This window comes from Setaria italica, chromosome VI (assembly GCF_000263155.2).
Source record: "Setaria italica strain Yugu1 chromosome VI, Setaria_italica_v2.0, whole genome shotgun sequence".
In the NCBI taxonomy this organism is placed as follows: Eukaryota; Viridiplantae; Streptophyta; class Magnoliopsida; order Poales; family Poaceae; genus Setaria; species Setaria italica.
In genome coordinates, this window is record NC_028455.1 from 9,947,055 (window position 1) to 10,019,143 (window position 72,089).

Below are 72,089 nucleotides of genomic sequence, written 5' to 3' on the forward strand. Positions count from 1 at the left end.
TGGCACATGGCGCAAGGGTGGCCGGAGGCGGTGGCGAACGCTCGGGCATGCGGTGGGGAGAAAATAAATGAAGGATGAGCCGGGATGAGCGGTTTTGACAAGCGGGCTCGCACGGTAGAAGAGCATCGGATGTTCCTATGGTTTGCAAAAAGAGGCATCGGAGCAAACACTGGAGAGGTTTTGACTGAAAAGAAAGACATGCTGACCAGGGCGCTGGAAGGTCCGATGATATGATTTCTAGATGCATCAGACGAATTTTGCAAGGGTCCAAAAAATACTAAGATTTTCATCAGCACCGGAAGTTCTAATGGTCCAAAAAAAAAGCATCGAACAAAGTGCCAGATGAAAAACTATAGTAGTTTGAAAACTTTCAACCAGACCCTGCCACTGGATAAAACTTTCAACCAGATCCTGCCACTGGATGTTCCGTTGGTGGAACCTATATGCTGTCGGAATATCCGATGGTGACATTTTTGCTGCGCTGAACTAGAAACTCTTCATCAATCCAAAAATTGACACAAACAAGCCAAAAACAAACTCAATCTTGGATCAAATATGAGTGACAACTTCTCCCCTCAAGCACTCCTTTGAAAATACTTAGAATTCTCTAAGAAGGGATAGATAACATATTTTTCAAAGAGGCAAATAAGAACCAAAAGGAGGGAACTCCAAAAAAATGGAATGTATGAGTCACTTGCCTATAAACTTAAAGATGGAAACTTTAAGTTCGTTAGGACATGACTCAGTAGGCATGAAAGCACAAACATTTCTCTAATCGCACTTATTGAGTTGTTGATCCACATTGAGAGCAAAACAACTTTCTCTAAGAGTGATATCTCCTTTGTGATAAGTCTAACATCAATGCAATGCAATGTAAGACAAGTGCATGAGAAATAAACATGAGTGCATTCTATATGACAAGCAAAGATGCAAAACAAGAAATGTAAATTTATCTTGTCAAGTTTGAGCCCTTGTCAAGCTTATTCATGGTGAGCCAAACTTCATGCCTTGAGCGAAATAAGAGATCCACCGGCTCAAGTAAAACCCATACTCACCACTATCTTAACAAGGTTAGACAAGCCCCTAGGCATGTACATATGAGATGCAAACTATATGACAAGCATTCACATGATGTTTGATGCATCAAGCACATTTAGCTCACTCCTTAACCTACAAAAGGTGGCTTCATCCAAGGGTTTTGTGAAGATATCCACCAATTGCTATTCAGAATGAACTCCACAAAGTGAAATGTCATTCTTAGCAACATGGTCCCTTAAAAAGTGATGGTGGATGTCTATGTGCTTGGTGCGAGAGTGTTGAACCAGGTTGTTAGCTATCTTAACCGCACTCTCATTGTCACAAAGGAGGAGAACCTTATCTAAAACCACACCAAAATCCAAGAGGCTTTGCTTCATAGAAAGGATTTGAGCGCAACATGCCCTGGCGGCTATGCACTCCGCCTCTGCGGTGGATAAGGCCACGGAATTTTGCTTCTTTGAGGACCAAGAGACCAAAGACCTCCCTAGCAAATGAAACCCACCCGAAGTGCTCTTACTCTCTACTCGACACCCGGCAAAATCCGAGTCCGAATAACCAAAAAGCTCAAAACATGCACCTTTGGAGTACCACAAGCCAAAACTAGGGGTGAGCTTTCGACACCTAATGATTCTTTTCACGGCACTTAGGTGTGATTCCTTAGGGTTGGCTTGAAACTGAGCGCACATGCACATGCTAAACATTATATCCGGCCTAGATGCGGTAAGGTAAAGAAGCGACCCAATCATAGAACAATAAAGCTTTGGTCAACCAGTTCATCTCCCTCATCCAAGTCGGCATCCAAGTCAAGTCGATACCACGGGAAAAAAATCCAGTTGTCTTGTGTTCTCTATCTTTATGTTTCAGCACTTCCTTTGAGGATTTACTTCCTGCAATTTACTTGTTATTTTGCTCTTGTTCTTGTTGTGTTTGTGTCGGTGCGAAATCTGGCTGACAAATAAATATTTGTAGTTTTGCTGTGCGTTAGATCGGATATGGCTTAGCACACAATGACACAGGATGTATACTGATTCGAGCAATAGGCCCTATGTCCAATCGGGGTCAGTCGGTCGACTTTATTCCTGAGCCCAGGTGCTCAAAGTTTGTAGTGGGAATACAAATGAGAGGAGTATGAGAGGGGTGCCTGAGTCCTGGCCTTGTTCTCATCTTAGTGGAAGAGAGTGGCAGGAACTCAGATGTGTGCTAAGTGTGTATGGGTGTGTGCGAGAACGTTTGTCTGGGAGTCACAATACTTCCGAGTCAGAGTCCCCTCAGAGAGAGGGTCCGTCCCATTTTATAGTACAAGGGAACGACCTAACAGGTCGGAGAGGATAAGAGAGTGAGTGTTCGGGTGCTGCCTAGTCTTGTCGGGGCCCACGTTGTATGGTGCGGTATGGCCTCCGTCCTCGGTCCCTGTTCTCCTCGTCAAGCCACTCCGTCGTAGTGAGTAGGTTTATGGCAGCACTATGCAAGGCGTGCGCAGGGCGTGGCGTGGTACGGCTCTGCGTACGACCGGCTGACTCGGGCACTTTCTCATTATCCGTCCCACTTGCTCCCTGGGCCCATAGCGGGAGGGCGTCTCTGGTCGGTTGTCCCAGTCAGCCCCGATTGAGTTGGTCGAGGGGAGCGGTACGGGTGGTACGGTGCATCCCCAGTCGGGGGGACTTGGTCGGGAGAACTCAGCTGGGATCGGGCTGCAGCCCCACCCCGACCGGCTCCTTCCAGTCGGGGTGCTAACTAGGCTTCCTGGTCGGAGAAAATGACAGTGGCCGGATCAAGGCCTCAGCCTGGTCGCGCGTAGCCGGGCTGGCCCAGATGCTCGTTGTGGCTGTGCCCTTCATTGGGCCAAGTGTCGCGGGAAGGCAGTTCCATTGGGGACCCCAGGTCTATGGACCCATCAGGAGCCCCCGAGCCCCTTTGGGGCTTTGTTGGAGCCTTGAAGAGGCTTTCGGTCGGAATGTTCCATTAGGGGGGGACACACACGGGGGTGTTGTTTGTTTTTGTCTTGTTTGCGAAGCGGTTGGGCTGTGTTGAGGGGCCTTGCCTGTTTCCAGGGCGATAAGGATGGACTTCATGTGGGAGCTGTACCGGTGCCTTGTGACTTGGTACTTTTGCCTCGGTCTTTGACGTGCAGTAGTTGAACCGTCGCCTCGATGTCAGGCTCTTTTATCACGCATCCATGGATGCGAATCGTAATCGCTCCCGAATCATGGCCATTCGCCTGGATATAAACAGGGGAGGCTTCTTCACCCAGAATCTCGATGGCTCAGGTTGTAGTTCCCATGGCTCGGGTTGTAGATCCGGTAGGTTTGAGATTGCTGCTCTTTGCCATGGATGGCTTTGGCCGCTCCTGATGATGCCAAAAGATCTCTCGTAATAGGTGTTCCACCTCCTTCTCACAGTCTCCTTCGGTTTGCCTGGGCGCCACGATGCGAGAAGAACTCTCGTAACGTGGATCCGCCGTGCAATGAGGGGCTGGATGAGAGGACGAGGGCACTGCCTCGGGAGGAAGGGGGAGCATGGCCTCTTTGTCCTCCATGCCACGCTCATACCCTAGGCCGCCGATCACCGGAGGTCATCATCCTGGTCTACCACATGCACGGTGGATTCGGAGGTGGAGAGCTAGTTTACCTAGGTGTCCGGGACGCGGTGCTCGTACTCCCTCCATGCCTTTTCTTCTTCATCCAGATCACCACAGAGGGAGGAGAGAACTTTGTAGCTGAGCTAGCTTGGTTCTTTTACCTTCCTCTCTTCTGGTGCCTCCTGCTCGGGGGAAGGAGGTTGATGAAGAATCGGCGAGGATGGGTCAACGAGCGACATTTTGAGCGTAGCTTTCTTGTATTGCTTGCGCTCTTTTTGTTTCTTTCATTCCCAAGTCATAGGGTAGTCCCTGGGTTATTCTTGCACGCTTTGTGTGATATTGTAAAGAAAGCCTTTGGGCTCCTATGTTCGCACGCTTTGCGTGATATTGTAAAGCCTTTGGCTTATGTCTCTAGCTTAATGAAAGCTTATATTCGACTTGTGAGTCTTGTACCCATCGCGCCATTAAGGCGGATTATCGTCAGGACTTTTGGTGTTTTTTCCTTTATTTGCTGCATTGCGTAGGGTAGCCGAGTGGTTCGGGTGTTCTAGCCCCGAAGTAGGTGCAGACACCCAGCTCTTGAGGGGACGACTAGTAGAGGCCGCAGGGGCGTGTCAAATAGACTCTAACGCCCAGCTCCCAAGGAGATGGTTGGCATGGGCCATAGGGGCACGCTGTGTTGTAGAGGGTGCCTGGCTCCCGAGGAGGGGACTTGTTTGTAGTCTATCTACTGTCACGTTCGCGCGAGCGGACCCGGTGGGTCTAGCCCCCGAGCCTGCAACTGACTAAGTAGTCGGTCAGAGGCTGAGCATTTTGGTACCCCCTTTGACTAGAAGCGAGTCGAATGGACACTAGCGCCCTTCTCCCGAGGAGGGGATCCATTGTCAGTCCGGCTTCAGCCGGGTGTGTGCAAGTGCACCCGGTGGGTGTAGCCCCCGAGCCTGCGGCCGATTGGAGAGTCGATCGAAGGTTGAGCACTTGGGTACTCTTTTCGGGGGCTGCGGACTTTGGCGTCTCCATCGATCGGGATGAGGTGGTCCTTCTTGCGAGTCAGGTACTTGCTTGTGTTCGTTCTGACCGTGACTTGTGTCTTCGGTCGCATTCCCGAGTCGGGATATGGCAGCCCGAGCCTCCGAGTCTTGTTGGGCTCGGTCGGCGTTGATCGAGTTTTCATGCGTTACCCCGTCCACGGTCTCCACGACCGGAGGGGCTGAGCTAACGTCACTTGCCTCGATGGCTCGAGTGACGCACTCGATGAGCTCGCTAATGAGCAAGTCCGAGTGGAATCCAGGCCCATCGTTCGTAAAGGGGTTGGCATATGTGGTGGAACCACCCAAATTAACCCAACTAAAGTGTTCTCAACGTCGCCTCATATGCGAACCACACTTTAATCAAGTCAATTTGGTAGTCCATGGGGTTATACCCAATAAATCACTTGTTTCGGATTGAATGAAAAGCATCTCACACGAAGGCGAGTCTAGAGATTACAACATTCTAGTACTTAAAGCATAGATCCAAATTAAGTTATTACACATCCATTGTTCAAAAGTGCATAAGTAAAATGTTCAGAGTTTCAAAGCAGCAGAAAAATGATAACAACTACATGTTGAGACAAAATATCACGGCGAAGCCAACCATGATATCAATAACCGCGATCCTCACCGTCCGAGGATGGGTCCCACTCGACCGTCCAATCTAGAGAAAGCTGGGTCGGCCAAGTCAAGCTAGCAGCACAATCATCAACATCTATCATATTACCTAAAAAGATAAGCCACAAGCAAGGCTGAGTATACTAATACTCAACAAGGCTTAACCGTTGGGTGGTAACTACTCCACCAACTTCTAGACATGCAAGGCTTTTTGGCTGAGAGGTTTGTTTGCCAAAAGCATCTAAGGTGGTCCTTACTTTCAAGTTTTAGCATCAGGTTCTAGTTGATTATCCATTCTAGGTAAGCACCTATTCTAAGAAAACATTTGATCAAGAAATTTAATTCAAGCATTAGTATTATTCATCGCCATTTGTTCCTCTTCTTACTCAGTGCACAGTCAAGTAGTCTCAAACTATGAGAGGCAGATGATTCAAATCGAGTTTCTTAACCTTGCAAGGTGAACCTAACCCCACGATATATGCTACTGCCGCGCTGGGTTCACATATATCAGCCATCCCCATCAATTCGTGACATTTGTCTAGAGCCTACTTCCCTTGGCATACAATGCCCCATTGGTCCCGGAATGACGCCATACCGAGGCTGCACTTGTATCCACATGAGGTCTCATGGGAACTCGGTTCTAGAGAGAGTGGGGTAAAGGTCCATGCCGGTTCAATCAGGTACTAGGCTTCCCCATCTCATACTAGGTATGAGATTAGTACTTTCAAACACTTGACCACTGTTCTAACACATCTCGACCTTAGCAGTTTTCCACTAGACAGACGAGGCAATCCACCATCCACCAAAATAGAACATATAGCCCAGCCCTGCCCGTCAATCCTTATGGTTGCAACATAAGTAATCAGGCAACTCCTATAGCTCGCGAGTGATAGGAAATTACTCGACTTTTACCGTGTCCCTATTTAGCATTGCAACTACTCATCTTAACATACTAGTATTTAGCACATAGGTACCTAGGTTCATGCAACTAGGGTTTCAAGCAACTCCTATAAACTTAATTCACAAACATAACTAGCATAAGTACTGCATAATTTTAGAAACCAGGGTTATGATATGGGGCTTGCCTTCTCGTCCTAAGTTTAGATTAGCCTTGGGCTATTCCAAACTTGGTCCGGGTCTTGATTTGCCTCGATTACGTCCGGCTCAGCGGGTGTGTCCTTCTTCATGTTTCAGGCCGAGCTCGTACGTTCCGTCCACGAGGTTAGCTTCTACTCGAGATGCATATGCAATAATTCCACCTTTCATGGTATGAATGGCATTTCATATATTATTACAAAGCATAGCTAACTCAAGACCAAACTTATTTAGACAAGCACCTGTACTATCTTTCTTCACGGTTTAGTGCATTTTCGCGATTTAGACACTTAGTTCTAGTTTGATGGTGATTGTGTACACATATAACAAGTTTATTAACTTTAGATCGGAAAGTTCTCCTGTTTCTGAATGTTTTGTTGTACTTCTTCCAATATTACCATTTTACCCTTACTACTACTTAATGTTCTTTTATTCATTTAATCGGGTTTAACTTCCAAACTTCGTTTCAGCATGCAAACAGTGAGGTATGACACCGAAAATTTAACAGGAACTCAAGCATGTCATTCGTAAGTTACTGTAAAAATTTGGAGCTCAATGGACTTCGACAAAAATCATTAAAATGACACGAAGATCCTATGGTTGAGAGCACTTAACTATTTTTATCTTGAAATCTACAGAGAATTTGTTTTTGAAATTTCAATAGTGTGTTATAAATGTGCAACCGAGGTTACACTGAATTTTCCATGATGTTTGGTGAAGGACATATATTTTCCATATTTTTCTAGTATTTAACTTTGCATAAAAAGGAAAACATGTTTCATCATGTTTCATCCAGTGAACCTTACTTTCCTAGCAAGTATGTTTCATGGGTTATCTATAGAGGTGGTTTCATATTTTTCTCTGACAGATTCTATTACTTATGCAAAAAGTAAAATCTTTCACTAGATTTTGAAGATAAATCTAAAACAGTGTGCAAAACATGTAAACTAGGGTCACAAATTTTTTTGCTAGCACAAGCTCAGTGTGACAAAGCTACCAGAGGTAGTTTTGTTATTTTACCATTTTTGGGTGATTTACCAAGCATTTAAAGGCTTAAGCACCAAATAAAATCTAGTGCTAAACACAAATCATAAACATGAATATGAGTATTTTTAAATTAAACTACACATCACGAAGAACCTAGCAAAACAAGAATCACATTTTTCCCATTTTTTTACATTTACTTATGCATTTTCAAAATTTCAGCCCTTTTAGATCTACGAAATAAAGAAAACCGGGATCAACTTGCAAACTAGCCCCCAGATCTCAGGTTCAATCGTGCAAAGGTCCTTGGATTTCTCCCATACCCCCCTACACTTCTCCTTCTTCCTTCACGTCCCTCACGCATCAGACACAACACAAAAGCACGGTATAGTAGGGATTGACATGGCCGGCCACGGCAGGGGAAAGGGGGAAGATGTCGTGCTTAGGGAGCAGGCAGAGGGGGCAGGGATGTGCCCTGGGGTGGCGACGCTTACCAGTAGAGGCACAGCGCAGGGAGAAGAGCGGCGCTACAGGAAGTTCATGGGCAGGAAGGGGGCAGATGGGGGCTTGCTGTGGAGGGGTCTGTCCGGCGAGGGAGGATGGTCGGGAAGCGGCAAAATGGATGCGCGGAGTCGAGGAGGCGCTGTGGCTGCAAGGAATTGACCGGAGACTCAACAACGGCAATGAATTTCTCTGGTAAAGGATGGGGAATAAATGGAGCTTGGTTCTGGCAATGGAGGTTTGGAGGAAGGGGCGAGTGATTCTGGGAAGGGGCTGGGGCTGCTTATATAGCTGGGGTGAGGCGAGGATAAGAACGGCGAGGTGACAAAGCTTGGGGCGCAGCCATTGGAGGGGAGGGGAGCTCTGGTGCTTGGGCACCACCAGGCAGCCATGGGGTGGAATCCTTGTTCCGGCCAATGGAGGGCAATGGGAGGCGTGGAGAGGGAGGGAGGGGCACATGGGAGATGCCTGGTTGGCCTATAGGCAGAGGAGGAGCCCTGCAGGCTCTAAGGGAGGGCCAACTGACAATCTTTGGGTTGCCGTGCCAGCCATAGGCGTGCAGGTGGCGTTCTGGTGTTGGATGAAGGAGGAAGAGGGTGCTGACGTGTGGGCCCACGAAGAAAATACAACGTGCCAACTTTGTCCCCTTAACCGACCTAGCTATAGGTGTTCAAAAATTCCCTTAAAATACTCGTTGGAAAGGTAAAATCATGAAGAATCTAATGCAACAAGACTAAAATCAAAAGCTATTATGGTTTGCACACAATCGAAAAAACAAAATAGTTAAAATTGAACTTTAACTGAATTCTTAACCCAAGCAAACATCTCTGAAAAATTTGGTAAAAATATTTTAAGTCACTAAATGGTGTATAGTATTTGAATAAAATAGTTGGGGGCATATTTGTGTGGCAAAAATTAGGGTTTCTTAACAAATTTGAATTTTTATAAATAAACAGCAATTGTGTGAGATTAATAATGCCTGCCTTCTACTCAACTTTGAACATCTTCTTAAAATCCGAGAAAGTGCTAATAACAAAAGTTTTTTTTAAATGTTCTACAACTTTTATATTGGCTAAAGTTGAGTTGTTATATGAAATTTGACTTTCTACTCTTACCCCTTTTTAGTGCTTTTTAGGCATTTTCCAACACTTGGTGAATTTAAAAGGTTTTCAAAAGTTGGGATTTGAAGTTTGGGTGTGTTTTCTACCTTCCCAAACTAATGTTTTGTTTTTTTTATATTTAGCTGCTTGGTTGGCCCTATTTTGCTTTCTTTTGCCCTTTGTGGTATTTTTATGAAGTTGAAAGGCATTTGAAAGTGCAAGCGGCAAAAATTTTGAGTTTAAGTGTGATTTAGGTGCTTAGTACCTTAATTACTCTCTTGCAAGCTTGATTGAAACTAGGGATGTTATAGTATAGCCCTCATGTGGCATTCCACTACTCCTTAACCCACCTCCCGGCATATGCCCGAGCCGTTCTGAAGATCGACTCAGGTGGCTTGCTGGCCTCCCCTTGATGGAGATTCAGTGGGCGTGGCTTGAGGTTAGGATCGAATGAGAAGGTCGAGATGATCCCGTCCGCTTCTGAGCAGGTTGAGCAAAGGCCGTTGGGGCTTCATCTGCGTTTTCCCACTTGCTTTGTTTGACGCGAGGCGGCCTTGAGCCCTTCGCGGGCCAGCTTTCGAACCCCGATCGGTCGCAGCTCATATCGAATGAACTGCTATTGCTTCGTGATGTGACAAAAAGCAATTAAAATGCAATGATTGCATGTATGGGATGAATGTACGATGCATGAATGCATGCACGCATGAGATGTATGAATGAATGAGTGCTTGCTTGCAGAGCGAGTAAATGGGGGGTCGATAATGTTACCCTGATTGAACTTTCAAGCATCGCCCCGTCCGCAGTTTTTGCATCTGGAGGGGCTAAGCTAGCATTGCTTGTCTCGACAGTTCGAGTGACAGGCTCGAGGCACCCTTAGCAGGTACACCCAAGTGGAATCCGTATCCGTTGTTCGTGACGGGGTCAAACATGTCCTGCACGTTAGTTCGTTCGAGTGACAGGCTCGAGGCACCCATAGTAGGTTCGCCCAAGTGGAATCCATATCCGTCGTTCGTGATCGGGTCGGTCATGTCCTGCATGTTAGTTTGTTCGAGTGACAGGCTCGAGGCACCTATAGCAGGTTCACCTGAGTGGAACCCGTATCTGTCGTTCATGATGGGGTCGGTTATGTCCTGCATGTTAGTTTTCCTCTGCTTTTAGCTGTCTCCCGTTGGATGCCTGAACCGTCTGACCGACCCAAGTGCCTACCGGCCTTGGTTCAGTGCAGGCTCTGATGGTGGGTCCCTCCGCTCCGTCCGACTGACCCGAGTGCCTACTAGCCTCGGTTCAGTGGAGGCTCTAACAGTGGGTCCCTCTGCTCCCCTGTCTTGCAAGGCGAAGGGGCGCTTGCGTGCGGTTGTCCCCCATTTTTTAAGACTTTGCTGCAGAAGTAGGTGGGCCCCTCACAGGCCGCGCCTCATCGCGTAGGGCCGTATCCCGTTGGTTGCGTCCTATCCACCAGGGGGAGGGGCGGAGGTCTTCTAGCCTATCCTTTCACCTTTTCTCAATTGCTACTGCTTCCTCTTTTGCTCTTACGCCAAAACTTCCTTGCACGCTGTAGTGAGTTCCGAGAGAGAGAAGGGTCAAGGGTGAGAGCGAAAGAAGTCTTACAGATCCATTCGTTGCCTCCCATTGTGCGATGTCGAACTAGAGGCTGTCCGTCATGACGGAGGAACTATTGGAGGACTTCGCGAGGAAGGGGTTGCTGCCGCCGAAGGCAGTTGCGGGTTGGAGAGTGTTAGAGGCAGGGGACGTCGTCCCGTGACCTGAGCCCGATGAGGTCGTCTCCTTCCCTGCTTTCCATGAGCATGGGCTTGGATATCCCATGCATTGGTTCCTGCGCGGCCTCCTCCACCGCTGGGGGTTGGAGTTGTAGCACCTCAACCCCAACGGGGTGCTTCATATTGCCGACTTTGTCACCATTTACGAGACCTTCCTTGGGATGGAGCCACATGTGGGCTTCTTTGCAAAGTTCTTCTCCGGGCGAGCTTGGTCCGAGGATAGGGGGGAGGCGAGCCTGCTAGCCCTGGTCGGGGGGTTTGCACTTGAGACAAAGCCCAAGGTCGCATACCCGCCATACACCCCCAATGATTCTAATTGGGGATGGCTCGGTGAGTGGTTCTACATCCGAAACCCCGTAGAGGCGCCGTTCCCAAAGTTCACCGAAGGGAGGCTGACGAGACAGGAGAGCTGGGTGTGGGGACCCGCTTCGAAGCAGAAGAAACACATGGAGGTCCTCAAACCAGCGTTGCAGCAACGTGTGGAGGAGGGCCTCAATGGGCTACGGATCTTCGACACCTTCATCCATTGGCGGATCGCTCTGCTGGGGCAGAGGGCATGGCCAATGTGGAAGTATTCTAGCCCATCGGATCCTGATCGCGTGTCTCCAGTGGAGTTGCCGGAGAACAAGATCAAGGCACGCCTCGATCAAGTGTTGTAGTTAGGGGGTGACGTGACCCTCGGTGGGATGCCGGAGCCCTTCCAAGCTGGAAGGTAGCCTGACTTGGTATGTCTCTCCCCTTGCACCATGCTTATTCTTCATACAGTTCTTCCAACCGATTTTGAGCCATTCGCCTCATAGGGGCTCGAGTGTCACAAGTCCCGACCGAACCTCCCGAAGGGGCCGAAGGGCGTGGCCTGTGAGGCGGCCCAGAGGACGGCAGTAGATGAGTGGAAAAAGAAGAAAGCCGCAAAGGCCTAGAGGCAGGAGGTAAGGAAGCGAGAAATCAGCCGGCGAGTTCGTGGCGGTGAGAGCCCATCTGCTATAGGGACGGAGCTCGAGTCTGCCGACCCCTCGGGGTCGGGAGATGATTCGGACTCTTTGGGGGACGAGACGAGCAGGAGCGTCGTTGTGATTTTGACTGGGCGTTGTGAGCCAACTGCCGCACCCTCTGGCGGAGCGCATGGTACGGAGGGACCTTCTGGCACCCCTGAGTCAAGGAAGCATGCCGCAGGTGGGGACGCTGCCCGCGAGCGAGAGGCGAAGTAGGCGCGGTCGCCGCCATGCCGTTCGGAGGTGCCACCGGTGTTGCAACCAATGGCGTCGAGCGAGAAGGCGCGAGGTGGTCGGTCGGAGGGATGCGGTCGTACGCCTGCGGCTCAGGAGTTGGCGGACACACCTGGTCCTTGGCAAGGGGATGCTTCGCCAGCTGCTCTAGTGGATCCGCCATGGGCCAGGGTGCCCTCGCCCTCGGTTGTCCTGGAGCGAGCTGGGTGGCATCCCTTGAGTGGTTCTGGTCCAATGGACTTCCTTGTTCCTCCAATCATGCACGTGGCTGTAGCTTTTCTCGCCCGTGTGGACACGTTTTTTGGCGTGAATAGTCCGTTTCCATATCTTCTTTTGCAGTAATACATCATCGGCTCCCCTGGTCATCACGCTGCCTCCTGTACACACGGAATGGACGCCCAACCTGCATCGGGTCATGGTGAGCGATGGGAGGAGCGTGCTGGAGTTGGCCCGATCCATGTTGATAGGGCTCGTTCCCCCCTGTCGACTGCACCTGCGCCAGCGGCTGCAACAATGGCGACCCCTGCAGTGATGGCATATCCTATGGCAACGGTGGATCCCGCGGTGGTAGTAATCGTGGCACTCCCTCCCCTACCGGTCATGGAGGAGGTAAGGGAGGGACCCGTGCTCCCCGTATCACCCGTAGGAGGGGCGCACGCCATCGGCTTGCCCTTTTGGTCGGATTTGGAGGGGAGTAGAGAAGCCGGGGTCGAGACCGCCAATGAAGTGGTGGAGGTTCACATGTCCCCCGAGCTAGCCTAGGTCCATGCTTGGGCAAGTACCCTTTCAAGCCCACCCGGAGGTGGCATGTTGGAGGCGACTGGAACAGAGGAAGAGTCATTGTTGGCGGGCCGCGACATCCTGGTGGTGGCCCTTCCTTCTGTCAGAGGGGAGATCACTAGAGTGATGGATTTGGGCATCCCGCCATCTCAAGAGCAGGTGATGATCCCGGTGCCGCTCGACGCGGCGGTGGCTGGGTCTTCAAGTTGGTCGGAGGTGGTTGACGACCTGGTGTGGCCTCAGCCGAGCGAGCCAGGGAAGGCCCAGTTCATGCTCCGCGATGGGAGGGAGCAGGAACTCTAGGACTTGCTCATGAGCGGTGGGCTGTCGGTGCGGTCCGGCCTCATCTCTATCATGGCGAAGTTGAAGGAGGCCTTGGAGGAAGCTAGCCTTGCCAACCGGGCCATATCCGTCGATCTGCCGCGCATCGGAGAGGTAAGCCTTCTGCAATTCTGACTTCATCCCTGGTCTTTTCTTATTGAACCGGTTGCCTTAGCGCGCCTGCCCTTATCTTGCAGAGCCTGGAGATGATATCGACCAGTAAGTCCTGGTTCCTCCAGGAGGAGCACGGTCATCAGGAATGTGATGCGGCGGCATTGCGGCAGGTCGGTGATCTTGCTCGAGAGCTAGAGATTTCCCATCGTGAGTCCCAGGACCAGATGGCACCCGCGACCGCTGCTGAGTGGGAGCTTGCCATGATGGAGTCTTGCCTGGCTGAGGCCATGGTGGCGGCCCAAGAGCGTCAGGAGGCAGAGCGCCGGGCGGCCTAGCGGGCGACTACCACCGAGCAGGCACTCGCCACGGTGCAGAAGGCCCTGGGGGCAGAGCAAGTGGCTCAAGTGCATGCTGAGCAGGAGGCTGCTCAGCTACAAAAGAGGGTGACCTAGCTGGAAGAGGGGCAAATCATCCTTGAGAGTGCCAGTCAAGAGATGGGTGAGAGGAATGCCCTTCTGCAGCAAGAGCTGCAGCGGTCGGAGGAGGGATGCATCACGGCCGTTGCTACGATGGAGAGTAAGTCCTGTTGTCCTGAGAGTTTGAGGTGGGGTCATACCCCTTTTCTGCCTTCTGTTGACTTGGTCTCTTGTGCAGTCCTAGAGGGGGAGTTGAGGATGACCCAGGCGATGGTCACACAGAACATGGAGGCATTGGCCTGGTCCCTGGCAGAATGGTCCACCCTCTCAAATGTGCTCAACCAACTCTGTGACGTGGCACAGGTGGTGGTGACTGAGGTGCTTGGGTCAGGCCCGAGTACCAGAAGGCCTCCCGTCCAGCTTGCGGAGGTCCCGGACATGGTCAAAATGCTTATCTCCAACAGTGTGTTCCACGGGGCATCAGGGTTGCTGATGTTGGTGGCGACCCACTACCCTGACCTAGACTTTGAGGTGATCTGCAGAGGGTATGCCGACAGAAGGAGCTTCGAGGAGATCCGGGTGCTAGGTTAGAACTTGGCCCCTGGCGCGCGAACGATCCGCCACTCACATGATTATGACGTGGGTCATGGAGGCTCACCACTCATGGATGGCTGCACGCACAAGTCGGGAGAGTGCCAGCAATGCTGATGCAGTGGTGCAGGCTAGGATGGAGCTGAGCATTGCCTCGACCGAGACTGATCCGAGCGTCGGCCCGACTGCGACTAGGGAGCCCTCGTCCTTGTCAGCTACACCGCCAACCGACCCGGCCGAGGGGGAGCAGTAGAAAAAAGGTAGTTAGTTTCTTTGTGTATGTAAGAAATTTGCGGGGGGATTGTGAGCCCCCGAGTGAACAATTTTAAGTTTGTTTGTGATTGTGAGGGGAGCTGGTCCCACCCATCCTCGTTTCCGCCCTTAAGCAATTTTTGCTTTTCGCCCTTTTCCTTTCAGACCTGCTTGTTGACCATAGGCTGCAACCTTAAAAACCCGAGCGTGGCCCCCGAGGATCAACTGCTTGTAACCGTAGTTGTGATAGGGTCCGATCGGTTTGTAAGCTAGAGCATAAGTTGCTTTTAGGGTGAGTTAGAGGATGGGATGCCCTTTTGTGGTTATGCAGAAAGTAAATAGGGGGTGGTTCGGCACCTCTATGGAGCCCCCGAGCGACCCGGGCTGAGAGTGGTCGGGCCAGGGTGCTGTAGGAGCGAGTGTTGAATGGAAAAGGAGTGGTAATGAACCGATCTAAGGAAAGAAACAACATAACTACTCAATGTTCCAAGTGTTGGTGAGGATGTTGCCGTCGTCATCCTTGGAGTGGTCAAGGAAAGTAGGGACAGCTGAATCGACGGCACAAACCTCTCGGTAACACACCTTGCGCTGCCGCTTGGAGTGATCGGCATCGGATCCCCCGAAGATCATGAGGCAGGTTTTTGGTTTGGGGAAGCTGTCCCCATCCTTGCCCACTGCGGCTTCCTTCTTGGCCGCGTCCTCCTTACTCTTGCGCTCCATTGGCTTGCTGGCTTGCCGCAGGAAGCGTTTGAGGAGTTCTCAGTCCTTGTAGAGGTGCTTGACGGGGTAGGCGTGGTTGGTGCAGGAGCTCTCCATGAGCTTCTCGGAGTGATCGTGCTGGCCCGATGGGGTTGTTTGCCCGGTCGGTCAGCCGCGGCGACCAAGGTTGGGTCGGTCGGGTGTCACCGATCCTTCTTGTTCTTCTTGCCCCATTGCGTGGGGAGGCCTTCCTCTCGGTCTTCATGCTTAGCCTTGCCTTTGTCTCAACCACCACTGAAGACCACCCCGACCGCCTCCTTGCTGGAGGCATGATTCGTTGCGATGTTGAGCAGCTTACGGGTGGTCCGGGGCTTGACACAGCCAAGCTTGTGGACCAGGGACTTGCACATCGTCCTGGAGAGGAATGCACTAACAATGTTTGCGTCGACGACATTAGGGAGGGAGTTGCATTTCTTTGAGAACCTGCGGATGTAATCCCGCAGGGTCTCGTTAGGTTACAGCTTGCAATTCTTAAGATCCCTGGAGTTCCCAAGGCGGACGTACGTCCCTTGGAAGTTTCCTACGAAGAATGTCTTTAGTTCTGCCCAGTCGCGGATCCTGTTGGGCGGAAGGAACTCGAGCCACGCCCGAACGAACTCCCCTATGCAAATGGGGAGGTACTGGATGATGAAATAGTCATCATCGGCTCCTCCGGCTCGGTAGGCGAGCTAGAAGTCTTCAAGCCACACTCCGGGATTCGTCTCCCCAGTGTACTTGGTGATGTTGGTGGGCGGTCGGAAGCGCTGTGGGAAAGGCTCTTTTTGGACGTGGCGACCGAAGGCCCGTGGTCCCGGTCTGTCTAGGCTAGGGCTCCGGTCACCGTTCGGGTCTCTTGGTTGACCGCCGTGCCTAGGGCGCACTTCTTCACGCTCCTCATCGGACCGGTCGCAGGCCACGTCAGCCGCTCTTGCCGCCATCTGTTCAACGTTGGCGTCATACTGCGCCAAACGTATCGCATGGATGAAACTACGCGTGTCATGGTTCAGCCTGATCCGCTCGTGCACGGGCTGACGCTGTGGCGCTGGCACCGGGTCGGGCTGTGGAGCTGCCGCAGCGCTTCGCCTTGCCCGTTGTGCTTGCGGGGGTGAGCAAACGGAGTGGTTTGACTGGTGCAGCCCCGGCGCGCCTATTGGGCAAGAGGCTGCGTGTCGCTGTCGTGACGCAGAGCTCTCCACCTGCTGTACGGCGGCAGTTTCCACCAACACTCGGAGGTTTTGGTGGATTGCCTGCTCCTAGGGGTCAGCTAGCTTGGAGAGGCTGCATAGAAGCATCGTTGTGGCGGCGATGTTCTATCCAGCCCGAGCGAACTGCGGGGGGTCGTCCCCTTCTGCCAGGATGTTGTGCTGGACTTGGTGGGTGCGGCCCTGAGCGCCGCTTGCCGGGTTGCGCACGTGCGGTGCGGAGTGATGCGCTGGGCGCGCTAGCGGAGGCGGCTGCTATTCCTGCTGCCACTGTCATGGCTCGTCGCCATGCACCTGCGCTCGTGCCAGGGCTTCTGCGTGATGGTTCGACGGGGTGTGAGTCTCGACAGATTCCACCACCTCAGAAAGCTGTTTTGGGGGGTGCACTTTCAGGACAGAGGATGGTCAAGTGCCATCACGTCACCAATGTTGGAGCCGTCGCTCTCGAGCTCTTCCTCACTGAGGTCGTGGAAGGAGGTGGGAGTGTAGTCCGCCATTACCACGAACTTGCACGGGTGGAGAGACGACGTCATGACCCTCCAGAGCCCCCGTATGTACATGTTTGTGGTGGACGCAAGACCGAAGGGGAGCCAAGCGCGCAGCGGGGATAGCGGAGCACCTCTGAAGAGCTGGCTGAAAATGTTAGCCAGTGAATACATAATAGTATCCATGTCATGAACCGTGGGGCTCGTGCCCAACACAGACTCGATGCAGACTACAAGCGCCTCCACATTGAGATCGTCGAGTGGCTCATGGACGATGATGCGAGCCTCCTTTCCCAGGGATGTCGGGGGAGTCGTCTCCTCGCGGAGGTAGAGTACACCGAGCTGATCGGCAATGAAGTCCAGACTTCTGAAGCAGAAGATCTAGAATGGTGTGAAGGCAGGTACATCCCACCGAGTGTGAGAGCTGGAAACTCTAGCAAGCCAAAGCGAATCGTATCGCTCGAGCCTACCATGCCGAAGGTGGTGGTAAGGTGGGACATCCAATGACTTGCAAAACACGAACGCAACAGCGTCTTCCCCAAGGATGGCGCCAATTATCAGTGCGAAATCTGGCTGGCATGTAAATATTTGTAGTTTTGCTATGCGTTAGATCGAATATGGCCTAGCACACAATGACATAGGATGTATACTGGTTCAGGCAACACACCCTACATCCAGTTGGGGTCAGTCGGTCGGCTTTATTCCTAAGCCTAGGTGCTCAAAGTTTGTAGTGGGGATACAAACGGGAGGAGTATGAGAGGGGGTGCCTGAGTCCTAGCCTTCTTCTCATCTTAGTGGAAGAGAGTGGCAAGAACTCAGACGTGCGCTCAGTGTGTATGGTTGTGTGTGAGAATGTTTGTTTGGGAGTCTTAGAACTTCCGAGTCCCCTCAGAGAGGGGGGTCCGTCCCCTTTTATAGTACAAGAGAACAACCTAATAGGTCGGAGGGGATAAGAGAGTGAGTGTTCGGGCATTGCCTCGTCTTATCGGGGCTCACATCATCTGGTGCGGTATGGCCTCCATCCTCGATCCCTGTTCTCCTCATCAGGCCACTCCGTTGTAGCGAGTAGGTTTACGGCGGCATTGTGCAAGGTGTGCGTAGGGCGTGGCACCGTACGGCTCTGCATACGGCCGGCTGACCCGAGCGCTTCCTCGTTATCCATCCCACCTGCTCCCTGGGCCCATACCGGGAGGACGTCCCTAGTCGGTTGTCCCAGTCGGCCCCGACCGAGTCGGTCGGGGGGAGTGGTACGGGTGGTACGATGCTGTTGACGCTAGATTTTGACACGTATGGAATCGGCGTCAAGGAAGGAGAGGACTGGCTGATGCGGCAGATTGAAAGGTCATGATTAGGAATCGGCCGATTGGTGCTACAGTTGGGGATCAGCCGATTGGTGCTACAGTGTTTTGGCAGATGTAGTTGGTGGAGATCGGCCGATTGGAAGGCTGGAGTGATTGGGCCAATATGGGCTTAAAGTGGGTAAGAGGAAGAAGATACAGATTGGTCTGTGGGAGTATAGTAACCAAATCCGATATGCGTTGTATTTGTAAATATTCGTTTTTGTTTAAAGTTAGAGATAGATCCTAGTCAGTTAGGAAGTTGGTTGCAACAGGCTATAAATAGCCATCTTTAGAGATTTGTAAAAACACACATCAATCAATACAAACAAATCTACTTTTTCATCGCACTTTACTTTCAAGTCGGTGACTTCGCCAATACTTTTCTTCTTTCACGAGTTCATACGGGTTGACAGGGCTGCATCGACACGATCTCCGGCCGATTCTGTAAGTTCCGCTTATTGAGTAATATCTAAGCTTTAACTTTGGGCGCATCGCTGTCGTTTCGTTTAGATTTATTCACCAGTTTTGTTTCGTGTGTCCGACGCTGAGGGTCAATCAGCTGACTTTTAGCACCAACACACTTTTGGCACGCCCGGTGGGACCACTTGAACCTCTAACATGTTGAAAGCTGCCCAAATCTCCGAAGATAATGTCATCGAAGTGACGGAAGCAGATCTCAAGGACGACCAGAAAGAAGAGTTGGAAAGCAGATAGAGCAATACCGGAAAACATGCCTACAATCTTTTAGTCGTACCAGGAGCGGGGAGACCGTCAAGAAAGCTCCTTTCCCAACTCCCCGCTAGATCACCATCGCCGTGGACTCGGGCAAGATGTCCGATATGGTTCAGCAGTCCGTCTACCAGGCCTTCATCGATCAATCCCCGGTGATGGCTAACACGGTATACAATGCCATTATCAGCTCCCTGGCCAATGGCATATCTCAAGGATATCAGGGGCCAGCATACGCCCCGCCCATTACGGCCCCAGTCAAGAGCTTTCCAAGCACATCTCACTCAGCTCCTTAGCTGATGCCAACTCAACATGGAGGACACCATGCCTCACCGCCTTCAATGCATCCAGGATACAACGGTGCACCATGCTTTCAATCGCAAGTGCCACCGCAACCTGCTCAAGTTTCCTCCGTGCAATCATTGCCATCAAACTCAGTGCCTTGGGGGGCACCATCGACAGCGGCCATTCTGGATCAATCGGCCGGCTATGGAGGCTCTCCGATCCAGGCACCATTCCAATCGGCCGTCCGGCCGACGGTTCCACAGTATCAACGTGCCACATTAGAAACCAGCAGGGGGGCAGACGCTGCTAAGGGGCTCCGAGGTGTGGCGCCGATGATACTGTATGATGAGGTGGCCGATTCGCTACGCCACCAAATGTCAACTACTCAGCTGGCCACGTTACCACAGAATCCGCCGCACGCCTTGATTCATCACCTGGTCATCCCGCCGCCAATCCACCAACATGTGCCAATTCCTTAGCCAATAATTCATCATCAGCAAGTAGATTGGACGGCAAGGATAGCGGAAGTGATTCAAGATCAGTTCGGGTTGAAGCCAAAGGTATAAACTTACACATACAGGACGCCATACCCGCCTGCCTACGATCCACTGCCGTTTCCCCATCGGTACAAAGTTCTCGACTTCACCAAGTTTTCGGGGCTAGATGACACCTCAACTGTGGAGCACGTAAACAGATTCATCATCCAATGTGGGGAGGCGGCTACGCAGGATGCTCTACAGGTGCATTTGTTCTTGTCGTCCCTGTCCGGGTCGGCTTTCCAGTGGTTCACTACGCTACCACCCAATTCCATAGTTACTTGGGCCGACCTGGAGAAGGAGTTCCATAAATACTTCTACGCGAGAGTCCATGAGATGAAGCTCTTAGACCTGACCAGCCTCAGGCAAAGGAGCGACGAGCCAGTGTCCAATTATGTGCAGAGGTTCAGGGAGGTCAGAAACAAGTGCTACACCCTAGTCCTGACCGACGCGCAGCTGGCTGATATTGCCTTCCAAGGCCTCCTGCCGCACATCAAAGAGAAGTACGCTTCCCAGCAGTTCGAGAGCCTGAGTCAAATCGTTCACCGATTGGCCGACAGGAAGTACGCCCTTTTGATCAGCAAAGAAGTTTTTAGAAGAAGGTGGTGTACTTAGAGGGATTTGAATCTGAGGAGGAAGCAGGAATCAACCTAGCAGAATGGGTTAAAAGAAAAAAGCCGATATCGTGTCCTTTCAGGAAAAAAGGAACCGGAGGCATTCGGTTTTGACACGTCTAAGGCCGACAAAATTTTCGACCTACTTCTCCAACAAGGGCAGATCAAACTTTCACTCTATCATACGATCCCGTCGGCCGAGCAGCTTAAAAAGATGAAGTATTGCAAGTGGCACAATGCCACGTCCCACGACACAAACGAGTGCAAGATCTTCCACCAGCAGATACAATCGACCATCGAGCAAGGCAGGCTCAAGTTTGAGGTCTCGACAAAGCCAACAAAGCAAATGAAGATTGATCAGCATCCTTTTCCCACTAACATTGTTGATATGGGAAGAAACTCGCTTCAAACCAAGGTGCTAACGTCGGAATCAGCTAAAAGGAGTGGCGCTGTGGACCCCAGAAATCAGGCTTCTATGGAAGATGTCAAGGGGAAGCGATGGGTTGACAACGATGGCGAAGGATCGGAAAGGCCGCGCAGACCTATTACTTCCCAATTTCTTCTTGACAAATATCAGCGGCAGCAGGAAAGTTCGAGATATCGCGCAGAAATAATATGACGACACGAAGATCATTGGCGATGCCCATTCTTCATCCATTGCTGGGAAAATAACCTCAGATTGCCATTAGCCGATAATTGCCCGGAGTGCAGCAGTCCATATCGCAATAATTGCCCGTTTAGAAGGTCTCGCTCCAGGGACAGAGGATCAGAGCCAATCAGCAGAAACTGGCGCGAGCAAGAGGATCGGCGCCTTTCAGTGCGTGATCGGCTGGGGGGCAAAGTTGATCGATATGATCGGCCAAGGGACAGACGCGAGCAATATGATAGGCCGGGGGGCAGATCTGACCAGTACGACCAACCAGGGGGTAGAATCAGTGCACACGATCGGCTAGAAGAGATGGCCGATGCTCGGGTGTCAAATGAAAATCCCTTGGGACGGGAACCAGACTGGGAACGCGCCAGACCGCCAGCCAAACCGGTGAACCCCAGGTGGTGCCCTGACGGATTGACCAAATCCCAAAAATGAAGAATCCGATGCCTGCGCCAATGGGAACAACAGGAAGAAGAGCAAAAGTAGATGATGGATAAGAAGGATGATAGGTCTCGAGTGTGGCGCCCCAAAAGAAACAACAATGAGGAAGATGGCAGCCAGGAATCGGCAGCTGATGTTAGCATGGTGTTCATCTTGCCAATGGAGTTCATGGCTCTCGCCGACCGGTATGACACGACGAAGATGGAGGAACAAATGGCTCAATTGGCTTTGGAGCCGATGACAGCCACTTTTGAGAAACCCGAAGATGAAAAACGACAACACCTCAAGGCACTGTTCCTCAAGGGGCACGTCAACGGTCGACCCGTCACCAGGCTACTAGTAGATGGAGGTGCTGCAGTCAACATCATGCCGTACACCATGTTCCGAAAGCTGGGTAAAAGCGATGAGGATCTAACCGAGCGCAACGTGTCTCCCGCGCGCGGGGCGCTCTGCGTCAACCTCACCATCGGCAGTGAGACCCTTCCCACTACTTTCTTTATTATTAATGGCAAGGGGTCCTACAATATGTTGCTCGGTCGTGATTGGATACACGCAAACTGCTGCGTCCCGTCTACAATGCATCAATGCCTCGTACAATGGGTCGGCGACAACATCGATATAGTCACCACTGATTCCGCCTACAGTGTTGCCGCGGCCGATACGCAACAGTGGAGTTGCGACCACGTCAAATGCATATTCGGAAGAACTTGGGACACCGATTTTCTGAAAGTGTCCGATTTTGGTCTACAACCGATCCGAGCAGTCGGCTCTGAAGATTCAGATTAGATGGATCAGTTCGTACGAGAAGATGGGAAGCTGGGGCACGGGTTTACGTCAGCCGATTCATTAGAAATGATAGATCTAGGTGACGGCACCAAACTGAGGCTGACGTACATTAGTGCTAACTTGGATCCAGAATATAAGGCTAACTTAGATTGTTTTGCTTGGGAATATCATGAGATGCCTGGTTTAGACCAATCTATTGTTGAACACCGATTGCCTATAAAGCTGGGATATCGGCCATACCAACAGCCCGCACGACGATGCAATCCTAAAATTCTACCGGACATAAAGGTCAAGATTATAAGACTGATCGAAGCAAAATTTATTTGGCAATGCCGTTACGCCGAGTGGATTTCTAATATTGTACCCGTATACAAGAAGAACGGAAAGATGCGCGTATGCATTGACTTCAAAAACCTTAATCAGGCTACGCCGATGGATGGGTATCTGTAACGACCTTGGTTAATTAGCCAAGTTAATCTCAAGACTAATCCCAAATCTGCAGTTTCCATCGGTTTGAACCCTAAAAACCCTGCCAAATCGCACCGACCCAGCAAGCAGCAGCTCTTCTCTAAGTCCCAAAACTAGTGTTCCTCCAAAATCTTGGAGCTGTGGGAGAGCCAGAGTCTAGAAGATGGACCCACAACTAGATCCCCCAGATCTCTCGAGTCAAACGCGCCAGAGCAGCGTGCGCCCTGCTTCAGAGTTTCTTCGTCGCGTGGCTTAACCTCCCCGATGAGCCCCGCCTCGCCTAGTCGCTGGCCACGACCAGATGGATCAGCGCGCCTCCTTCCCAATCGCGTGTAGCAGCGCCCTGCAGTCCTTTGCACCTTGCCTCGTCTCGCTCGCACCTCGCCGGCCGCGCTAGGCGCCCTGTCGCTGCTGCGACCAGAGATTGGCCGCTACCGCGCCAGACCGCCTCGCCTCCCGCGCTCATCATCTTATCCGGATCCCTGGCCGCGCGCCCTGATGCCTTCCGGCTTTTCCATCGCCCCCACAGTTGCGCTGCCCACGCACGCGCCCCGCGACAATGCTGCCTTCGCCAACCACGGATCTAGAAGTGACAACTTCTTTTCCCACCTCGCCAGTAGCGTGCCCCGGCAAAGCCGCTGGTCTGCACCTGCTAGCATCGCCGCTCGCCCTATCACCTCGCGTGCAGCGCTCTCGCCTGCAGTGCCCCTTCCTTCCTCCCTGCCACACGCTAGCCGAGCCACCGCACCCAATCCGCTGCTTGATGCGACTAGACCCACGCTCGCCCTCACCAATCCTTCTCTCCGACAAAACCGCGCCTGCATAAGCTCTGTCTTCAGTGCCCAATGACCGAAGACCCTATCCCCGAAGCTCCGCTTCGCTAGCCAATGGAGGATCGACCAATCGCCGCCACGGCAGAGCACTCCGTTCTCTTCAACCTGATCCTCGCGCTGCCCGGACCCTCTCTCTTCCGCATAGCTATAAAAGGGAGTACCAGAGCCCCTACTGGAGTTCCCTTCACCATCGTTGCCTTGCCGCATCTTCCTCTGTTTCGTGCTCAAGCGCTGCCACCTAAGCTCTTGAGGAACTCCCCTCTCCGCTCAACACCCGCCTTTCCCAACCCACCAGTCGCTTGTTTCCTCCGCACGGTGCTAGAACTTACTTGTGTCAACAAGAAGCACCGCCGCCGCTGGAGCACCGCCGGACCTTGCCATCGCTCAAGCCTTAGCACCTTTCACCGCTCTGCCTGAGCCTGTTCTTTCCTGACCCCAAGACTTCACCAGTAGGCCTAAAGGTAAGCTGCTGACCCCTTTTCGGTTCGCCCGACCCCTTTTTCCATCTCGCCCGACCCTGTCTGTTTCGCCCAACCCTTTTTCCGTCTCGCTCGACCCTGTCTGTTTCGCCCGACCCTATCTATTTCACCGACCCTTATCCGCCTCGCCCGAGGGCTCGGCTGTATCTTTTTTTCTTTGGCCCGAGAGTGTCTGTGAAAAATTTCGGGGACTTCTCTGTGTTATGTCTGAGGACCCCGATACAGTTATTCCTTAGGTCTGAGGGTCAGATCATAAGTTTCTCTCAATCCGACCCTTTTGTCTTGTTCTCTATCAACTGAAGCTTGAACTTTCCACACTTTTCTTGTAGTTGCTACAAGTTTTTGGGCTAAAGCTTGCAAGTCTTGTTGAAATAACCGTCTAAGTGTTAACCCTTGCATTTGCATTCATGTAGAACTAAATCTTGCCGACGGCACATACGAGCTGCATCCGGTGCTAGAAGATGGAGTAGTAGCTGAGCCGCCGACTGCAGGAGCTGAAACTGAGTGCGCAGAAGACCAGTTTGCTTCCACCCCGCTCGAAGGCAAGCCCCGGAGCATGACCCCAATTTTCTAAACTTGCACATGCCTTCCTTTGTTTGTATGTGCATTTACGTTATAGGAGTTGTTTGAAACTATAGATGCATGACTTAGTTCCCTTGATCTGAACACTAGTTTGATAAGTCCGAGTAGTTGCATTGCTTAATAGGACTCGGTAAAAGTCGAGTGATTTCCTGTCACTCACGAGTTATAGGAGTTGGTTGTTCTCCTTCTGGTTACAACTATAAGGACGGTGGATGGGGCAGGGCCTGGTGAACTCTTTTGGTGGTCGGTGGATCGCCCCGTCTGTCTATATGAAGTTGCTTAAGGTCGGAAAGTGTTGGTGTTCGTGATCAAGTGTTTGAAAGTACTAATCTCATACCAAGTATGGGAGCCTAGTACCTGATTGAACTAGGGCATGGCTTATACCCCTGCTGTCCCTGGAACGAGGTTCCCATGGTGCATCATGTGGGTGCAAGTGCGGCCACAGTATGACAAGAGGTCGGGACTGTGGAGCATTGCATGCCAAGGGAAGTTTGGACCTGACACTTGCCTGGGAATTGATGGGGACGGCCGACACAGGAAGCGACCCTTTGTGGTGCGCGGATGTTGTGAGATTAGGTTCACCATGCATGGTTAAGAAACTCGAATCGATTCGTCTGCCTCTCACAGTTTGAGACTGCTTGATCGCTATGCTACACTGAGTAAAGATGGAACCTGATGATGATATGAACTCGATGCTTGTTCTACACATTGATTGTTGGAAACTATGTTTATTTAGCATAAGTTGCCAATGTAGATTGGTTAATGAACTTAGAATCTAAGCTAAAATATTGAAAGCAAGGACCTAGTATAGTCGCTTTTGGCAAAACAAACCCCTCAGCCAAAGAGCCTTGCATGTCTAGATGTTGGTGGAGTAGTTTCCCACTAGTCGGTTAAGTCTTGTTGAGCTTATCAGCTCAGCCTTGTTTGTGGCATCTCTTTCAGGTGAAGTTGAAGCTTCTGAGTTTGCTGCTGTTGGCACTTGGCCGTCCCAGCTTCCTCCTGGATGGACTGTCAAGTGGGATCCCTCCTCGGACGGCGAGGAGCGGGATCACTGATGTCCTGTTTGGCCTCACCAGGGACATCCGACCCCGACGCTAGCTTCCGCTATATTTACCTTTTTCGCTGCTTTGAACCTTGTAAAACTCTGATTTTCGAACCAGTGTTGGAATAAATTGTTAAACTTGGTTAACTTGGATGATCTGTTGTATTCTCTGGAACCACTCACCTTCGTGTGAGCTATGCTAACTTGGTCCTGTATAAATGGTTTTACCGGATGAAATCCGACGGACCGTCGAGTTAGCTTGATTAAAGCATATGATCACATGTTAGGCGACTTAAATGTGCCTTAGTCAAGTTAATCCGAGGTGTTCTGCCACAATATCCAATGTCGACAGCCGATGTATTGATAGATGCCGCCGCAGGACATAAAGTCATCAGTTTTATGGACGGTAATGCTGGGTACAATCAAATATTAATGGCCGAAGAAGACATCTCAAAAATGGCCTTCAGGTGTCCGGGCCACCTCGGTTTATTCGAGTGGGTAGTAATGACCTTCGGATTAAAGAACGCCGACGCCACATATCAACGAGCTATGAATTATATCTTCCACAAACTCATTGGCGTCCTGGTGGAAATCTACATCGACGTGTCATAGTCAAATCAAAAGGGCATCAAGAACATCTGGCTGATCTGTGAGAAGTATTGGAATGCACGAGGAAGCATGGGTTGAAAATGAACCCGAACAAGTGTGCATTCGGCGTATCGACCGGGTAGTTCCTAGGATTCATGGTTCACGAGCGCGGGATAGAAGTCAACTGGAAAATCATAGCGGCCATCAATAAGGTTGTAGCCCCACAGAACAAAACTGAGTTGCAATCTCTAATTGGCAAAGTTAACTTTATCAGAAGATTCATATCCAACTTGTCTGGGCGTATTCAAGCCTTCACGCCATTATTGAAATTAAAGCCCGACCAAGAATTTGTGTGGGGAGAGGAACAGCGGAAGGCACTGGAAGACATCAAGCAATACCTGATCTCGCCACCTCTATTGGTCCCACCACAAGCTGACAAGCCGTTAGACTATACTTATCGGCCGACGAACGGGCTATCGGATCGGCGCTGGTATAGGAGTGCGTAGGAAAGGAACGGGTGATATATTGTGTTAGCAGAAGACTTCTGGACGCTGAGACAAGATATTCACCGGTAGAACGGCTATGCCTATGTCTTTATTTCTCATGTACCAAGCACAGGCACTACCTTTTGTCGACAGAATGCATAGTCATATGCAAAGACGACGTGGTAAAGTACATGCTATCATTGCCAATTTTGAAAGGACGAACTGGAAAATGGATACTGGCTCTGTCAAAGTTTGACCTAAGGTACGAATCGGCCAAAGCTATCAAGGGTCAAGTCATGGCCGATTTTGTGGCCCAAAACTGCGGACCAGAAATCGCCGTTGCGGAGCCGGCTCCATGGACTCTATACTTTGATGGTTCGTCATATGGTGTCGGATTAAGAATCGGCATCGTTCTCATACCGCCTCGGGGGGCAAGCTATGATTTCTCTCTGCCGATAGAAGCTTCCGCGACCAATAATCAGGCGGAGTACCGAGCTGTCCTAAAAGACATTCAATTATTGAGGAAGATCAAAGCCGACGGTGTGGAGATTTTTTTGGGATTCCATGCTCATCATAGACCAGCTAACAGGAAGATCAGAATGTAAAGATGATGTCTTGCGGATTTACTATGAAGATTGTCTCCAACTTTTAAAAGAGTTCAAGACTGCGGTTATTGAGCATATTCCCAGAGATTATAATGAAGAGGCCAATAGGCTCGCCCAACACGCGTCCGGGTATCGGCCGATTCAGGGCGCTCTGATTCTGGAACTCGCAGCCGACGATTGGCGAAAGGAGATTGCTGATTACTTAAGGGATCTGTCCAAGAAAGTGGATTGGCGAGTACGTTTTCAAGCCACAAAGTATGTGCTACTCGATGATGATTTGTTTTACCGAACGATTGATGGAGTTCTGCTCAAATGCCTGGGGACGGAAGAAGCAAAGATCCTAATGGGAGAAATCCATGAAGGCGTGTGTAGAGCTCACCAATCGGCTCATAAGATGAAGTGGATGATTAGGAATAATGGATATTACTGGCCGACGATACTCGAAGACTGCTTCAAATATTATAAAGGGTGCCAAGACTGCCAAAAGTTTGGCAACGTACAACGTGCGCCGGTATCGGCTATGAATTCGATAATCAAGCCATGGCCGTTCAGGGGTTGGGGAATAGACCTCATCGGACAGATTTATCCTCCATCAAGTAAGGGGCACAAGTTCATATTGGTAGCCACTGACTACTTTACCAAATGGGTGGAGGCAATCCCATTGAAGGCCGTGACATCAACCGCCATGGTTGATTTCGTAAGAGACCACATTGTTTATCATTTTCGGTATTCCTCAAACCATCACGACCGACCAAGGGATGATGTTCACTTCGGGAGAATTCGAGGAGTTCACTGCCGATATGGGAATCAAGTTGCTGAATTCTTCTCCATATTATGCTCAAGCTAACGGACAAACTGAATCATCCAATAAGGGGATAATTAAGTTGATCAAAAGGAAGATTGAGGAACAACCTAAGAAGTGGCACCTATGTTTGACCGAGGCTTTATGGGCTTACAGGATGGCCTGCCATGGGGCTACTAAAATATCTCCGTATCAGTTGGTGTATGGTCATGAGGCAGTGTTGCCGTGGGAATTAAGGATGGGGTCAAGACGCACATCGCTTCAAGAGTTGACGGCCGATGACTATTCCCTCCTCATGAAAGGAGAGCTCAACGATTTGGCAGGTCAATGATTAAGGGCTCTAATCAGCATTGAAGAGAATAAAAGGAGGGTGGCCAGGTGGTATGACAAGAAGGTCAAAGTCAAGCAATTCTCCCAAGGAGATTTGGTATGGAAGTTGGTACTACCGATAGGATCCAAGGATCCCCAGTTCGGTAAATGGTCACCCACTTGGGAAGGGCCGTACGAAATCAGCCGATGCGCTCCGGGAAACGCATACATACTGGAGACGATCGAAGGAGAGGAATTCACAAGGGCCTTGAACAGGAGGTACCTGAAGAGATATTATCCTAGCATATGGGTCGATGCATAACTAATTACGGAGTATATCAAGATAGCGTGGCCAGTTTCTATTAGACCTTATAGCCGATGCAAAGATAAAGTCGCCTTGAGAACAAAACATTCATCCGAGTTGGCCGATTTATTATTCAGTACGAACGATGGGGTGCAAGGCCGACACAGTACAAGTCACCCTTAGAACAAAAGTACCAACACATCTATTAACCACGCTTTTTCTTAAGTTCCCTCTCTACCCGACCTAATTCTATCAAGAGATGGGTGCTCCTTTCCTCTAGATCCTTCATCACGGCTTCAGCCTCAACTTGGCGTGGAAGAGGATGGCTCCGATCTAGTGGTGGTTGAGACGTTCCCGCTGCGGCGTCTTCAAGGGCGATTGGGTGAGGGAGTGGATGACTCCTTTTGATTGGTGGCCGCCTGTAGCAGTTGGCGTCGATGTGGTCCCAGATCCGCCGGACTTCAGCGGGGACGTGGTCCCTTAGTTCTTCGCGATGGTCTCTGATCAAGTCCTTATCCTCCTGCGACAACGGTTCGTCGGAGTGCATGATCTCGATCGCTCATTCCAGTTTGGGACTAAGGTGTCTCGGCTGAAAATTGACAAGCAACCTCTCGATGTCATACTGATCAAATGTCAAATCACGGAATGGAGGGTGAAAGAAGGATCCAATACCTGGATGACGGGGGAGGAGGAGAAGGAACAAGATGAGGAAGACATCTTGGTGAATAGTCCGATGGTATGAGCTACTGGACGAGAAGAGGACGAGCGAGGCGAATGACTTGGGAAGTAATACGGGGTTTCATACTTATAGAAAGAAAAGGGGCAAGAGTTTGATAAGACGCGTCCCATCGGAGTAAAAGGGGTAATAAATGGAAGGCTGCCACGAAGGACGGGTCAGAATTGGATTCATGCGTCAAACGGTCAAAAGACTTTAATGTTTTTACAGAGCAGCCAACACTTTTACAGTTCATCCAAGGAGGGCATTAATGGCCGCAATCACTCATTGCCTAACTTGATCGGCCGAGTCTAATATTCGCTGGTCGTCATCGGCTCATCCTGGGACTTCTAGCATGTGGCAGTGGAGTCTGATTGCTTCGTGGGCCAGGTTTTGTCTCTCTTGCTTCAGTTCGGTGATGACAGAGGGGAGGTCTTGGAGTCTCTTCTCTTCAACGGCTATGTCCTTGGTCACCTGCTCCATCTCCTTAGCAAGCTCCGCCCTTCGGTGCTTGAGGCGATCTATAGCGCTAACGATACCTGGGCGGGAACTTTCAAGAAAGTTGATCCGGTAATGTACGTCTTGGGCTCGGTGCTTATAAGAGTCTTCCTCCTCACGAGCTTTAGCCAGCTTGGTGCAATCGGCCATGTGACGCAAAGCTCTGAACACTGGGATCCGCATTGATTCAATATATGCGGCTGGCGGCAGGTCTTCTTCCGCCTCTTCTGGGACTCGGCCACTGATATCACTGAAGAGCTGCCAAATCAGCGAAGCGTCCTCCACCAATCGGCCGATGTCTTCTTGAAGGAGGGTCCGTATGCTCTCAAGTTTGGCACGGACGTCATCAGGGATTGAGATCAGAGTGACCTGACGTGAAGCAACCTCCTCGTCATCAGAAAGTGTGACCACGAAGGAGAAGAGACTGTTATTGGGGGTATCTTGTTCCTACAGGAAAGTAAGATGATAAGCATCGATTAGCTGATGGTAATAGGAAAATCGGCCGATTTGGGTGACAAGTCTCTTACCTCTTTGAAGCGGATTTCTTCTATTTGCGTCAACGGGAGTGCTGCCCTTGGTTCAAGAACTGGTGCGACCGGCTCATCGGAAGAGGAGGACTCAACGATTATTGGCGTCCTGCTTGGAGCGGCCTCCTGGAAAGGTACAAGGAGCAAGTTCTTATGAGTATGATACAAATGTTTAGATATGATGACATGTGGTGATTGCCGTACCTCCATGGTTTCCCTGGCCGATGGCTGTTGAGAAGGTACAATTGATGTACCAAGGGTAGCCTGCATCAGAATCAGTCAAGCTTTTGGTTAAGTATCAAAAATTAAATAAAGGGATTCTTTACCTCAGTGGGAAGAGTTACTGGTGCTCCGATTTCTGTTTGGGGTGTTGTCGAATGCTGCGGAGGCACCAGGGCGTTTTGGGCAGCCTAATGTAAAGAAAAAGTCAGTATAGGAAGAATACTCAAGAGGATGTGAACACAAGGTTACCTGAATGGCTTCTAAAAGCAGCGACGCAGCGGCCGCTCCAGCTTCTGTAGCAGCTTGGGGATCGACATCCTCGATAACTGGGGGGATCGGCGTAGCCAGAGTTTCCACCGATGCCGCATCAGACTGAACAGCCGATTCCGTGCGGGCACGCACTCGGCGGCTTGTCTTCTTGATGGTTTTCTTCGGCGTTTGCTTCAATCGGCCGGTAGTGATATCATCAATGGATGGGGCGTGATGGCCGATGAGTGGGAATTCCGTGTACGGGTAACGGTTTTCTATCGGCCTGCCACTCCGGCTGCGTTTTGGGGGAAGTAGACTCCCGGACTGTAAAAGAAAGCAGGAGTTAGTGGCAAATTTGTAGCATAAGAAGGAAAATAACATCAAAATAGGCTAAAGGAAAAGCAGTACCTCTGCACTTGGGTCGATGTTCTCAGGATCCAGGTCATTGCAATATGTCGCGGGAGATGCACAAAATAGATGCTGCTTCCATTCTGCCCACCATAATTTGAATGGTTGGACAACAAAAGGAGCTACTATCCAGTTGTTCAGATCGATGGTGCTGGAATCAGGCACTCGGTCACACAGTCGACTATAGTCAAGGCCCTTGGTGAGCCTGTCTTGGAATTTCACGCGACCGACGAAATAGACTCGAATCGGCAGCTGACCTAGGCCGAACTGCCGCGCCGCAACTGATGGGTTATAAAATTCATAAGTAGGGGCATCCTTCCCCGAGAAAAAGTTTGCTGGTAGAATCCCCAGTTTAATCAAGACGTCCATGAGATCATTATCAAAGGTGTGGGACGTCGAGCTGTAACAGAACGGGAGCTCAAAAAGCGGCTCTGTCCTCTGATACATGTACCAACTAGTGGTTTCCTCACTGAAGTCGTTGTAGAAACATCTAAAGTACTCGGCTACTTTGGTGGCGGTGAGCTGGCAGCCAGGGAAGACTGATGCTGCTTCGCCAAAAGAGGTGCATCAGCATCGTACGGTGGGGTTTTCTTCTGATTCAATGTTGGGGAATGTCATATGCTCCACCCGATGCTGAGAGATTTTGCTCATATACAAGTTGAGCCAGAGATTGATGAACCACCAGGGGCCACCTAGGTTTCCAATCGGCTCTCCCTTGGATAGTTTGACGCCGATTTGGTGCAGCATGTGATAGGCCGATCCCAGTAGATGCTTCCCGAGGGGGACAGAGGCTCCTCTTGATAATGCTTTGGCCAAAGCTTGTGTGTTGGAAGACAGGCTGACTGCCCTGCCACAGAAAAGGTGTTTCTCCAACCACATCATCATCAAGGCCACATATTCTCTCTCTAAAATGGCCCCGGTCTTCATGTTGTTCTTGATGTACCCCTTCCACCCGCTGATTGCTTTTGTCTCCAGCCGATGGGTTGGCTTGACCAGATAATGGAAGGGGGTATCGGGAGAAGAAATGTCAAGGCCGGTCAACATTACTGTTGGGATACGAGGTAGGCTACGCTAGCGCAAATCAAAATTTCTACCGCGTATAACCAGGAAGAACTGCCGTATAAGGATCACGGGATTACCACTCGACGCACTACTGGTGCGGAAGATGTAGATATGCGTCGATGCAGTGAAGACGATCACGTAGTCGTACGTAGTCGATCAACGTAGTCGTACGTAGTCGATCACGTCCAGCAGCTCCTCAGCAGCTCGTCCACGTGCAGCAAGATCGCCTCCGGTACCGCGGCTCGTCGTCGGCTCGTCGTGGCTCCTCGGCGACTCGTCGATGGCTCGTCCAAGTGCTGCAGGCGCAACACCTCCAAGGTATCCACACGTGCAGGGAGGAAGCGTCGCAAGCCGAACTGCTAGATCCGCGAGTTGCAACAGGCGAGGGCGTGGGAGGCGCGGCAGGTGTGTTTCGCCAAAAGGGTGTGAACCCTAGGGCGCCCCCACCCCTCTATTTATAGAGGTTCCTGATGGGCCTCTGGATCCGAGGCCCATTAGTACTCCTAAACCTAATCCAACTCGGATCAGATCCGAATTGGGCTTCCAGCCCCTTAAGTGTGTGACCCTATGGGTTCGGATACGTATAGACATGGCCCGAGTACTCCTACTCGGCCCAATAGTCGGTAGCGGCCTCTAGCAAGACGTGCCAACTCCTATACGCACACGAAGATCATATCAGACGAACCATCACAACATAATATACATGCTATTCCCTTTGCCTAACGATATTTGGTCTAGCTTCAAGCCGACTGCTCTTTCTCGATCCTGTGATTCGGAATCCCTTTGTAGGTTAACTCTTAACCGTACGTAGCATGGCCATGCATTTTCGGATCCGATCACTCGAGGGGCCCAGAGATATCACTCTCAATCAGAGAGGGGCAAATCCCATCTTGATTGACCATGTCTCATAGCATGCTTCTTGACAAACCCGAAAGCTACCTTTATAACTACCCTGTTACGGCGTAGCGTTTGATAGCCCCTAAGTAGGTCGATCCACATCTAGAATACATGCGACAATCTCAGGTCTAAGGACAAAGCGTATATGTTGTTTAAAGAGAGAACTACTTCTCGTGTTGGGTCAGTCCTAACACATGTCTCCACATGTGTCCACATTATTAGTTCAACATCTCCATGTCCATGACTTGTGAAACATAGTCATCAACTAATACATGTGCTAGTCTAATATTCATGTGTGTCCTCACATGAACTCTGACTAGGGACAACTTTAGAATAACCATACAAGTAAACAGTTTCACATACAATTCACATAATTGCAAATCAATTCAAGTAGCCTTTAATGGATATTCAATGAACACAATATACAAATCATGGATACAAATGGAATATCATCATCTCTATGATTGCCTCTAGGGCATACCTCCAACAGTCTCCCACTTGCACTAGAGTCAATCTAGAAGGTACCTAATACCCATAGCTCTTACATGCGCATCATGCTTAGCCTGCGGGAGTGGTTTTGTCAACGGATCAGAAATGTTCAGATCCGTGTGTATTTTGCATATCTTGATCTCACCCCGGTTAACGAAGTCTTGAATGAGATGAAATCGCCGCATTACGTGCTTGTTCTTCTGGTGGTTCCTTGGCTCCTTTGCGCAATTGCCCCATTGTTATCACAGTAGAGATTCAATGGGCTGGACGCATTCGGGAACACACCAAGCTCAATGAGGAAATTCCTTATCCAAACACCTTCCTTCGCGGCTTCCGAAGCCGCGATGTACTCGGCTTCTGTCGTAGAATCGGCCACCGTCTCCTGCTTGGAACTCTTCCAACTAACAGCACCACCATTTAGCGTGAACACAAATCCTGATTGTGACTTTGAATCATCTCTGTCGGTTTGGAAACTAGCATCGGTGTAACCTGTTACAACGAGCTCCTCCTGACCTCCATAGACGAGGAACATATCTTTAGTCCTTCTCAAGTACTTAAGAATGTTTTTCACCGCTGTCCAGTGACTCTCACCTGGATCAGATTGATGTCTGCTTGTCATACTTAGCGCATATGAAACATCTGGGTGAGTACTTATCATTGCATACATGATAGATCCAATAGCCGAGGCATATGGCACTCTACTCATGCGATCCCGCTCATCAGCAGTCGAAGGACACTGAGTCTTGCTGAGATGTAAGTATCTTGGCTTCTTCCATGTTGAACCGCTTCAACACTTTGTCAATGTAAGTATCTTGGCTTAATCCTATAAGCCTTCTCGATCTATCTCTATAGATCTTAATGCCCAGAATATATGCCGCTTCCCCTAAGTCCTTCATCGAAAAACTATTTTTCAGTGAAGTCTTTACGGACTCAAGCATAGGAATGTTATTTCCAATCAGTAATATGTCATCCAGATATAAGATTAGAAATACTACAGAGCTCCCACTAACCTTCTTGTAAACACAAGACTCTTCTTCGTTCTTGGTGAAGTCAAACCCTTTGACCACTTCATCAAAACGAATGTTCCAACTCCTAGATGCTTGCTTCAATCCATAAATGGATCTCTGAAGCTTGCATACCTTTCCAGCATTTTTTGGATCGACAAAACCCTCGGGCTGTATCATATACACGTCCTCAGCTAGGTTTCCATTCAGGAAAGCTGTCTTGACATCCATCTGCCATATCTCATAATCGAAATACGCAGCTATAGCTAGAATAATCCGAATGGACTTAAGCATCACTACGGGCGAGAAGGTCTCGTCGTAGTCAACTCCTTGAACTTGTCGAAAACCTTTTGCGACAAGTCGTGCTTTATAGATGTGAACATTTCCATCCATGTCCTTTTTCTTCTTATAGATCCACTTGCACTCTATGGCTTTAACACCATCAGGCGGGTCAACCAAGTTCCAAACTTGATTGTCTCCCATGGACTCTATTTCGGATTGCATGGCACTCTGCCATTTTTCGGAGTCTGGGTCCATCATTGCTTCTGCATATGTCGCAGGCTCATCATTGTCCAACAATAATATTTCCCGCATTTCGCGGAGCCTTGCCGACCTTCGTGGTTGTGGCGGTGCTTCTCTTGCCATGGGTATCTCAACTTGTTCTGCTACGTTAGCATCACTTATTGATTCTTGCCCGATCGGCTCATCTTGAACTTCTTCAAGATGCACTGTCTTTCCACTCTTTTCTCCTTTGAGAAACTCTTTCTCTAGGAAAACCCCGTTCCGAGCGACAAACACTTTGCCTTCTGATCGGTTATAGAAATAATACCCCAAAGTTTCCTTTGGATATCCCACGAAAATGCACTTATCCGACTTGGGTGTGATCTTGTCCGACTGAAGTCGCTTGACAAACACTTCACATCCCCAAATCTTTAGAAAAGACAAACTAGGAACCTTTCCAGTCCACATCTCATATGGTGTCTTAACTACGGATTTAGATGGTACCCTATTAAGTGTGAAAGCTGTTGTTTCTAGAGCGTATCCCCAAAATGACAACGGTAGGTCCGACTGGCTCATCATTGATCGAACCATGTCTAACAAAGTTCGATTACGTCGCTCGGATACACCGTTTCTCTGAGGTGTTCCAGGCGGCGTAAGTTGTGGAACAATTCCGCAACTCTTTAGATGATTGCTAAACTCGTGGCTCAAATACTCGCCTCCATGATCAGATCGCAAGGCCTTAATTTTCTTGCCACGCTGATTTTCAACTTCATTCTGAAATTCCTTGAACTTTTCAAAGGTTTCAGACTTGTGCCTCATCAAGTAGACATAGCCATATCTACTAAAATCATCAGTGAAAATTATGAAGTATTGGAATCCTCCTCTAGCCGTCGTGCTCATTGGTCCGCATACATCACTATGTACGAGTTCCAACAAGTCTACTGCTCTCTCAGGAAATCCTGTGAAAGACGTCTTGGTCATCTTGCCTAGCAAGCAAGCCTCACATGTCTCGTATGATTCAAAATCAAACGAAGTTAGAAGTCCATCAGAATGGAGCTTCTTCATGCGCTTTTCACTTATATGACCCAAACGACAATGCCACAAGTAGGTAGGACTCAAATCATTAGGCCGAGGCCTTTTAGCACTTACATTACAGACAGGTGAACCATCAAGATTTAAAACAAATAATCCATTCACAATGGGTGCAAAAGTCATAAACATATTATTCTTAGAGATCACACAACCATTGTTTTCACTCGCAAATGAATAACCATCCTCCATCAAGCATGAAGGAGATAAAATGTTTCGACTTAAACTAGGAACAAAATAACAATTATTCAACTCCATAATAAATCCTGACGGGAGGTGGAGTTGCATCGTCCCGACGGTCAAAGCAGCAACTCTTGCATTATTGCCCACGCGGAAATCAACTTCTCCTCTTTCCACGCTTCTACTTCTTATCATTCCCTGCATCGAATTGCAAATATGAGCAACCGATCCGGTATCAAATACCCAAGAATTAATAATTGTATCAGCGAGAAATATGTTGTCTATAACATTAACAACAAGCGTACCTGAGGTAGAAGTACTCTTACTTCCGCCATTCTTCAAGGAAGCTAGGTACTGCTTGCAGTTTCTCTTCCAGTGACCAAGTTCATGACAGTAAAAGCACTCTTTGTCTGGAGCAGGTCCAGGTCCAGCTTTAACCTTGGGCGGTGGGTTTGGCTTGGACGTTCCAGCCTTGCCCTTCTTCTTCCAAGAATTGCCCTTCTTCTTAAAGCTGGGCTTGTTCTGTATCGCCATCACATGGCTGGTACTAGCGCTTTTCTTGATGTCAGCCTCTGCTGTTTTGAGCATGCCACACAGCTCATTCAGACCCTTCTCCGTCCCATGCATATGGTAGTTCGAGATGAAGTTCCCATAGCTAGGTGGAATGAAAGAATGAAATCAGTGGCCAACTCTTGGCCCAGTGGGAAGCCTAGCTTCTCCAACCGTTGAGTGTAACCAACCATCTTGATTACGTGTGGTCCTACTGCTGCGCCTTCTGCTAGCTTGCTCTCAACAAAGGCCTTAGACACATTGAACCTTTCAGTCCTGGCCTGTGTTTGGAACATGTCTCTAAGCGCCACGATCATATCGTGCGCCTCATGGTTTGTTTCGAACTGCATCTGCAGCTCGGGTTCCATGCAAGCAAGCATAAGGCAGCTTACTTCGAGGTTAGCATCACATGCTTTCTTGTAAGCATTCTTAGCAGCAGCGGGTGCATCATCAGCAGGTTCTTCTAGTAGTGGGTTGTCTAGAACATCTTCCTTTTTCTCAGCCCTGAGAACAATTCTCAGGTTACGGATCTAATCCGAGTAATTTGTTCCATTCAACTTGTCCTTCTCAAGGACCGAACGCAAAGCAAACGGTGTAGTGCTGCTAGGTGCCATTTAATCTACAACAAAGTAATGCAAAATACACTGAGACAAACGTATCCATGATAGAGTAAATCATATTAAACTATTTTAACAGAATCTACTCCCACTAAAATCAATATCCCTCTATTAAAACTTAGTGATTTAGGATCCACAACTAACAAGTCCACTAGTGAGCTTTAGCATCACCGCTAGCAAACAAGGTAGATCGGTAAGCAACTTTTGCTAATCATATCACATATGACTCCTGTTGTTGGGTGACATCCCCATGTCTCGGCGCCCAACCGTTATGCCCCAAGGTCCTTAACCGTTAAGATGACCTCGTTAAGCTAACCAACCCTTATGCGTGTAAGTGTCCGACACAAACCCGTCTAGTCAAGGAAAACTAGTGGTACCCTAATTTCATAGACCCACCACTAATTGTACAAGACATGGGACGGTGCAAGTTTTAGTTGGGAGGGCATACTAACTTAAAATTTGCGAGGGATCGTTCTACTTCTAACATCACAACATGCAGAAAGTAAAACATAAACAGAATAGCATTCACACAGCTTGTGACACAGTATGGCCCGTTTTCACATGGTGATCTCCATCTCCATAGAACCTGTTCACCATGGTGATCTCCATCTCCATGTTCCATGTGCGCCATCCTCCTGGTGATGAGTCCTCCAAGAACTAGAGCATGCTATTACGCCTAATAGCTAGTAAAGAAACTAGTAATGAAAATTACATAGTTGCTTGGATCATCACAGATTGGTACGCAGACCGTTAAATACAATAAAGTGACAACACATATGGCTCCTGCCGTGTTGCCGTACGCGTGACACGCAGGTCACGAATGAGTTACACACATGCATCACATACACAAGGGGGCCATACTGATCACAAGATACATACATACATCCTGCAAAACAGAGTTAGGCGTCCTAACGTTCGAAACTTCGGAGGCCCAAAACTCCATCTTCCAAGCCGAATTTGGGAAATCTAATTTCACCGAAAACGGCGAAGGGGTTGAAATTCATGTGTAACTTTTTCTGTAGATCAATTTTCGTATAAAAATCGCCCCGATCCGAGATCGTACCGAAAAGTTACGGCTGATTTACCGAAGCATATGCATACGGCAAAAATCCCGACCCCGGCAGTAGATCCCATCTACTATTGCACATCTAATGCGCCTGGCGTATGACCCTGGATTTCGATTTGACCAATCATATTGATCTTTCCTCACTGCAACTGGATTTACGTGTATCACTTAACTCCGATGGCGGAAACCGACCGGTAGGAGTATGTCGTTACACTACCATTGCAGCAAGGGCACGAAACCAGGACATAGATCAAATAGAAAACTCGCATATCTCCATATGCACACATCCCGAATCCAAAACTAAGTAGCTACGGCTCTGATACCACTGTTGGGATACGAGGTAGGCTACGCTAGCGCAAATCAAAATTTCTACCGCGTATAACCAGGAAGAACTGCCGTATAAGGATCACGGGATTACCACTCGACGCACTACTGGTGCGGAAGATGTAGATATGCGTCGATGCAGTGAAGACGATCACGTAGTCGTACGTAGTCGATCAACGTAGTCGTACGTAGTCGATCACGTCCAGCAGCTCCTCAGCAGCTCGTCCACGTGCAGCAAGATCGCCTCCGGTACCGCGGCTCGTCGTCGGCTCGTCGTGGCTCGTCGGCGACTCGTCGATGGCTCGTCCAAGTGCTGCAGGTGCAACACCTCCAAGGTATCCACACGTGCAGGGAGGAAGCGTCGCAAGCCGGACTGCTAGATCCGCGAGTTGCAACAGGCGAGGGCGTGGGAGGCGCGGCAGGTGTGTTTCGCCAAAAGGGTGTGAACCCTAGGGCGCCCCCACTCCTCTATTTATAGAGGTTCCTGATGGGCCTCTGGATCCGAGGCCCATTAGTACTCCTAAACCTAATCCAACTCGGATCAGATCCGAATTGGGCTTCCAGCCCCTTAAGTGTGTGACCCTATGGGTTCGGATACGTATAGACATGGCCCGAGTACTCCTACTCGGCCCAATAGTCGGTAGCGGCCTCTAGCAAGACGTGCCAACTCCTATACGCACACGAAGATCATATCAGACGAACCATCACAACATAATATACATGCTATTCCCTTTGCCTCACGATATTTGGTCTAGCTTCAAGCCGACCGCTCTTTCTCGATCCTGTGATTCGGAATCCCTTTGTAGGTTAACTCTTAACCGTACGTAGCATGGCCATGCATTTTCGGATCTGATCACTCGAGGGGCCCAGAGATATCACTCTCAATCAGAGAGGGGCAAATCCCATCTTGATTGACCATGTCTCATAACATGCTTCTTGACAAACCCGAAAGCTACCTTTATAACTACCCTGTTACGGCGTAGCGTTTGATAGCCCCTAAGTAGGTCGATCCACATCTAGAATACATGCGACAATCTCAGGTCTAAGGACAAAGCGTATATGTTGTTTAAAGAGAGAACTACTTCTCGTGTTGGGTCAGTCCTAACACATGTCTCCACATGTGTCCACATTATTAGTTCAACATCTCCATGTCCATGACTTGTGAAACATAGTCATCAACTAATACATGTGCTAGTCTAATATTCATGTGTGTCCTCACATGAACTCCGACTAGGGACAACTTTAGAATAACCATACAAGTAAACAGTTTCACATACAATTCACATAATTGCAAATCAATTCAAGTAGCCTTTAATGGATATTCAATGAACACAATATACAAATCATGGATACAAATGGAATATCATCATCTCTATGATTGCCTCTAGGGCATACCTCCAACAATTACCACATCGGCTAGAGTGGGGGTCATAGGCCCATGACCGAAAAGGAAAGCATTGAGGGCGTCGGACTAGAAGTAGGAGGCCGCCATCACCAAGGGCTCATTTCTCTCCATTTGAGACAGAGAGAGATTGATACATTGGCTGATTTTTCGTTCGTCCCATTGAACTATCTTGGAGGTGGCTATCCTTTGGTACCATTCTTTCCAACCGGAGGTTTCATTCGTCCAAGATCTAAAGGTGCCTAACCACTGATCCAATTCCATTGGGGATTGTTTAAATGGGATTCTGTGAGTTTCTAAGGTTCTAAGTTTATCAGATCGGTTGGGTCTAGATTCCCCATAGGACCTAGATAGATGAGGCCGGGGGCTTCGGAAAGGCGAATGGTGATTTGATGTCTAACCGCCTAAAAAAGGTAAAAAGGGAAGAACTAAGAATGGATCTAAAACAAATGCCTGGGCAGTAAAGGTAAAAAGAAAAGTTCCAGGTAAATACCTCCGGGATGAAAGTCATCGTCGCCGACGGGGCTGCTGGTGGAGCTACCGCCGTCGAGGCCGCCGGTGGAACCTCTGGTGCCGATGGAGCTGCCGCCACCGCCGTTGGAGCTGCCGCCGGGGTTTTCGTTGCTGGTGAGGTTGCTGATGGTGCCACCATTGGGAGGATGGAGCAGAATGCGGATGAAAAGGAGATCGCCGGAAGATGTGGTTGGAAACCAAAAGGGCGTTGAAAGAAGATGGAAGCTAGTGCGCTAAGAAAGGAAGTTACTGGCTTGTGAAGAAGAAGTGCAGAACGTGCCGTATTTAAAGACGGTCCGAGAAGGGGTAATGGCGGGATTTTTACCGCGCCGTCTACACAAATTTCAGGGGAGTGGTTGTCTCAGGCGCCCGTTTCGAAACGATTGCAATCATCAGGTAGGAGACCACGAAATGGAAGGATATTTTTAATGCATTTGTTTCAAAGGAGAAGTTGAAAAGGAATTTTGAGGTAAAAGCTATATTTTACTTTGAAACTGGGGGCATGTGTTGATGCTAGATTTTGACACGTATGGAATCGGCGTCAAGGAAGGAGAGGACTGGCTGATGCGGCAGATTGAAAGGTCACGATTGGGAATCGGCCGATTGGTGCTACAGTTGGGGATCGGCCGATTGGCGCTACAGTGTTTTGGCAGACGGAGTTGGTGGAGATCGGCCAATTGGAAGGCTGGAGCGATTGGGCCAATATGGGCTTAAAGTGGGTCAGAGGAAGAATATAGAGATTGGCCCGCAGGAGTATAGTAACCAACTCCGATACGAGTTGTGTTTGTAAATATTCATTTTCGTTTAAAATCAGAGATAGATCCTAGTCGGTTAGTAAGTTGGTTGCAACAGGCTATAAATAGCCATCTTTAGAGATTTGTAAAAACGCACATTAATCAATACAAACAAATCTACTTTTTCATCGCACTTTACTTTCAAGTCGGTGACTTTGCCAATACTTTTCTTCTTTCACGAGTTCGTACGGGTTGGCAGGGCTGCATCGACATGATCTTCGGCCAATTCTGTATGTTCCGCTTATCGAGTAATATCTAAGCTTTAACTTCGGGTGCATCGCTGTCGTTTCGTTTAGATTTATTCACCAGTTATCGATATTTACTAGAATTGTAGGTTTCATCTATTGTTCTAGAGTTATCGATATTTACTAGAATTGTAGGTTTCATCTATTGTTCTAGTTTTATCACCAGTTATCTAGCTTGAGATCTGAACTGTCAGATTTGTTATTGTTATTTTCGTTCATCATTATCACATAGCCGATTAGATCTATTTCAAGTGTTGTTTCCATAACTTTGTCTAGTTTACTCTAAGTAGTTTTCTTTACAATCGCTACGTGATTGTTGGCTGTTTTATAGCCGATTGTCTTTTTATAGCAAATCGGCCGATTCGCTGATACGCTCCTCGAGATCGGAACTTTAGCTGATCGGAACCCCTGGAATTTGACACGTTTTCTTCCTTGCTAATCAACAGGTCAGATTGACTGGCATGCTGCGCGAAATGCACTAGGGTGATCACCCGAATAGGAGTTAAGCAGATTCTCCCAGGTCGTGTGTCCGACGCTGAGGGTTAATCGGCTGACTTTTAGTGCCAACAGATGCATCCACAGTCGGGGGGAATTGGTTGGGAGAACTCAGTCAGGAGAACTCAGCCGGGATCAGGCTGTGGCCCCACCCCCGATCGGCTCCTTCCGGTCGAGGTGCTGACTAGGCTTCTTGGTCGGAGAAAATGGCTAGTGGCTGGATCGAGGCCTCGGCCTGGCTGCGCGTAGCCGGGCCGGCCCAAATGCACGTTGTGGCTGTGCCCTTCGTTGGGCCAAGTGTCGCGGGAAGGCAGTTCCATTGGGGACCCCGGGTCTATGGACCTGTCAGTTTGTTTTCCTCATATCTTGCCTAGGTTGCAATATATATCTTAATGTGCTCATCGCTAGGTTTTATCCTTGATAGTGTGCTTAGTTCATAGGTTTGAACACATCACTAGTTATCTAGGTTAAGGTTTGTTTTTCTCTTGAAAAGTCCCAATTCAACCTCCTTCTTGGGCCACCGATCCTTACATCCTGGAAGACAGAGAATACATAAGATCGGTATAGAGATCTAAATGACACCCGAGCCCAAGTTTAGGGAGCCAAATGCGCATTTTGCATTTTGAGAGTACAGGAACTTAAGTGACAGCAGTGGGATAAGTTTGAGCACGAAGCATAAGTGCATTTTGTTGATAAGTCCACAGACTTAACAACTTCATTCCCAAACACTAAGCAAGGACAAGTCACAACTCCTGAAGGAGGTCTGGCAAAGCAATTTGTTGCAGAGATTACACGTTACTGTCGACAATGCCAGAAAATCACAAAGCAGTTAAGAAACATAACAGTCATTTACCATCCAAATTTAAGTCTGCATCTGAGAAAAATGATGACAAAGTTTAGACTGCAAGGTACAAACTAGCAATACGAATCTGCCATGCTTAGCAAGACATCAATCTAGCAAAATGCAAGGAATGGTGTCTAAGAAGGTAAAAAAGACGACAACTGCACAATGCCATAGGAATTCATAACACAGTACCATTTCCCTACAAGCAGTGGGTTTCGTTTCCACGGACATGGCTGCACTGCAACCAATCAAACTACAGCCGGTTAATAGAGAGAATCATACTGGCAGGCAGCGCTGCTCAATCAAGCTATCGCATGGTATTACCAATGGTCAATATCATCACCGAGATGAAGTTAGTTAAAACTCGTCATCAGAGTACCAATCCAAGTCACTGTCATAAAGGTACACTCTGTAATCAGAAAGAGATAAATCCTTCACTCTGGCACATCTAGCACTCAACTCCTCATCTGTTTCATTGCCAATGAAATGACCAGAAACGTGTAGAGATTCTAGTACAGGGTAATTGTCAAGGATTACCGTGAGTCCATCAACTGTGAGGTCAAACTCAAACAGTTTAATGGAGCGTAACTCACACATGATTGTTGGAATTGCACACATTCCTCCATCACGAATCTTCATGTTCCCATCAGAATCAAATGATTCAGGGTCCTCAGGAAGTGTCAGACCAAGTTTCTTCAGGTAGGGACAAACTTTGCAAACAGATTCCAACAAACTCTCAGCTTCAGTACTATAATATGAGGTTGAAATTTCAAGATCTTCAAGTAGAGGGAGCTTCTTGAGTGCCACGTTAAATTCTTCATCAGTTACATCAGCATCTGGGATATGGAGGCGTTTCAAAGGAGGAGCCCTGCAGGAGGGGAATCCTTATATTTGTGTACGTGCAGAGTAAAATGCTTAAGGGCCCGTTTGGATGATCAGAATTAGGCCAAATTGGAAACACTTTTTTGGGCTGACCTGCTTGGCCGGACTAGGAATTGGAAGGAGTCATTCGGCAACATTCCGCAGCCTGGAATGTTAGCCCAAGTCAGATTCGTAGGAAACCGATTCCGTCATGCTCATCGTCTCCCTCCCAATTCTCCTCCCCACCCCCGAGCCCTCGCCTCTCAACTTCCCATCCCGATCCCTCGCCTCTTCCCTCCCTAGATGCCATGGCAACTAGGGTTCCCTAGTGCCGGCACCTCCATCTCCCACTTCCTCCCAGCGTGAGCCCTCAGTTATCAGGCCACGTCGATTGTGGGGGAAGGTAGCGGGCTCGCCGGTTTCGAGCGCGGCAGCAAGGGGCGAGCGGGTGGTGGCGATGGTCGCGTGGGTGGCTGTGTACGGGGCGGTGACAACGTGCCATAGGTGCCAGGGCAAAGGACGACGTGCGGCCACAGGCAACAGAACCTTAGCCGCTAGCTGCAAGATTTGCCACCACCGCTGGTGAGTTTCCCAGCCGTGGCCCTCTTTCCCTTCCTCCCAAGCTCGTCCGTTGTTGTTGTGTGAAGGATCTACATGTGGATTTGATTTGTATGCTGGTGTTTTTGTTGTATACAGCGAGCTCCTCTTGGATTTGTTCCTATAAAATGAGATCGAGAACGGCCTGCTGTTGGAGGTCGAGGGAAAGGTACATCCACTCTTCCACTATCCTTTGATTGGATTTGATGTATTGCATATGCTGCAGTTGATTGGTCATGTAGTTTTATTGTGCTAACTTTACTAACCTTGCTAGTAAGCACTGAAATTGTGCCTTGTGAGGTACTAGTAAAATTTAATGTTCCATTTATGTACTTGTGAGGTACTAGAATTAGGTAATGTATTCTGATGGTGCTTCAATGTATTCCTTTCTCATGCATTTTATCTACTAAAAACTGCAAGAAAATACTCACCTAGGCTCATTATTTAATTGGTTTAATGGGAAGCTTTATTAGGAATACAGAAATTAACACTGGAATCACGGGAAATTGGAGTTGTTTTGCTGTTGAAGTGTCTTGCCACTGATTAATGAGCTTATTTGGCTCCCCATTGACCAGCCTTGGAAAGCTATCTTTTCAGGATCTTCCAAATGCCTAGCCTAAGATATGATTGTAGACTGCTAGAACTGTTTATCATGTAGTGTCAAGGTTTCTTAGCCTGAGATATTTTTGTTTGATATATACACTTGTCACTATTTGATTAACTTCAATTTCTTGATCCTGATTTCTTGATACTAAATTAATCATTTCCTTTGCATATCTGCTATAGATGCCTGACAATAACGTAGAATTGGTTAGAACAAGTGTAGGGGAAATGAGACAGAAGCGTAGGAAGAAGCTACCGGGTACAGGCACAAGATTGTCTTGTACTCGAACTCAATTAGCTTGGTGTTTAGCAAAGATCATGCTACCGGTGAAGGGGCAAACACCCCAGCTGATGGCACAAAAGAGATGAGTAAGGAAGAGGGTACCAACAAAGAGATTACTTCATCAGCAACTTCTGGAAGCTTAAAGAGGCAGCGGTCCGGTGATTCCTTCATCTCCATGATGGTCGAGAAATTGGACAAGTTCATTGAAGCAATCAAGGATGAAGCACCAAAAGGGCCGATGTTGAAAGGAAATTCTCAACACACTGAACGAGATAGAGGAGTTAGATGAAGATACCTTGCTAGACCTATTTGGTATCTTAACTGGTGATGCGCACAAGTACGAGTTCTTATTGGCACTTCCAGTAATCTTAAGAAAGAGATGGCTGCTAAAACATCTCAAGAAGTGAATTGAACTGTTTTGCATTGATAAATTATGTCAAGTAATTGATCGGCGTTTAATGAACTTGGATATGTTTTGTAAAAAGTGGTGGTGCTATATCAATGCTATATGTATCTGAGCGAGTATCTGTGTGTAAGAAATATTATCTGGGACTTAGTAATTAAATCTACTACACAAATCTCTCTCTCCATATGTATTGTGGTATTCTACAATTTTTTTTCAACCTGTGGCACTCTACATTGTAGAGAGATGAGAGATAAGCTCATGTATCTATTGTTTGAAGAGAGAAGGTTATTTTGTAAACTGGATATGTGTGTTTATTCTATACTTAAAAAGATCCCATATTTAGCTGACCAAACAGGATATGGAATTTAATTTATGGAAAAGAATTCTATCAACACTCAAACAAAAAAATTGAAGTGAATCAAATTCTGAGTAATTAATTTCTGGTGGAATCTAATGTCTAGAATACTATTCATGGAATGAGTTTCAATTCAAGAGATCTAAACGGGCCCTAAAACATATTACAGTCCAAGTTAGAAATATTTCATTTAAAAATTAAAACAAACATAAACATGCTTATATTTGTGGACGAACGGAGTAAATAAGAGTTTTGAAGATCTGCACAATCTTTAAATGATAATACACGTTTGCACAAATTGCCTCACACTTAAGACATCACTGGGCTACAACATGAAAAACATAATAAGAACTCACAAAATTTTATAATAGGAAAGGTTAACCATCTGGCAAGAATACAACGGATTGCACCATAGCCCTAATTTCTAGTAAAATCCAACTTCAGATTTCAACATCATCTATATATCTTAAAAAGAAACAAAGAGATTAGTGCCAGGCTCCAGTCCCCACACTTGCAGCTTAATGGCTCACTCGGCACCTCAGGCTTGATTCCTGGCCTGCTTTCATTTCTGGCCAGGATCAAGTTGATTCATGTGTTTCACTCAAACTGGATGATTATTCATTCCTAGCCTGGAATTATTAGGATGTATTTACCCTTTCCTTGTACACTTGATGTATTTCTTGTACTCCAAACCATATTGGCCATATATATAGAAGTCACCCCTCCTCATTAGGGTGTGTGGTATTTTCTCATCTACTTCTCTACATGGTATCACGAGATTAGATCGTGGGCATCCTATCCCTGCGCCTTCCTCCTGCTCCACGCAACCCTAGGCGGCACCCCCCTGCTATGTCGCCGCCACCCACCCTCCACTGCACCTCCCCAACCGGCTCCCCCCCCCCCCGATCGGCTCCCCTCGGTCGTGCGCCATGTCCTCCGCTAACCCCTCTGTGTCCGGCGACACCACCGCTCCTATTGCTCCTCCTGTGCTGCCTCCTGGATCAACCCCTGCTGCCAATGGCGGTGCATCTGTGCTGCCACCTGGCACCGGCGGCTCCTCTGGCAGTGCTCCCCAAGCTCCTCCTGCCAGCGACATGCCCGGCAACGGCGGTGGCGGCTTCATCGTTTACCTGGTGCCACCACCTGCCGTCCACCCCTACGCCACCGTGTCCGTCAAATCTCACATCCCCGTGACGCTGACGATGAAGTCCAACGCCTACTCTAGATGGGCGTCCTTCTTCAAGTCCATGTGCGGCAAGTTCGGCCTCAAGTCGCACATCGATGGCACGGTGGCACCTCGTCCCCAGGACTCCGACTGGGATCAAGTAGATTGTTGTGTCCGCTCCTGGTTCTTCGACTCTGTCGATGACTCCATCCTTGACCTCACCATGACCAACGATGATCAGACTGCCCGAGATCTTTGGCTCGCCATCGAGGGCCTCTTTCGCACCAAGAAGCAGTCCCGGGCGATCTTCCTCAGCCATGACTTATACTCCATGACACAGAGCGACTCCTCCATCGCCGAGTACTGCAGCCGCATGAAGACCCTCGCCAACACCCTCCGCAACGTCGGCCATCCCGTTTAGGACTCCCAGCTTGTCCTGGACCTCCTCCGCGGTCTCAACCCCCGGTTCTCCAACACCGCAGACGACATCGCCAACTCCACTACCAGCTTCCCATCCTTCGCCCAGGCATGGGACATGCTCACCCTGAAGGAACTTCTCCTCACCATTGAGGAGAAGATCTCCAACTCCACTACCCTCCTCGTCGGAACCTCCTCATCATCTTCATCCTCCCGCTGTACAGGCGAGTGTTGCTCGCTGTCTAGTTCTGTCCAGACTGGCGGCAGCGGCAGCAGCAGTAGCGCTGGCCGCGGCGGCGGCAATAGCGGCTGTGACGGTAGCGGCGGAGGCAAGAAGAAGTGGTAGAAGAAGGGCAGCGCCAGCTTCCAGGCACCCCCTGGCGGCGGTAGCTCTCACGGCGATGGCCCCCATGGCCCACCGGCCCATGGTTCTACTTTAGTCCAGGGGCCGGCTCCTACGGCACCACGAGCTTCCGGCAGGCTAGCGGTCAGCATCCGTCAGGAGGTGTGGGCTGGCGTGCCAGTGCCCCTAATCTCCTCGGCCCCCCTCTGCAGGCCCACGTCGCCAACGCCCATGTTTAGGCACCCACTCAGGTGTCAACCTGGGACCAAGCAGGTCTGGTTGCTGCCCTGAACCATATGGCACTGCAAAACGGTGGTTGGGTGGTTGACTCGGGTGCATCTGGCCACAAGTCATCCTTGGATGGTATTCTTCTTTCCCGATCTCCCTCTCTCTCACTCCTCCATTACTATTGGTAATGGTCACACCCTTCCTATCATGTGCCATGGCAACTCCACCCTTATTTTACCCCCACCTCTCACTTTCATCTTAACAATGTCCTTATTGTTCCTTTTCTGATTCATAATTTGATTTCTGTTCGTTAGTTTACTAAGGAAAATAACTGCACCATAGAGTTTGACGCTTTTGGTTTTTCTATCAAGGATTTTCCAACCAGACCGTGATTCTTCGCTGCAATAGCGCCGGCGATCTTTACACCATGCCTCCAGCAGCCAGTTTTGCAGCACCCCACGCCGGTCTCGCCATCTCCTCCAGTTTGTGGCATCTCCATCTTGGTCATCCTGGTCCTGCCGCCATCGCCACACTTAGACAAACTTCATCCATTGCTTGTAATAAAGATAGTCATACTCTATGTCATTCATGTCAGTCAGGGATACATGTGCGGTTACCTTTCTCACATTCTAGCTCTCGCAGTTCTACTCCTATTGAGTTAGTTCACTATGATGTTTGGACTTCTCCCGTAGCTAGCATCTCTGGTTATCACTACTACCTAGTCATTTTGGACGACTTCTCGTATTTTTGTTGGATGTTTCCTCTAGTTGACAAGTCTGAAGTCGCAACACACATCACTGATTCATGTGCCTATGCTCACACACATTTTAGTCTTCCTATTCAAAGCGTCCAAGCTGACAACGGGACTGAGTTTGTCAATAAGACTCCCACTTCTTTTTTGACTTCTCCAGGTATCCACTTGTGCCACCTCTCGTGTCCCTACACTTCTCCCCAAAATAGGAAAGCTGAGTGCGTCCTACGCACCCTTAATAACATGACTCGCACGTTGCTCATTCACGCCTCCATGGCCACCACAAACTGGGCCAAGGCGCTCGCCACCGCCACCTATCTTCTGACTGAATCGGCGCCCCTGTTCTGCCATTCAAAATGACATCCCCTATTGCCTCCTTTACTCCTAGCCTCCTGAGTACTCCCACTTGCGTGTCTTTGGTTGTCTTTGCTACCCCAACCTGTGTGTCTTTTCTTGTCTTTGCTACCCCAACCTTTCAGCCACGGCACGCCACAAGCTTGCTCCTTGCTCAGCAGCATGTGTCTTCCTCGGTTATCCCTCCTCTCACAAGGGGTACCGCTGCCTTGACTTCTCCACCAGTCGAGTCATCATCTCTTACCATGTTGTCTTCGATGAGTCCGTCTTTCCCTTCTCCTCCCATCCTACTCACCCATCGCAGCTCGACTTCCTTTTGTCAAACCCTTCCGATGTTCCTGCTTCCACCTCAGTCGCTCCATTGTTAGACGTTGAGTAGCCACGACCCTCACTAGTTGTTTTGCAGGAACTCACCAATGACAATCCCGCCATCCTGTTCCACAGGCGGATTGTGTACCCCGCTCCATCTGCGAGCGGGTCGCCGCTCTCCACCCCGCTCTTAACTGCTCTAACCGCGACTACAGCGCCTCCGACTGCGATCGCGCTACACGTGGGTGCCGCCCCGACCACGACCACAGCGCTCCCGACTGCCCCGACCGCATCGGCGAGCGCTCCGATCGGTCGGGCGAGCTCCCCGACTGCATCGGCACCCGCCCTGACCAGTCGGGTGAGTGCCCACAGTCCTCCCCCCACACCTGCGGCGACCACGCCCTCCTCGTCACCACCCGTCCTTCCGCGCCATGTCACTCGGTCTGTGATTGGGGCAATCCAGCGGTGCCATTACCACGGCATGACAACCTTGACTTCTTCTCCGTCCTCTCCAATTCTAGCGAACTTTCGCAGTGCTCTGGCTGACGCCAACTAGAGTGTAGCCATGGTTGATGAGTTCCAGGCCCTCATTGACAATGACACCTGGCGCCTCATGCCGCGGCCGTCTAGTGCCAATGTCGTGTCGGGTAAGTGGATCTTCCGGTCTAAGTTTCATGCTGATGGGTCCCTCGCCCGGCACAAGGCACGCTGGGTGGTTCGTGGCTTCTCCCAGCATCATGGCATCGACTACAATGAGACCTTCAGTTCGATCATCAAACCGGCGACGATACGGACCGTCCTCAGCATTGCCACTTCTCGCGCCTAGCCAATCCACCAGCTGGACGTGAAGAATGCATTTCTTCACGGACATCTCATGAAGACCGTCTACTACCAGTAGCCTCCCAGCTTTGTCGACCTCGCTGCCCCCGTTCACATCTGTCTCTTGCAAAAGTCCTTGTATGAACTGAAGCAGGCCCCAAGGACATGGTACCAGCGGTTCGCCTCCTTCCTTCGCCAGCTCAGCTTCATCGCCTCCACCTTTGACACCTCCCTCTTTGTATACAAAGAGGGGCCGAGCATCGCCTACCTGCTGCTCTACGTTGACGACATCGTCCTCACCGCCTCGAGCTCAACTCTTCTTCGACACATCATGGGGGTGTCTTCACTCCTAGTTCGCCATGACGGATCTTGGCAACCTCCACCACTTCCTCGCCATCTCCATCACGCATTCCTCCTAGGGTCTGTTCCATTCTCAATGACAGTACACCCTGGATCTACTTCAGCGTGCTGACATGGATGAGTGTTACTCTACAGCGATTCTTTTTCAGCTTGGAAGATGGAGTTTCGGTCCTCCGAAGTTTGGAACATTAGGACGCTTAACTCTGTTTTGCAGGATGTATGTATCTTGTGATCAGTATGGCCCCTTTGTGTATGTGATGCATGTGTGTAACTCATTCGTGACCTGCGTGTCGCGCGTACGGCAACACGGCAGGAGCCATATGTGTTGTCACTTTAATGTATTTAATGGTCTGCGTACCAATCTGTGATGATCCAAGCAACTATGTAATCTTCATTACTAGCTTTTTACTAGCTATTAGGCGTAATAGCATATTCTAGTTCTTGGAGGACTCATCACCATGAGGATGGCGCACATGGAACATGGAGATGGAGATCACCATGGTGAACAGGTTCTATGGAGATGGAGATCACCATAAGAAAACGGGCCATACTGTGTCACAACTGTGTGAATGCTATTCTGTTTATATTTTACTTTCTGCATACTGTGATGTTAGAAGTAGAACGATCCCTCACAAAGTTTAAGTTAGTATGCCCTCCCAACTAAAACTTGCACCGTCCCATGTCTTGTACAATTAGTGGTGGGTCTATGAAATTAGGGTGCCACTAGTTTTCCTTGATTAGACGGGTTTGTGTCGGACACTTACACGCATAAGGGTTGGTTTGCTTAACAAGGTTATCTTAACGGTTAAGGACCTTGGGGCATAAAGGTTGGGCGCCGAGACATAGAGATGTCACCCAACAATAGGAGTCATATGTGATATGATTAGCAAAAGTTGCTTACCGATCTACTTTGTTTGCTAGCGGTGATGCTAAAGCTCACTAGTAGACTTGTTAGTTGTGGATCTTGAATCACTAAGTATCAATAGAGTGATATTGATTTTAGTGGGAGTAGATTCTGTTAAAATAGTTTAATGTGATTTGCTCTATCATGGATACGTTTGTCTTAGTGTATTTTGCATTACTTTTGTTGTAGATTAAATGGCACCTAGCAGCACTACACCGTTTGCTTTGCGTTCGGTCCTTGAGAAGGACAAGTTGAATGGAACAAACTACTTGGATTGGATCTGTAACCTGAGAATTGTTCTCAGGGCTGAGAAAAAGGAAGATGTTCTAGACAACCCACTACCAGAAGAACCTGCTGATGATGCACCTGCTGCTGCTAAGAATGCTTACAAGAAAGCATGTGATGCTAACCTCGAAGTAAGCTGCCTTATGCTTGCTTGCATGGAACCCGAGCTACAGATGCAGTTCGAAACAAACCATGAGGCGCACGATATGATCGTGGCGCTTAGAGACATGTTCCAAACACAGGCCAGGACTGAAAGGTTCAATGTGTCTAAGGCCTTTGTGGAGAGCAAGCTAGCAGAAGGCACAGCAGTAGGACCACACGTAATCAAGATGGTTGGTTACACTCAGCGGTTGGAGAAGCTGGGCTTCCCACTGGGCCAAGAGTTGGCCACTGATTTCATTCTTTCGTCTCTTCCGCCTAGCTATGGGAACTTCATCTCGAACTACCATATGCATGAGACGGAGAAGGGTCTGAATGAGCTGTGGGGCATGCTTAAAATAGCAAAGGCTGACATCAAGAAAAGCGCTAGTACCAGCCATGTGATGGCTATATAGAACAAGCCTAGCTTTAAGAAGAAGGGCAATTCTTGGAAGAAGAAGGGCAAGACTGGAACGTCCAAGCCAAACCCAGCGCCCAAGGTTAAAGCTGGACCTGGACCTGCTCCAGACAAAGAGTGCTTTTACTGTCATGAACTTGGTCACTGGAAGAGAAACTGCAAGCAGTACCTAGCTTCGTTGAAGAATGGCGGAAGTAAGAGTACTTCTACCTCAGGTACGCTTGTTGTTAATGTTATAGACAACATATTTCTCGCTGATACAATTATTAATTCTTGGGTATTTCATACTGCATCGGTTGCTCATATTTGCAATTTGATGTAGACAATGATAAGAAGTAGAAGCGTAGAAAGAGGAGAAGTTGATTTCCGCGTGGGCAATAATGCAAGAGTTGCTGCGTTGACCGTCGGGACGATGCAACTCCACCTCCCATCAGGATTTATTGTGGAGTTGAATAATTGTTATTTCGTTCCTAGTTTAAGTCAAAACATTTTGTCTCCTTCATGCTTGATGAAGGATGGTTATTCATTTGCGAGTGAAAACAATGGTTGTGTGATCTCTAAGAATGATATGTTTATGGCTTTTGCACCCATTGTGAATGGATTATTTGTTTTAAATCTTAATGGTTCACCTGTCTATAACGTAAGTGCTAAAAGGCCTCGGCCTAATGATTTGAGTCCTACCTACTTGTGGCATTGTCGTTTGGGTCATATAAGTGAAAAGCGCATGAAGAAGCTCCATTCTGATGGACTTCTAACTTCGTTTGATTTTGAATCATACGAGACATGTGAGGCTTGCTTGCTAGGCAAGATGACCAAGACGCCTTTCACAGGATTTCCTGAGAGAGCAGTAGACTTGTTGGAACTCGTACATAGCGATGTATGCAGACCAATGAGCACGATGGCTAGAGGAGGATTCCAATACTTCATAACTTTCACTGATTATTTTAGTGGATATGACTATGTCTACTTGATGAGGCACAAGTCTGAAACCTTTGAAAAGTTCAAGGAATTTCAGAATGAAGTTGAAAATCAGCGTGGCAAGAAAATTAAGGCCTTACGATCTGATCATGGAGGCGAGTATTTGAGCCACGAGTTTAGCAATCATCTAAAGAGTTGCGGAATTGTTCCACAACTTACGCCGCCTGGAACACCTCAGAGAAACGGTGTATCCGAGCGACGTAATCAAACTTTGTTAGACATGGTTCAATCAATGATGAGCTAGTCGGACCTACCATTGTCATTTTGGGGATACGCTCTAGAAACAGCAGCTTTCACACTTAATAGGGTACCATCTAAATCCGTAGTTAAGACACCATATGAGATGTGGACTGGAAAGGTTCCCAGTTTGTCTTTTCTAAAGATTTGGGGATGTGAAGTGTTTGTCAAGCGACTTCAGTCGGACAAGATCACACCCAAGTCGGATAAGTGCATTTTCGTGGGATATCCAAAGGAAACTTTGGGATATTATTTCTACAACCGGTCAGAGGGCAAAGTGTTTGTCGCTCGGAACAGGGTTTTCCTAGAGAAAGAGTTTCTCAAAGGAGAAAAGAGTGGAAAGACAGTGCATCTTGAAGAAGTTCAAGATGAGCCGATTGGGCAAGAATCAATGAGTGATGCTAACGCAGCAGAACAAGTTGAGATACTCATGGCAAGAGAAGCACCGCCACAACCACGACGGTCGGCAAGGCTCCGCGAAATGCGGGAAATATTATTGTTGGACAATGATGAGCCTGCGACATATGCAGAAGCAATGATGGACCCAGACTCCGAAAAATGGCAGAGTGCCATGCAATACGAAATAGAGTCCATGGGAGACAATCAAGTTTGGAACTTGGTTGACCCGCCTGATGGTGTTAAAGCCATAGAGTGCAAGTGGATCTATAAGAAGAAAAAGGACACGGATGGAAATGTTCACATCTATAAAGCACGACTTGTCGCAAAAGATTTTTGACAAGTTCAAGGAGTTGACTACGACGAGACTTTCTCGCCCGTAGTGATGCTTAAGTCCATTCGGATTATTCTAGCTATAGCTATATATTTCGATTATGAGATATGGCAGATGGATGTCAAGACAGCTTTCCTAAATGGAAACCTAGCTGAGGACGTGTATATGATACAGCCTGAGGGTTTTGTCGATCCAAAAAATGCTGGAAAGGTATGCAAGCTTCAGAGATCCATTTATGGATTGAAGCAAGCATCTAGGAGTTGGAACATTCGTTTTGATGAAGTGGTCAAAGGGTTTGACTTCACCAAGAACGAAGAAGAGTCTTGTGTTTACAAGAAGGTTAGTGGGAGCTCTGTAGTATTTCTAATCTTATATGTGGATGACATATTACTAATTGGAAATAACATTCCTATGCTCGAGTCCATAAAGACTTCACTGAAAAATAGTTTTTCGATGAAGGACTTAGGGGAAGCGGCATATATTCTGGGCATTAAGATCTATAGAGATAGATCGAGAAGGCTTATAGGATTAAGCCAAGATACTTACATTGACAAAGTGTTGAAGCGGTTCAACATGGAAGAAGCCAAGATACTTACATCTCAGCAAGACTCAGTGTCCTTCGACTGCTGATGAGCGGGATCGCATGAGTAGAGTGCCATATGCCTCGGCTATTGGATCTATCATGTATGCAATGATAAGTACTCGCCCAGATGTTTCATATGCGCTAAGTATGACAAGCAGACACCAGTCTGATCCAGGTAAGAGTCACTGGACAGCGGTGAAAAACATTCTTAAGTACTTGAGAAGGACTAAAGATATGTTCCTCATCTATGGAGGTGAGGAGGAGCTCGTTGTAACAGGTTAAACCGATGCTAGTTTCCAAACCGACAGAGGTGATTCAAAGTCACAATCAGGATTTGTGTTCACGCTAAATGGTGGTGTTGTTAGTTGGAAGAGTTCCAAGCAGGAGACGGTAGCCGATTCTACGACAGAAGCCGAGTACATCGCGGCTTTGGAAGCCGCGAAGGAGGGTGTTTGGATAAGGAATTTCCTCATTGAGCTTGGTGTGTTCCCAGCCCATTGAATCTCTACTCTGATAACAATGGGGCAATTGCGCGAGCAAAGGAGCCAAGGAACCACCAGAAGAACAAACACGTAATGCGGCGATTTCATCTCATTCGAGACTTCGTTAACCGGGGTGAGATCAAGATATGCAAAATACACACGGATCTGAACGTTTCTGATCTGTTGACAAAACCATTCCCGCAGGCTAAGCATGATGCGCATGTAAGAGCTATGGGTATTAGGTACCTTCTAGATTGACTCTAGTGCAAGTGGGAGACTGTTGGAGGTATGCCCTAGAGGCAATCATAGAGATGATGATATTCCATTTGTATCCATGATTTATATTGTGTTCCTTGAATATCCATTAAAGGCTACTTGAATTGATTTGCAATTATGTAAATTGTGTGTGAAACTCTTTACTTGTATGGTTATCCTAAAGTTGTCCCTAGTCAGAGTTCATGTGAGGACACACATGAATATCAGACTAGCACATGTATTAGTTGATGACTATGTTTCACAAGTCATGGACATGGAGATGTTGAACTAATAATGTGGGCACATGTGGAGACATGTGCTAGGACTGACCCAACACGAGAAGTAGTTCTCTCTTTAAACAACATATACGCTTTGTCCTTAGACCTGAGACTGTCGCATGTATTCTAGATGTGGATCGACCTACTTAGGGGCTATCAAATGCTACGCCGTAACAGGGTAGTTATAAAGGTAGCTTTCGGGTTTGTCAAGAAGCATGCTATGAGACATGGTCAGTCAAGATGGGATTTGCCCCTCTCTGATTGAGAGTGATATCTCTGGGCCCCTCGAGTGATCGGATCCGAAAATGCATGGCCATGCTACGTACAGTTAAGAGTTAACCTACAAAGGGATTCCGAATCACAGGATCGAGAAAGAGCGGTCGACTTGAAGCTAGACCAAATATCGTGAGGCAAAGGGAATAGCATGTATATTATGTTGTGATGGTTCGTCTGATATGATCTTCGTGTGCGTATAGGAGTTGGCACGTCTTGCTAGAGGCCGCTACCGACTATTGGACCGAGTAGGAGTACTCGAGCCATGTCTATACGTATCCGAACCCATAGGGTCACACACTTAAGGGGCTTGAAGCCCAATTCGGATGTGATCCGAGTTGGATTAGGTTTAGAAGTACTAATGGGCCTCGGACCCAGAGGCCCGTTAGGAACCTCTATAAATAGAGGGGTGGGGGCACCCTAGGGTTTACACCTTTTTGGCGAAAACACATCTGCCGCGCCTCCCACGCCCTCGCCTGTTGCAACTCACGGATCTAGCAGTCCGGCTTGCGACGCTTCCTCCTTGCACGTGTGGATACCTTGGAGGTGTTGCGCCTGCAGCACTTGGACGAGCCGTCGACGAGCCACGACGAGCCGACGACGAGCCGCAGCACGAGGGCGATCTTGCTGCACGTGGACGAGCTGCTGAGGAGCTGCTGGATGTCGACGTGATTGACTACGTACGACTACGCTGACCGACTTCGCTGCATCGACGTGAATCTACATCTTCCGCACCAGTGCGTCGAGTGGTAATCCTGTGATCCTTATACGGTAGTTTTCTTGGTTTACGTGGTAGAAAATTTTAATTTACGCTAGTGTAGCCTACCTCGTATCCCTACATATCACCCATGACTAGCTACCTATTTATGCATTTCTCTTACTTGAATGCTAGTTCCATGTTTAGCTTTTGCTTGGAATTCATATTCTTTTCAATTGGATGAAAGATCTAGGTATCATTGCAAATGTTTAGCCCATGATGCATTCCTTGGCGAAGTATCGCTTCTTTGTGCCGCAAAGACACTTCATGTAACTTGTTTAATGTGAATGATGAAAAATGATGATGGAAAATAATTCAGTAATTCACCAAGTTATTGTGCTTAATGTTGATATCCTTGTGTTCATGCCAGATTTTGATACGTTTTGAATCGGCATCAGGGAAGGAAGAGATTGGCCGATGTGGCAGATTTAAGGGCTACAATTGGGAATCGGCCGATTGGCGCTACAGTTTGGAATTGGCCGATTGGCGCTACAGTTGGAAAACGGCCAATTGGCGCTATAGTGTTCTGACAGATGGAGTTGGTGGAGATCGGCCGATTAGAAGGTTGGAGCGATTGGGCCAATATGGGCTTAAAATAGGTCAAAGAAAGGAGATAGAGAAAGTTTGGCCCGTGGGAGTACAATAACCAACTCTGATACGAGTTGTGTTTGTAAATATTCATTTTTGTTTAAAATTGGAGATAGATCCTAGTCGGTTAGGAAATTGGTTGTAACAGGCTATAAATAGCCATCTTTAGAGATTTGTAAAGGAGACATCAATCAATACAAACAATCTACTTTTTTCCTCGTACTTTACTTTCAAGTCGGCGACTTCGCCAATACTTCTTTTTCCTTCACGAGTTCGTACGGATTGGCAGGACTGCATCGACACGACCTCCGGCCGATTCTGTAAGTTCCGTTTATTGAGTAATATCTAAGCTTTAACTTCGGGTGCATCGCTATCATTTCGTTTAGATTTATTCACCAGATATTGATATTTACTAGAATTCTAGGTTTTATCTATTGTTCTAGTTTTATCACCAGTTATCCAGCTTGAGATTTGAACTGTCGGCTGTATTGTCATTATTCTTGTTTATCATTATACAACCCATTAGATCTATTTCAAGTGTTGCTTCGTAGCGTTGTTTAGTTTGCTCTAACAGTTTCTTTACAATCGCTGCGTGATTATCAGCTATTTTATAGCCGATCATCTTCTTAGCAAATCGGCCGATTCGCTGATACGCTTTTCAAGACAGATCAGAATTTTAGCCGATCGAAGCCCTTGGAATTTAACACATTTCTTTCTTGTCAATCAACAGGTCAGATTGACTGTTTGCCACATGAACCGCATCAGGGCGATCACCCGATTAGGAGCTAAGCAGATTCTCCCGGGTCGTGTGTCTGACGTTGAGGGTCAATCGGCTGACCTTTAGCGCCAACACACTTTTGTCACGCTCAGTGGGATGACTTCAACATCCAACACGTCGAAAGCTGCCGAAATCTCCAAAGACAACGTCATCGAGGTAACGGAAGCAGATCTCAAGGATGACCAGAAAGAAGAGTTGGCAAGGCACATGGAACAATACAGGAAGACATGCTTACAATCTTTCAGTCGTACCAGACACGGGGAGATCGTCAAGAAAGCTCCTTTTCCAACTCCGCCCCAGATCACCGTCGCTGAGGACTCGGGCAAGATGTCCGATATGATTCAACAGTCCGTCTATCAGACTTTCATCGACCAATCCCCGGTGATGACCAACACGGTGTACAATGCCGTCATCAGTTCCCTGGCTAATGGGGTAGCTCAAGGATATCAAGGGCCAGCGTACGCCCCGCCTATTGTGACTCCAGTCAGAAGCTTACAAGGCACATCTCACTCGGCTCCTCAGCCAATATCAACACAACATGGAGGATACAACACTTAACTACCTTTAATGCATCCAGGATACAACGGTGCACCATGCTTTCAATCACAAGCACTGCTCAGCCTGCTCAGATTTCCTCCGTGCAATCATTGCTCTCAAACTTAGTACCTTTGGCGGCACCGGCAACGGCGGCTGTTCTGGATCAATCGGCCAGTTTATGGAGGCTCTCTGATCTAGGCACCATCCCAATCAGCTATCCGGCCGACGGTCCCACAGTATCAGCCGAGCATGTCAGAAAATGGTAGGGGGCAGATGCTCCAGAAGCTCTCAGGAGTGCAGCGCCGATGATGCTGTATGATGGGATGGCAGATTCGCTATGCTACCAACTGTCAACCGCTCAGCTGGCCACGTCGCCACAAAATCTGCCGCACGCTATGAACCATCACCTGGCCATCCCACCGCAGATCCATCAACATGTGCCGATCCCTCAACCAGTCATTCATCAGCAGCAAGTGGATTGGACAGCAAGGATAACAGAGGTGATTCAAGATCAATTCGGGTTGAAGCCGAAAGTATAGACCTATACGTATAAGACACCGTACCCGCCTGCCTACGACTTATTGCTGTTTCCCCATCGATATAAAGTTCCCAACTTCACCAAGTTTTCAGGACTGGATGACACTTCAACTGTGGAACACGTCAACAGATTCATCATCCAGTGCGGAGAGGCTGCCACACAAGATGCTCTGCGTGTGCGTCTATTCTCGTCATCACTGTCCAGGTCAGCTTTCTAGTGGTTCACTACGCTACCGTCCAATTCCATGGTTACTTGGGCCGACCTAGAGAAGCAGTTCCACAAATACTTCTACTCGAGAGTCCACAAGATGAAGCTCTCAGATTTGACCAGCCTCAGGCAGAGGAGCGATGAGCCAGTGACCAATTACGTGCAGAGGTTCAGAGAGGTCAGAAACAAATGCTACACCCTAGTCTTGACCAACGCGCAGCTGGTCGATATCGCCTTCCAAGGTCTCCTGCCACACATCAAAGAAAAGTACGCTTCCTAGGAGTTCGAGAGCCTAAGTCAGATCGTCCACCGATTGGCCAGTCAAGAAGTACGCCCTTTTGATCAGTGGAGAAATTTTCAAAAGAATATGAGGAGGAAGCCGAAATCGGCCTAGCAGAATGGGTCAAAGGGAAGAAGCCAATATCATGTCCTTTCGGGAAGAAAGAGCCAGAAGCGTTCCTTTTGACACATCCAAGGCCGACAAAAATTTTCGACTTGCTTTTCCAAGAGGGCCAGATCAAGCTCTCACCTTACCATACCATTCCATCAGCCGAGCAACTCAAAAAGATGAAATACTTCAAGTGGCACAATGCCACATCTCATGACACGAACGAGTAAAAAATCTTCCATCAATAGATACAGTCGGCCATTGAGCAAGGCAGACTCAAATTCGAAATCCCGTCGAAGCCAGTAAAGCTGATGAAGATCGATCAGCATCCCTTCCCCACTAACTTGGTTGACACAGGAAGGAACGCGCTTCAAACCAAAGTGTTGATGTTGGAATCGGCCAAGAAAAGCGGAGCTGTGGACCCCAGAAAATAGGCTACGGTTGAAGATGTCAAAGGGAAGAGATGGGTTGACGACAAGGGTGAAGGATCGGAAAGACCGCGTAGACCTATTACCTCCCAATTCATGCTCAACAAATATCAGCAGCAGCAGGAAAGTTCGAGATACCGTGAAGAAATGATGCGCCGACACGAAGATCATTGGTCGATAATTGCCCAGAGTACAGCGGTCCATATTGTGACAATCGCCCGTTCAAGAGGTCTCGCTCTAGAGACAGAGGATCAGAGCCGATCAGCAGAAATTGGCACGAGCAAGAGGATCGGCGCCTTTCAGTGCGTAATCGGCTGGGGGCAGAGTTGACCGGTATGATCGGCCAAGGGGCAGACTTGAACAGTATGATCGGCCGGAGGGCAGGATTGACCAGCACAAGCGACTGGGGGGCAGAATTAGCGCACATGATCAGCTAGAGGAAATGGCTGACGCTAGGGTGTCAGATGAAAATCCCCTAGGGCGAGAACCAGACTGGGAGCGCGCCAAACCGCCGGCTAAACCAGTGAACCCCAGGTGGTGCCCTGATGGATTGACCAAATCTCAAAAACGAAGAATCCAACGTCTGCGCCAATGGAAACAACAAGAAAAAGAGCAGAGACAGATGCTGGATAAGAAAAATGACAGGTCTCGAGTCTGGCGCCCCAAAAGAAACAACAATGAAGAAGGCGACAATCAGGAATCGACAGGTGATGTCAGCATGGTGTTCATCTTGGTGATGGAGTTCATGGCTCTCGCCGATCGGGACGACACGACAAAGATGGAGGAGCAGATGGTGCAATTTGCTTTGGAGCCAATGACAGCCACTTTTGAGAAACCAGAAGATGAAAAACGACAACATCTCAAGGCTCTATTCCTCAAGGGACACGTCAATGGGTGACCTGTCACCAGACTACTGGTAGATGGAGGTGCTGCAGTCAACATCATGCCGTATGCCATGTTCCAGAAACTGGGCAAGAGCAATGAAGATCTGACCAAGATGGACATGATGCTCAAGGACTTCGAAGGCAACGTGTCTCCTGTTGGGATACCAGGTAGGCTACACTAGCACAAATCAAAATTTTCTACCACGTAAACCAGGAAAACTGCCGTATAAGGATCACGGGATTACCACTCGACGCACTATTGGTTCGGAAGATGTAGATTCGCGTTGATGCAGCGAAGTCGATCAGCATAGTCGTACGTAGTCGATCACGTCGACATCCAGCAGCTCCTCAGCAGCTCATCCACGTGCAGCAAGATCACCCTCGTGCCGCGGCTCGTCATCGGCTCGTCGTGGCTTGTCGGCGGCTCGTCGGTGGCTCGTCCAAGTGCTGCAGGCGCAACACCTCCAAGGTATCCACACGTGCAGTGAGGAAGCATCGCAAGCCGGACTGCTAGATCTGTGAGATGCAACAGGCGAGGACGTGGGAGGCGCGACAGATGTGTTTCGCCAAAAGGTGTAAACCCTAGGGCGCCCCCACCCCTCTATTTATAGAGGTTCCTAATGGGCCTCTGGGTCCAAGGCTCATTAGTACTTCTAAACCTAATCCAACTCGGATCACATCCGAATTGGGCTTCCAGCCCCTTAAGTGTGTGACCCTATGGGTTCGGATACGTATAGACATGGCCCGAGTACTCCTACTCGGCCCAATAGACGGTAGCGGCCTCTAGCAAGACGTGCCAACCCCTATATGCACACGAAGATCATATCAGATGAACCATCACAACATTATATACATGCTATTCCCTTTGCCTCACGATATTTGGTCTAGCTTCAAGCCAACCGCTCTTTCTCGATCCTGTGATTCGGAATCCCTTTGTAGATTAACTCTTAACCGTACGTAGCATGGCCATGCATTTTCAGATCCGATCACTCGAGGGGCCTAGAGATATCACTCTCAATCAGAGAGGGGCAAATCCCATCTTGATTGACCATGTCTCATAGCATGCTTCTTAACAAACCTGAAAGCTACCTTTATAACTACCCTGTTACGGCGTAGCGTTTGATAACCCCTAAGTAAGTCGATCCACATGTTGAATACATGCGACAATCTCAGGTCTAAGGACAAAGCGTATATGTTGTTTAAAGAGAGAACTACTTCTCATGTTGGGTCAGTCCTAGCATATGTCTCCACATGCGCCCATATTATTAGTTCAACATCTCCATGTCCATGACTTGTGAAACATAGTCATCAACTAATACATGTGCTAGTCTAATATTCATGTGTGTCCTCACATGAACTCCGACTAGGGACAACTTTAGAATAACCATACAAGTAAAGAGTTTCACACACAATTCACATAATTGCAAATCAATTCAAGTAGCCTTTAATGGATATTCAAGGAACACAACATAAATCATGGATACAAATGGAATATCATCATCTCTATGATTGCCTCTAGGGCATACCTCCAACATCTCCCGCCCGCGGGGCACTCTGCGTCGACCTCACCATTTGCAGTAAGACCCTTCCCACTACTTTCTTTATTATTAATGGTAAAGGGTCCTACAATATGTTGCTCGGTCACGATTGGATACACGTGAATTGCTGCGTCCTGTCTACAATGCACCAATGCCTCGTACAATGGGTCGGCGACAACATCGAGATAGTCACCGCCAATTCCTCCTACAGTGTGGCGGCCGACTCACAACAGTGGAGTTGCGAACACATCAATTGCATATCCGGTAGAACTTGGGATACCGATTTGCTGAAAGTGTCCGATTTTGGCCTACAGTCGATCCGAGTAGTCGGCTCTGAAGACTCAGATTGGATGGATCAGTTCGTCCAAGAAGATGGGAAGCTTAGGCACGGGTTACGTGGCCGATTCATTGGAGATGGTGGATTTAGGAGATGGTAGCAAACCAAGGCCGATGTACATTAGTGCTAGCTTGGACCCCGAGTACAAATGTAAATTGACAAGTTTATTACAAGAATTTAAAGATTGTTTTGCTTGGGAATACCATGAGATGCCTAGTCTAGACCGGTCCATTGTAGAACACCGGTTGCCCATAAAATCGGGGTATTGGCCGTATCAGCAGCCTGCGCAGCGGTGTAACCCTAAAATCCTACCTAATATAAAGGCCGAGATTACAAAGTTGATTGAAGCAAAATTTATTCGGTAGTGCCGCTACGCCGAGTGGATTTCTAATATTGTACCCGTATACAAGAAAAATGGAAAGCTGCGCAATGCATTGATTTCAGGAACCTTAATCAGGCTACGCCGATGGATGGGTATCCAATGCCGATAGCCGATGTGTTGATAGATGCTGCCGCAGGACATAAAGTCATCAATTTCATGGACGGTAATGCTGGGTACAATCAAATATTAATGGCTGAGGAAGATATTTCGAAAATGGCTTTCAGGTGTTCGGGCCGCCTCGGTTTTTTTGAGTAGGTAGTGATGACCTTCGGATTAAAGAACACCGGTGCCACATATCAAAGGGCCATGAACTATATATTTCACAAACTTATTGGTGTACTGGTAGAAATCTACATTGACGACGTCGTGGTCAAGTCAAAGGGACATCAGGAGCATCTGGCCGATTGAAGCATGGGTTGAAAATGACCCCGAACAAGTGTGCATTTGGCGTATCGGCTGGGCAATTCCTAGGATTCATGGTCCATGAGCGCGGAATAGAAGTCAACCGGAAGATCATAGCTGCCATAAACAAGGTTGTAGCCCTGCGGAATAAAACTGAGCTGTAGTCCCTAATCGGCAAAGTCAACTTCATCAGAAGATTTATATCCAATTTGTTCGAGCGTATTCAAGCTTTCACTCCTTTGTTGAAGATGAAACCCGATCAGGAATTCGTGTGGGGAGAAGAGCAGTGAAAAGCGTTGGAAGACATCAAGCAATATCTGATTTCGCCACCTGTATTAGTCCCGCCGCAAGCTGACAAGCCGTTCAGACTATACCTATCGGCCGATGAGCGGGCTATCGGATCGGCACTGGTACAGGAGTTCGAAGGAAAGGAACGGATAATATATTATGTTAGCAGAAGACTTCTGGACACCGAGACAAGATATTCCCCGGTAGAGCGGCTGTGCCTATGTCTTTATTTCTCATGCTCCAAGCTTAGACACTACCTGTTATCGACAGAGTGCATAGTCGTATGCAAGGATGATGTCGTAAAATACATGCTATCACTACCAATTTTGAAAGGACGGATTGGGAAGTAGATCCTAGCTCTGTCAGAGTTTGACCTAAGGTACGAATCGGCCGAAGCTGTCAAGGGTCAAGTCATGGCTGATTTCGTGGCCCAGCACTGCGGACCGGAAATCGCTGTTGTTGAGCCGGTTCCATGGACTCTATACTTCGATGGTTCTTCATGTGGGGCCGGGTCAGGAATTGGCATCATCCTCATATCACCTCGGGGGGCAGGTTATGATTTCTCTCTGCCAATAGAAGCATTCGCAACCAATAATCAGGCGGAATACCGAGCTATCCTAAAAGGTATTCAATTGTTGAGGGAGATCAAAGCCGATGCTATGAAATTTTTGGGAATTCCATGCTCATCATAGATCAATTAACGGGGATTTCTGAATGCAAAGATGATGTCCTGAGAATTTACTACGAAGATTGCCTCCTACTTTTAAAAGAATTCAAGTCCGCGATTATTGAGCATATTCCCAGAAATTACAATGAAGAGGCTAATAGACTTGCCCAGCACGCGTCCGGATATCAGCCGATTCAAGGCGCCATGACTCTAGAACTCGCGGCCGACGATTGGCGAAAGGAGATCACCGATTACTTGAAGGATCCGTCCAGGAAAGTGGATCGGCGAGTGCGTTTTCAAGCCACAAAGTATGTACTACTCGAAGAAGATTTGTTTTACCGAACGATTGATGGAGTTCTGCTCAAATGCCTAGGAACGGAAGAAGCAAAAATCCTAATGGGGGAAATCCATGAGGGCGTGTGCGGAGCTCACCAATCGGCTCACAAAATGAAGTGGATGATTAGAAATAACGGGTATTATTGGTCGACGATACTCGAAGACTGCTTTAAATATTATAAAGGGTGTCAGGACTGTCAGAAGTTTGGCAACGTGCAACGTGCGCCAGCATCGGGTATGAATCCGATAATCAAACCATGGCCATTTAGAGGTTGGGGGATAGACCTCATCGGACAGATTTATCCTCCATCAAGCAAAGGACACCAGTTTATATTAGTAGCCACTGACTACTTTACCAAATGGGTGGAGGCAATTCCGTTGAAGGTCGTAACATCAGCCGCTATGGTCGATTTCGTAAGAGACCACATTGTTTATCAGTTCGGTATCCCTCAAACCATCACAACTGATCAAGGGATGATGTTCACTTTAGGAGAGTTCGAGGAGTTCACCGCCGATATGGGAATTAAGTTGTTGAATTTTTCTCCATATTATGCTCAAGCTAACGGCCAAGCCGAATCATCCAATAAGGGGATAATCAAGTTGATCAAGAGGAAGATAGAGGAACAACCTAAAAAGTGGCACTTATGTTTGACTGAGGCTTTATGGGCTTATAGGATGGCCTGCCACGGGGCCACTAAAATATCTCCTTATCAATTGGTATATGGTCATGAGGCAGTATTGCCTTGGGAATTAAGGACGGGGTCAAGATGTACATCACTTCAAGATTAGTTGACGGCCGATGACTACTCCCTCCTCATGAAAGGAGAGCTCGATGATTTGGCAGGTCAGCGATTAAGGGCCCTGATCAACATTGAAGAAAACAAGAAAAGGGTGGCCAGGTGGTATGACAAGAAGGTCAAGGTCAAGAAATTCTCCCAAGGAGATTTGGTATGGAAGTTGGTGCTACTGATAGGGTCTAAGGATCCCAAGTTCGGTAAATGGTTACCCACTTGGGAAGGGCCGTATAGAATTGGCCGATGCGCTCCGAGAAATGCGTATATACTGGAGACTATAAAAGGAGAGGAATTCACAAGATATTTGAACGGAAGATATCTGAAAAGATACTATCCTAGTATATGGGTGGATGCGTAACTAACGATAGGGTGCATCGAAGTGACGAGGCTAACTCCTATTGGCTCCTATTGGTATAGCTGATGCAAAGACAACATCGCCTTAAGGACGAAGCATTCGATTAATATGGCTGATTTATTATTCGGTACAAATGACGGGGTACATGGCCGACACGGTACAAGTCGCCCTTAGAACAAAAAGTACCAACACACTTATGGACCACACTTTTTCTTAATCTCCTCTCAATCCGACCTAATTCTATCAAGAGGCGGATGCTCTTTTCTTCCAGATCCTCCATGGCGGCTTCAACCTTGACTTGATGAGGGAGTGGGTGGCTCCTGTCGAGAGGTGGTTGGAATGTCCCCACCGCGGCATCCTCAAGGGCGACTGGGCGAGGGAGTGGATGACTCCTTTCAGTTGGTGGCCGCCTGGAGCAGTTGGCGTCGATATGGTCCTAGATCTTCTAGACTTCAGTGGGAACATGATCCCTGAGTTCTTCGCGATGAGCCCTGATCAGATCTTTGTCTGCCTGCGACAGTGGTTCATCGGAATGCATGATCTCAATCACCCGTTCCAATTCAGGACTAAGGCGTCTCACTGAAAATCAACATACATCCGCTCGACGTCAGATCGATTGAAACACCAGATGGAGGAACGAAGGAAAATGTCGTACCTAGTTGACAGAGAAAGAGGAAGACGAAGAAGACATCTCGATGTCTAGTCTGAAGGTATGAAGATCAAACTATTGGGGGAAAAGAGAACGAGCAATGTGAATATCTTTGGAAACGATACGGGGTCTCATACTTATAGAAGGAACAGGGTAAGGGGTTGGTAAGACACATCCCATCGGAGTAAAAAGGGTTAATAGATGAAAGGCTGCCGCTAAGGATGGTTCAAGTGTAAATCCACACGTCAACGACAGAAAGACATTAATGTTTTTACAAGACATTCAATGCTTTTACAATTTACCCGAGAAGGGCATTAAGAGCCGCAATCGCTCGCTGCCTAACCTAATCGGTCGAGTCTAAAGTTCGCTAGTCGTCGGCGGCCAATCCAGGGAATTCTGGCATATGGCGATGGAGCTTGATTGCTTCGTGGGCCATGCTCTGCCTTTCTTGCTTCAACTCAGCGATGACAGAGGGAAGGTCTTGGAGTCTTTTCTCTTCGACGGCTATGGCCTTAGTCACTTGCTCCATCTCCTTGGCAAGCTCTACCCTTCGCCGTTTAAGGCAATCTGTAGCACCAACAATTTCCGGGCGAGAGCTTTCAAGGAAACTGATCCGGTGATGTACATCTTGAGCCCGATGCTTATAAGAGTCCTCCTCTTCGCGAGCTTTCGCTAAATTGGCACGATCGGCCATGTGGCATAAAGCTCTGAACACCGGATGTATGTGGTGGGTGCCAGAGCTTCTTCTGCCTCTTCGGGAACTCGGCCTCTGATATCGCTGAAAAGCTGCCGAATTGGCGAGGCATCTTCCACTAATCAGCTGATATCATCTTGGAGGAGGGTCCGTTTGCTCTCAAGTTTGGCGCGGACGTCATCGGGGATTGAGCTCAGTGTTGCTTGACGAGAAGCAACCTCCTCAGCATCAGAAAGTGCGACCACGAAAGAGAAAACATTGTTGTTGGGGGTATCTTATTCCTGCGAAAGAATAAGGAATAAAAATACAGATTAGCCGACGGTAATGGGAAATCGGCCAATTTGGGTGACAGGATTCTTACCTCTTTGAAGTGAATTTCTTCTGCTTGCGCCGGCGGGAGTGCTACCCTCATCTCGGGAACTGGTGCGACTGGTTCGTCAAAGGAGGAAGACTCGACGATTATTGGTGCCTTGCTCAGACCAGCTTTCTGGAAAGGTACGGGAAGTGGATTTTTATAAGTATAATGCAAATGATTAAGTCTGATGATAAGTGATGATTGCATACCTCCGTGGGTCGCCCGGTCGATGGTTGTTGGAAAGGTATAATTGATGTGCCCAGGGTAGCCTGCATCAAAATTGATTAAGCTTTTGATTAAGTATCAAAAACTAAGTTAAAGGATTCTGTACCTCGGTGGGAGAAGTTACTGGCGCTCCGGTTTCTGCTTGGGGTGTGGCCGATTGCTTCGGAGATGGCATCGGGGCGATTTGCGCAGCCTGATAGAAAAAAGAGGTTAATATCTGACAGAATACTTAGAAGTATGCGCAGTTACCTGAACAACTTCTACTAGCAGTGATGCAGCAGCCGCTCCAGCTTCTGTAGCAGCTTGGGGGTCAACTTCTTCAATGACCGGAAGAATCGGCGCAGCTAAAGATTCAGCCGATGTCGCCGCCGATTGATCGGCCGATTCTATGCGGGCGTGCACTCGGCGGCTCGTCTTCTTTAAGGTTTTCTTCGGCATCTGTTTTGATCAGCCGGTGGTGATGTCATCAATAGTTGGGGCATGATAGCCGATGAGTGGGAATGGTGTGTATGGGTAGCGATTCTCTATCGGCCTGCCACTCCGGCTGCGCGTTGGAGGAAGTCGACTCTCGGACTGTAAAAGAAAATAAGAGTTAGCGGCAAAATTTGTAGCATAAAAAGGAAAATGACATCAAAATCGGCTGAGGAAAGAACAGTACCGCTGCATTCGGGTCGATGTTGTCAGGATCTAGATTGTTGCAATATGTTGCAGGAGATGCACAAAAGAGATGCTGCTTCCATTCTGCCCACCATAGTTTGAATTGTTGGACAGCAAAAGGTGCCACTATCCAATTGGTCAGATCAATGGTACTGGAATCGGGCACCAAGTCGCACAGCCGATTGTAGTCAAGGCCCTTAGTAAGCGCATCGCGAAATTTTGCACGGCCAGCAAAGTAAACCTGAATCAGCAGCTGACCAAGGCCGAACTGCCGTGCCGCAACTGATGGGTTGTAGAACTCATAAGTTGGGGAATCCTTCCCGGAGAAGAAGTTGGCTGGTAAAATCCCTGGCTTGATCAAGGCGTCCGTAAGGTCATTGTCAAAGGTGTTGGACGTCGAATCATAACAGAAGGGAAGCTCAAAACGCGGTTCTATTCTCTGGTACGAGTACCAACTGGTAGATTCTTCACTAAAGCTGTTGTAGAAATATCTGAAGTACTCGACTGTCTGGGTGGTGGTAAACTAGCAACCAGGGAAAGATGATGCTGCTTTGCCAAAAGAGGTGCATCGGCGCCTTACGGTGGGATTTTCCTCTAACTCAATGTTGGGGAATGTCTTGGTCTCTATTTGCTGCTGGGAGATCTTGCTCATGTACAAATTGATCCAGAGGGTGATGAACCACCAGGGGCCACCAGGGTTTCCAATCGGCTCTCCCTTTGACAATTTGACGCCGATCTGGTGCAACATGTGGTAGGCCGATCCTAGTAGATGTTTCCCGAGAGGGACGGCGGCTCCTCTTGATAGGGCTTCGGCCGGAGCTTGTGTGTTGGAAGAAGGGCCGACCGCTCTGCCACAGAAAAGATGTTTCTCTAGCCACATCATCAAGAAGGCCGCGTATTCTCTCTCTGAGATTGTCCCAGTCTTCATGTTGTTTTTGATATACCCTTTCCACCTGCCGATTCCTTTTGTTTCCAGCCGATGGGTCGGCTTGACCAGATAATTAAAGGGAGTATCGGGGGAAGAAATGTCAAGGCCGGTCAATATCACAACATCGGCTAGAGTTGGGGTAATGGGTCCGTGCCCGAAGAGGAACGCGTTGAGAGCATCAGACCAGAAGTAGGAGGCTGCTATCACCAAGGGTTCATTTCTTTCCATCTAGGACAAAGATAGATTGATGCACTGGCCGATTTTTCGTTCATCCCATTGAACTCTCTTGGAGTTGGCCATTCTTTGGTACCACTCCTTCCAGCCGGGGGTTTCATTCGGCCAAGATCTAAAAGTGCCCAACCAATGGTCCAAATTCATAGGTGACTGCTTGAATGGAATCCTATGGGTTTCCAAGTTGGTCAGATCGGTTGGGTCTGGGTTCCCCATAGGGCCTAAACAGATGAGACCAGGAGCCTCGGAAAGACGGATGGTGATTTGGTGTCTTACCACCTAAAAAGGTAAAAAGGGAAGAACTAAGAACGGATCTAAAAAGATGCGTAGATGGTAAAAAAGGAAACGTTTCGGATGCTTACCTCTGGGATGAAGCTCATCATCGCTGATGGGATCGCCGGTGGAATTGCTATCGCCGATGGAGTTGCCGACGGTGCTTCTGTTTCCGATGGAGTTGCTGCCGCCACTGATGGAGCTGCCGGCGGAGCCTCCGTCGCTAGTGGATTTGCTGATGGTGCCACCATTGAGGGGATGGAGCGAAATGTGGATAAAAGGAAGATCGCCGGAGGATACAGTTGGAAGCCAAAAGGGCGCTGGGAGAAGATGGAAAGTAATGCACTGGGAAGAAAGTTACCGAGCTCGTAAAGAAGAAGTGGCAGGACATGCCAGTATTTAAAGACGGTCCGAGAGAAGGGGTAAAGGTGGGATTTTTACCGCGCCGTCTACATGAATTTTAGGGGAGTGGTTGTCTCAGGCCAGTTCGAAAAGATCGTAATCATCAGGTAGAAGACCGCGAAACAGAAGGGAATTTCTGCCGTGTTTGTTTCGGAGGGGAGGTTAAAAAGAAAGAATTTCAAAGTAAAAGTCATGTTTTACTCCGAAACTGGGGGGCATGTGTTGACGCTAGATTTTGACACGTTTTGAATCGGCGTCAGGGAAGGAAGATATTGGGCGATGTGGCAGATTTAAGGGCTACAATTGGGAATCGGCCGATTGGCGCTACAGTTGGGAATTGGCCGATTGGTGCTACAGCTGGGAATCGGCCGATTGGCGCTACAGTGTTCTGACAGATGGAGTTGGTGGAGATTGGCCGATTGGAAGGTTAGAGCGATTGGGCCAATATGGGCTTAAAGTAGGTCAAAGAAAGGTGATAGAGAAAGTTTGGCCCGTGGGAGTATAATAACAACCTCCGATACGAGTTGTGTTTGTAAATATTTGTTTTCGTTTAAAATTGGAGATAGATCCTAGTCGGTTAGGAAATTGGTTGTAACAGGCTATAAATAGCCATCTTTAGAGATTTGTAAATGAGACATCAA